This window comes from Battus philenor, unplaced genomic scaffold, assembly GCF_028537555.1.
Source record: "Battus philenor isolate CCGP_79_NKW_IND1 unplaced genomic scaffold, ilBatPhil1.0.hap1 SCAF_3, whole genome shotgun sequence".
Classification (NCBI taxonomy): domain Eukaryota; kingdom Metazoa; phylum Arthropoda; class Insecta; order Lepidoptera; family Papilionidae; genus Battus; species Battus philenor.
The window spans coordinates 4392356-4464444 of record NW_027181693.1 but is presented as its reverse complement, the minus strand read 5'-3'; the positions used below and the strand labels follow the sequence as shown (position 1 = coordinate 4464444).

The following is a 72089-nucleotide window of genomic DNA, read 5'->3' as shown; positions in this document are numbered from 1 at the left end:
AAATATATATAGATATATATCTTCTAATGATAATGGTACGACGATACCTCATTTCAATTTCTTCCTACGTAATCCGCCATATTTTGAAGCGAACTCGTGGAAAAACTTTAATGGGCGAAAGCCGTCTGAAACGTTCAATAATAGATATTCAGAGTTATTTTTAAGATGAACTTGTCTCGATGTTTTCTTAATATCATACTGCGTCATTGACGGGGCGAGGCAAAGAGGTAACGTCTGGTTTAAATTTCAAGTATGTTTTAACAAAAAAAAAATGCCTAAGTATAAAAAAGTGGACACATATATCCAACGTGTTTAATACGTCAAAACGAAATCAGATCATCGCTCAGACAGGTAGTGGCCAAGCCAAAAAAAAATATTTGACACAGTCTATTAGAAAGGGCGTGTTTAACGCCGAAGGCATTCTCTACCAGTTAAGCGTTTGAGCGGTGAAGAGATTTATGAAATTATTCTAAGTAAAAATTAGGAAGACGAAGTAAAAAGCGTACTACAATAGTATATAAATATAATACTGTCTAAAAATACAATATTAATATATATTTATTTCATAAAATACATTTTTCATGGGTATGTCATTTGATGAGAAGTGATATACTTTTAAAATCAAACCATTTTTATACTCATCGTAACATATCAATGAAAAAAAAATAATTATCATACTTTGATTTTATTAATTATTTATAACATTTTTTAGGTTTTTAATCCCTTATAATTTACAATATGTAAAAGATTCAAAATCCAGGATAGAAACACATTTTCATTTTTATAGTAATGCTTTTAACTTTATTCATATACTGTCGGATAAACTTCATTCTATAAATGTTTATTCAACTATGTATACATTGGTTTAATATCTTAAAAATAAACAACGATTATATCTATAAAATCATTTCGTTTCAATATTGATTGATTACATTCTCGTTGTGATGCATTATTATATTATAATAAGCATTGTTTGGTTTTGATTGATTTCAAATGTTTAACAGTTGGCGAAAGACAGACTTGTGAATTAAAAATTTACTTATTAGTTTGCTTAGGATAGTAAAATAGCCGATTTTATAATTTTGCCCACAATATTTTAATATTTGTTAATATTAATTTTAATTGTGTCTTAACGTGAATATATAAATTAGCGGAAAAGAGTAATCTTTTCTCGAGTTTTTTTGCGTTCAGCAACACATTTGGATATTTATTTTTTCTTGATATATTGGCAAACGTGCTTATCTGCTTAATTATGTATAATTAAAATAATTATTAATTTAATAATATAAGATTGCAACGTAGTTTCTCACTGCTGGCTTCAGCGGCAAGCTTACAGTCGCCCAATGATCCATGCTTGCGATTTCTGTATGAAATGTAATCAGCAATGAGAATATCCGTAGACGAACGAACGTCAGCTATGTAGCAGGGATTGGCTAGTTGTAGACAGCGGGCAAGCTACATATCGTAAAGAACAGATGGCAAGGCCCTAGCATAAGTTTCTGAAGAGGAGATCTCTTACTAGTAAGTTCACCGTAAGACGTCCACCCACAAGGTGGATGGGACGCTTCCTACCGGTTATATTATAAATCTATGGGTGTGTATGGATGTGGCCTGTATTCCGCAGAAGATTTTCATTGGCGGAAATGATGATGATCAGTAATATATAATAACAGTAATATTTTAAATATTAAACAGCCAACAATAATCTTCAAAATCCGTATTTACCTTTGTACCTTTGATAAAACTCTCCTTAAAAAGTAACTAACATAATCAGAACATTGTAACACCAGAAGGCAGTGGGGAGTAGTTAAGAAAGCTATTACACGAAACTAGATATTGAATATCCACTCGTGCGCTTAAGTTAATCTCTCGCCGACAAAGAGTCAGCTGTGGTTAGGGAGTTTGGCGCCGGCGCACACCTTGACCCTCTTGAATCCACTTGTGGCTACTTCAGACTTAAGTAACGGTGTTGTATAGGATAACAGACGTGCACTGCTTCCTGGTGATATAGAAACTTCTATTAAACTTGAATTCATTAAGAATTAGCCGGCTGTAGACTTCGAACTATGAAAATTTATAAACTTGTTGCATTCTAATTAAAAAAAAAAACACTTATTTCGGAGTCATCACTTTAATCATTGATTAAATGTCTTACTAATAAACAATCATTGCTCACAAAAACATATTTTCTTACATAATATTTTAGTTGTAATTCTATAATGGTACACGATAATTTTTAATAGTTTACATTCCAACGCGCCATGATTTTGTTTTGTTTGACGATAATTTAATGTTTAACAGCTAATGGTGTAATTATTTTTTATTTATTAATTTCTATAAGAGAATTTGGTTGTTTTATTTCTATTATCCTCCCATAAATGTTTTCATTTTTTCTTCTGAAACTTCTAAGCGTTTACGAATAATTAGAAGCGACTTAAAAGGCGACACTATACGAGTCCGTATATTTATAATATATCTATTACGCATTTATAAATGCTATCGATGGTTATGATGTATTCCTACTAATATTTCCGTATATAATCTGTTGCGATGTTATAACTAGATAGTTATCTACTATATTTTTACTTCAACATTTTTTACACTTTAGAGTTTCATCATCTTCTTAAGTGAAGAATACTAGAACGACATTGAGCTCCTATTTCATAGAAACTATAATCGAGTCGAACTCTACAACAAACTGACAGTTTTCGATTTAAAACTGTTGCGATGTTCCTAACACGTCTCGAGAAAATGCCACAACAAAATTTTTATTTGAGATCACTGTGTGTCATCCCTTATACAGTAGAACATCCTATATCACTAAAATTTACTACACAATTTTTTTAATTTTTATATGAACAGCTTTTTAAATGTTTTCTAAGTCTGTAACCACTAGGCTCGTAAGGAAGGTTTTATAAATCAAGGGAAGCACCTACGTCATGTTTAGATACAAAAATAAAAAAGGTTTTACGATATATATAGACAAATAAAATGATATTGTTTGTCTGTGATTTTACTGAACAAACATTACCTTGCGCTCAGTTTTTTTTTTGTTATTCTCTCTTTCCTTATGTGGTGTCGATTTTATTGCGTATACGGTTTAATAGAATTGATTACCATGGTCTTAAAAAGCGACACTTTCGTAATGTAAATGTATGCTACTTAAAATATTATAAAACGTTTTCGATATATGAAGTTTTTTGTTGTGATAATTTTTTTTTTAATTTGTGGGCGAAGTCGGTCGTACGACCTAGTCCAAAAGTAATCCTTCGCCGTGGTCCACATCACGCACGTACGCTACGAGGCGTGTGAGTGCCGCTCGTGCAGTGTGAAGGCTTCACGGGTCATCGGGCACACAGCCTATGCTCACCGCGCGTGAGGGTCCATCCGACCCTTTAATACGCCCTTTTTCAATATTTTCTTGTCACGCTCGTTAATGGTGATGTAGGAAAAATAACGACGACACATTATCTACAATTTTATTACATATAATATTAAAAATATATCGTTAATGATAACGGAATATTCGAATAGTATTTTCATGTTTTTTAATTAGATACAGAGTGATTGGTTACATGTGCAAAATCTTTAATGGAGGATAAATGTGTATGTAATTTTCTCACAATTTATGTATGGTATAACTAACCCAATAATCAACGTTTTCAGAAATAATAAATGAAGGAAAAAAGTGTTTTTTTTTTTTTAATAAATTTGCATATTAAACTTGATTATTATTTACTATATCCCTGTAGATTTGTACGCGCGAAGCTATTGATATTCCTAAAGAAGTTACGAGTTAATTGAAAATATGTGTAAAAACCTTTAAAGCTTTTGGCTCACAATAGAGCTATAGATTCACCTCTTGAAACTTTTCAGAACTGTAATCAACATTTTCGAAGCTCATTAATTTAAATTTAACTTTATATAGATTATTGAAAAACAATTTCAAAGAAGTTATAAGTTGTTCATGTTTTAATCATTTGAAAGGTAATTACATAACTTTGTCCTCGCGGTAAGTTTGTATGAAATAGGTAATCAATCTAGCAAACATTACTAGGTGTTCAACTGAAAGCCCTACGAAGAGTTTATGTAATAATTATTATGAACAATACCATAACTTAACACGTACCTTCTGCATATTAAAGGCTATACAAACACTCTACTTCAGTTTCACTCTAATAGAGTTATAGAGTTATAGACTTATAGAGCAATTCATAGTGTTTCCGTGAACACCCATAGAATACGGTTACCGAGAATTCTAACTTTTTAATGAAAAGAACTAATTAAAATAATACTACTAAACTAAACGTTAGTTGAATTACCTCTTTGCAGTAAATAAACTAATATATTCCAAATTTACAAAAAAAAAAAAAACAATAAAAAATCTTACTTTTAAACACTAAACTTTTTTGTCGAAACATTTCAATGACAAAATGTTCATTGTTAAAACTGTATATCTTTTTTATCTGTCAGATGTGATTACCGTTATACACCCGTAATACATACTAATTTGTTTATTAAACCAAAACAAAATTGAAAAAAAACTCAAAAACGGTTTACAAATTGTTATTACCTTATTTACGTCGGCGTATTTTGGAAAAACTGCTATCTCGTAAATTTTTGTGAGTTTCATTTAATTTAATTTATTAATTAATTACAATTAAACATTCCTTTTGAAACTCGCCGGAGTATTTACAGAAATGTTTCAGATTTCTTAAAACCCGCTTATCTGTGTAAATTACATTTTTACTTTTGTCTTTAATTGTTACCTTTCATTTACGTAATATAACTTCGCCTTAGCTCTCTTCTACGTCCTTCATTTTTACTTTTGATGTTATTTATGAAGAAACGACATGCATTAAACAGAAGAACAAATATAATAAAGTTGACAACAATTGACAGGACACTAAATACGACACCGCTTTTAATTTTCTTTGTTATATTATTTAAAATTACATCTTAATATATTGTAACGTTTAATCGGCGTTTCAAATATCTACGAAAAAAAGAAAAAAGAAAAAAGAACCATATGCTCCGACTGATTTTTATGGTCTCTTCTCAGAGCAGAATATATCTCTATAAATATCAAATAGATCTATCCAATTAAAACCTTCGTAACTTTAATTTAGGTTGAAGGATATAAAGTTAAATTTTGTCTACTTTCTATGAAGTACAGAAGTGAGTAATTGATTGAAAGTGGCAATTAAATTGAAAAAAAAAAGATTTTTTTTTAATGTACTATCACATACGGCCACTAATAATGTAACAGATGTACTAAGGTTTAGACAAAATTAATAAATATTTGAATGAATTTTTCTAGCGTTGAAGATACTAACTAATTATTTAAATTATTTAAAAAAAATTTTAACACATTTATAACATACATATTATATATTTGAGTCCAACAAGAAACAGTTTTGTCAATGTTCATGCCACATTAAAATAGCTAAAAGGTCTCTCATCTAACAGACTGTTTGAAAATATACCTCAGCAAAACCTACCACCAGAGATTTATAAGAGAGCCGATAATTAAGAAGGAAAGAAGTTTGTTGCCTTTTTTCGAAATATTTATCACACAAAGACAATTGAGAACAATTTTATAATGATAGTACAAGTAGTAGTAGTAGATAGTAGATACAAGAAATTAGCCAGGCTATTTCAATGTATAATATATAATTTCATATCCTTTAAAAAATATGTGTAGCCCGGCTGGGTTTCCTTCGCCTTTTCTTTACAAAATTTCTGGAATTTATTTTCTGAAGATCGTACGAAGATCTAAAAGTCGTAAGTTGGTTGACTTATTTCATTATATATGCGTGTATAAGAGATTTTGAATAAACAATTTCGGAATACGAATTTGATACACGGTGGTCTCAAAAGTTAAGAACCATAGAACAAAAAAAAAATTGAAGTTAGTAGAAGCATTATATGTAAATTGTGTTAATTCGAAAGTAATAATATAACGGAAGTCATACGCTATTAGATTTTAATCTAAAACGAAACTTTTGAACAGCGCTTTATAAAACGTTTTTGCAAAAACTACATACCCACCTTAAAATAGGTGCTGATAAAATTTCACATAAAAATTAGTATTAAACTTAAAACGTAGTACGAGATAGCAACTTAAGTAGCTAGTGTAGTACTGTACTATGTAAATAGTTAGTGTAACGATTGACCTATATTGTACCATTAAGTGAACACTAGCTTTAAATAAGAAAGTAAATACAGCCTGACGAAGTTTATAATAGCATTTCAAAAACCACTTTAAATGTAATCTTTCACACAAAAAATCATTTACGACCACGGCACAGAAACAATTCTTTTCTATAATCTTTCTAATGCTTGTTAATTAGCATAAAGAACATATCTAGAAATGTTTCCTAACAATTGAGGATCGTTAGAAATTGTCGAATGAATACATGCCTTTAAAAATTAATATTAAGTAAACACCCTACGAATAGTATTTTATGCTTAATCTAAATATATTAATATTCCAAATAATCAATAAATTTAGCAACAAATGTTCAATATTGATTTTTATCATTAATATTTCCTTACGTAGGCCATGCATGCATTTATTATTAAACACTATAATTTAACAAAAAACCTTAAAATGTAAGAGATTTTAGAAAAATATCAATTTTAAAAATAATATACACGTATTAAAATTATTGTTATTTGTATAAATACACATGTACATTCTGCTATAAATAATTATCGATGATAAATAATATATTCAAAAATAATTGGTGTACTAAACACATGGAAAAAAAATTCAGAAAAATTTCAAAGCACTGATATCAATAAATATACTCATAAATAACAGTGACACAATTTGAAATTCTTCAGTGTGTAACATTATCACAGGATGTGCAATATATCATTAAATTACAGTTCATTATGCTTCGAGAAAAGCCTTCTCGGGTAATTGATTGACTACCTGCTCAGGGCGTAGGCGGCGTAGGCCGGTTGCCATGGTGACGCCCACGCACCCCCTCACGGGTGCGTCCCCCTCCACTCTCCCCGGCAGCTCAGCATTGACCCGGGGGACCTTGACCTTACAGCTGATGCCGCGCGTGCCGCCGCCGGCAGCTTCGCTACGTTTGTTGCAGCGCCCGCTGTACGCTTCCCCGGCGTATTTTCGACCGCACTAAATCCGGATTTGGTTTTTTAGTGCTAACTGGAATTGGGGCTAAGTTTAGCGAAACACGAATGTGCTGAATATCGAAAACATTCACTAAACTCTGTTATTTACTTTATGTTATTTTTTTTATTATGGATTGCTAACAATTTACAACTATCGTCATCATCCTATCAGCCCATAGACCATTACAAAGCATGGCCTCCCCCTCCTAAAATTGCTACGATGACCGGTCTTCCTCTGCCTACTTCCAGCGACTTCTCGCGACCTTAACCATGTCATCGGTCCACCTAGTGGGCGCCCACGCCGCATCTACTGGCTCGTGTTCGCCACTTGATTACCTGTCGGCCCCAACAGCCATAGGTAGTACGAGTGATTTGCTTTCTGTTCAGCAATTCTTTAAATTATAAAATATATTTATAATTACCAGATTTACAATATTACAAGAAAATACAAAGCAATTAAAAGATTTAGGACAACTATAACTAAAAAAAGATATATTGAAAAAAAAAACCAGTTAAACTATGAATCTATTTACCTTCTTACGTTAATCAAGTTTAATAAGTGAATGGATGAATATTATTCTATACTTAACCATTTATTAAATATTTATTTACAAGTTATTTATTTATTGCTAATATCTTCTGAAATATTTTGCTTGAACGAAAATAATTAGGATAAATAGAAAGAAAAAAAAACTTTTAAACAAGCTAATTATTATTAATACAACCTGTTCGTTTTAAAGGCTTTATTTTAGTATCAAAACATACAAATCATTGGTTACTTGTACATGTTATTTTGATCGGAGATAAGGTAAAAAATAATAAAAATCCGAACGAATTGTATATAAATTTATTGAATACGACAAGTACGCATTTATTTGTAACTTATGGTTAAACACGTAGAAATAATTATTTTTATAATAGTTTCGACGAAATACGGTGAAATTTATTACCTTAAAAATTACGCAGGAGAGTAAATAAAAGTGTATTTGTATCAATTTACAAATCCACTTTTAAATATTTCAGGTCACACGTTGAGGCCAGTACTGCCTCGTTATAAGAAAAAATCTGTTATTGTGTATTTATCTATACATCAAGCTTTTTTATAAATACATGCAAGGAGTATAAAATACAATGCTGAGAAAAAAATATACTATGTAGAAAGCTTTATGTTAAATTGTCAAAGTCATTAAACAAGAACACGATCATTGAAGAAGACGACCAGGACCACTTCCACCTGAAACGTAAACCGAATAATGTTTTAGGATATTAATGTTTAACCACTATTTTCTTATATGATATCGAAGTTTTTGTGAAAAATTCTAAATTTTTAAATAAATAAAAATATTTTTATATCTTTAAATTTTTTTATCATAAAATCCCAGTAATCGATACATTATTTTTTGATCCATTTATTCACTTATTAGTCGGTTGAAGTTAATTGACTTTCAAAAATTACGGCTTTGTCAAATTTAGGGCAAGCGTATACGAACTAAATTTTTAAATCAGACATTTTTTTAAATCTTCAATAATAGCTGTAAAATATGTCAAATTATACATTACAAAAATACAAACAATGTTTAAAAATATTTCATTATTTAGTTTATTTAAATAACTAAATACAGTTAATATTCAAAGCCGAGGAAATGTGTATGTAAAATAACTTATTTGTGTAAATTCAATTTTTTCAAAATTTAAAAAAATTCCTGATTGATTTCCTTATTTTAAATTAAACTAAAAAATATCTTCAGATTTTTTTTAAATACACTAAGTAAATGAATAAAAAAAAACTTTGCTTCCGTCAACTCAATTAGCCTCTGCAACTGATATGGTTTCTTTCTCTTACTTCTCTTGAGTTTTTTAAAAACATTTTTACGTTAGGTAGCGTCAGAAACACAGCAAGAATTGTAATAAATATAATGCCATAAACGCAATGTATTTTTCATTCAAAGTTCATTTACATTTTGTTGTATTTATGATCATGTATTACATTTTTTATGATTAGTACAAATAAATAAAAATATGTTTACGTGTGCACATATATAAATTTAAAACAAACACATGTCATTTTTAGTACATTGTATATATTACACACACATTATTTATTACAGTACATTATATATCATATTCTAAACTATCTTGTACAATGTACAAGAACGCCAACTAACATCTATTCGTTTTGTCTCTATACTATAGTTGTCCGTAATAAGTTTTCTTGAGTGATAACACCACCCAATGTGCATTTTCGTGTCATTGTAACTCTGTCTTTGTTTCTAATGTTACATTTATATAGTATTATAGTCATTAATTATTTATTGACTTCGTTGTGTATTCGAACATATAGGCATAGACACTTATGACTAAATAATCGTTAAAACGATAAGCCATAATTGTCTAATAATTGAAACGGCCATCAACTCTGTATCAATCAAATCATATTTCTCAGATAACTAGTTACGCGCTCGACTTTGTTTCAATTATTTTTTTTAAAAACGTTTATTCTTTACTTTTACATATCACTTTAACTATCTAATGGATCTTACGAAAAAGAACCGAATGCAATAATTAATGAATTTGGAGAAGAATAAAATACACTGACGCCATCATCATTATGTCAGCCGTTAGACGCCCACTGCAAGGTGTAAGTCTCCCCCAAGGATCGCAACGTTGACCAGACTTACATTGCACGTATCTAACCTTTTTAAGGGATCTTAATTATATCGTTAGTCCACCTAAAGGAGGTACAAATAGCTTAGTTGTACTAGCACACAACAATATTTAATGGAATCAGGCGTTACCTTGCGGAAGTCCATCCTTAGTAAGAAAAGGACCAATATTTAGCCACTTCCGCACATGCAGTAGTAGTGGTGCAACAAAGTGCACCAAACACAGAGTCCGTGTTTTGCACCAATCAGTGTGACATAACTCCTGAAGATGCCCCGTGGAGGGGTGAAACACGTATTGAGTGATTTGGCGGTGGCATTTGTGTGATTCGCATTGTTTGACGCATACGCATTTATCAGCGGGCTGGCGGGCGGTGCACTTTGTTGCACGACTACTACTGCATGTGCGGAAGTGGCTAAATATTGGTCCTTTTCTTACTTGGCACACAACAAACTTTGATGACTTACTTCTAGCCTCATTGGTAAGCTCACACTTGCTCAATGAGTCTGAGACAGAGCTTAGGATTTCTCCTCCGGAAAGAATAAAGAGTGCAGATTCATAAACAAACGAAATACCTAGATATATCTAAGCGAACTGCTAAGTTGAAGTGACAATGGGTCGGCTACATAACGCGCAGAACAAATAGCTGCTGATGATTTTAGGTTTAGGAGTGGAACCATGGAAGGATAAGCACAGCGAAGGACGTCCACCTACAGTATACTGACTTTGTTAATGTAGCAAGAAGATACTAGATGTAGGCCGCTTTCAGCCGGTCCTATAGAAAATTTCTAGAGGAGGCCTTTATCCTGCAATAGACATCTTACACCTAAAATGATAATGATGATAAACTTTGGTTCTTAACTTCACCAACTTTGTAATTATCGAAGGCGGCTTTACGAGAGTTGCGGCAGTTCTTGTTAAGTTAATAAATAAAAAACGGTGAACAACAAAATGTGTGAGTACCTGAACATAAAAACAGTGGCAGAAGATATTGAGCGCAGTAAACAGCATCATATCAAAGATCTTACTCGTGAGACCAATACGATAGCTTCTGGTTCACTTAATGATGCAAACGAGATTATAAGATTGAAGATAAACGTCGTGACTTCATCAGACAGTGAGGCGTAGTTAAAACCCACGTCCATGAAATACACCTGATTATAATTTGATTATTGATTGTCACACGATAAAATGACCAACCGAGTTATTATCAAAGTACAGTACCGGCGATAAATATTGCACATCGAACTTAGGAAAGAGACAATCGGCTAATTTCGACTTCGTAGAGCATTATCTCTATCCCACACTACCTATGTGACGTTATGTCAGTCGTTGTATTTCGTGGGACAGAGATAACGCTCTACAAAGACAAAATTAGCCGATTGTTTCTTTCCAAAGGTCGATGTGCGATATTTATCGCCGGGTACTGTAGATGTTTTAACAATTTTTATTTTTTAAAATATGTTGACGTTTGTATCTACTCCATTGTAGCCGCGCGCTTAATATAAGACGCTTCTGAGTATTATGTCTTAGTATCTTCGCTTTTATATACCTGACTTGTACATCCAAGTGACATTTGCAGATTTCGCTGGCGCAACAGGACGGAGCGCTGTAGGCGCTATCTTTGTAAAACCAAGATAATTAATAAGGTAACTGACACTTTCTTTCCTGTCGGTACCACGTGAAATCTTTCCTAATCAGTATTTCGTTATACTTTGGAAACAAGTTAAAAAGAAGTCATATAAACTCATAAACTTTCTCACAGATTTTGAAATGTTTAAACATAATTTCTGTTTTCATAATTAGAGCTTTATGGGGTTGCAAAACGTAGCTAAAACTTTCCTTTTGAACTAATAAACAACCGACGGAACATTGTTTAAAAATAACACAAGAATAAAATTCAAACAAATTTCTACTCTTTTAAAATCATATAAATACAATAGCTAGGGTTTCGTGAAATATATATTATATAGAAGCTCCAATATAAATCCGCCGGCACATACACACCAAAATATGCACACACGCATGCTGTTCAACTGACAACTAAGGAACTTTTACCTTAATTCCTCTTTTTTACTATTTTTATTTATTTTATATAAATATCATAAATAAATTATAAAGTACCTATATTTTTGTAATACCAATTGTAATATTACCTCGTAGTTACATTTTATATTTTCACCGGTTCATTTTATTTTAAATTGGCATAATTAAGCTAATTGTGAATTTAAGTTAATTATGTTATTTTATAACATAATTAACATTAATAAGGGGAGAATCGGGACAAGCAGTTCAAGTCCAACTTCAATGAAGATATCACCCGCCGAATCCAACTCGGTTGGGCAGCGTTCGAAAAGCTCTGAAATATCTTCTCATCCAAAATATTGTAGTCTTTGAAAATGAAGATCTTTGATCAATGTATGGGGGAATGAGATGGCTGTTTTAGGTCAAAGGTTCCCCCTTCTAGATAGACTGTCAACATAAATAAAGTCATGGGAAGTGGCTGGATGCGAGCAGCACAGGAGTGATCATCGTTGCGATCTTTGAGGGCGATCTATGTCTCACAGTAAGCGTTTGTCAACTGAAAAGAATAAATATAATAAAATGTAATAATAATAATTTAAGTGAATGTGTGAACTACCACAAACGATTGGTTTAGATAGTGCGAGATGGTCCTTATTACATACATATACCATTCGCAATTACAAACCAAAGCATCAATACTTTCCTTACATAGTGCAAGTAAATTCTATGTTTTATGTCATTAAGACATTAATTTTGCACTAATATTTTGACAGTGAGATGTAAACTGTATGAATTATTTTTTGTTACATACTACAATTTAACGACAGTACGAGTATATATTAAACTCAAACTGTATTCTTGTCCTCATTTATTTATTTAAACACTTATACGATGCATGTATAACAACTGTTAACCGTCTGGTCGTTGCAGAGGTAAGTTAATGAAGATATATGATATAATTTAATATCATAAACACTTATATAATTATTCTTATAAATACATTTAAGTTCAAATCGGTTTAATTTATTCCATTGCCTGTTTCTTTTTAAATTTATTAGTATCTGCTATTTTATTGGTTACATGCTTCGTCGTATCAGCCTATGGATGCCCACTGCAAGGCCTCCTCCAAAGATCTTTAAGGCGGTATATACCATAATCGATACGATCGGATGACGGGTTGGCAATCGCAGTGTTGTATAATGGTACGCGGGAGTCGATGCTGCCCATCCTTTAGAAACTTGTATTTGTGCAGTGACAATCCTGTATAATTAATGCACAAAGTATGAATTATATAAGACTGTATTCCTGGAATCGAACCCTCGACCTACAATTGCGAGTCTCAGTCATCGTTGGTTTACCACTGTTCTATCTGTATAATAAATAAAAATTAACCAAGTGGTGTGTGATATGTTATTTGATAGTACTGCTACGTAAGCTTCGACATGATAATAATTAGACGTTGCATATAATGTGCATGATGGCCTATTAAAAACAAAACTAAAATTCACAGTGAAATATAATATTAAACAGCTAGTTTATTACGTGGTTTATTCTGAACTAAAACTATATGAGACATACGAGCTTTGTAATTAATATTTCATTCCACTAACTAATACTCGATGATAGGATATGATAAATTTTGATAGAAATTATGGATCGTATATGTAAAATTTTAATTGTGAATACTTGAAATACTGTTTAATTAAAAGTTATCGTTCCGACCTTAATTATTAACAAATTGCTTTTTGGCTTAATCGCAGCGCTGACAGCTGGACAACTTATTATTTAAGAAGGTTATCTGTAACATTTCTTTTTTTTTAAGACTTCTTTCCTTAATCTTAAATTAAACAGTAACATTTTGTAATTAATAATTTAATGTCTACAAAATAAATATAAATGGCTAATGTGTTTGTAATTGTAAAACTCAAGAATTTCTCGACTAATTTGCCTGATTTTTTTTATTGCATGAGGAAGGTTGTAAAAAAATGCGTGCTTTAGTAAGTAAAAACAACGCTTTTACTTATCCATATAAAGTACAGAGTAAATTACCCCGTCCCGATTATACAACATTAAATGTCTATTAAAAACATAAAAGTACGTGTTAAATAGTAAACAAATAAAAAGTGTATTCTTTGAAATACATCGCATTAAAAAAACATAACATCATTACTAAGCAATAAAGCTTACAAAATTGAAAAATTTGTAAAAGTCTATCCCTGCTCAAAAATAATAGTGCATAAACAATATTGTAAATGGGTTTCGACGCTGATCAGATGGTTTAACTAAACTTATGACCGTCACACACAGAGCAGGGGCAGAAGCGACAACTACGGGTTTTTTTGTAATTTGAAAACTTTATTATTATATGTACGATACATTACTATACTTTCAAAATTTAATTAAAAGTGCATAAAATTATATGAAAAAAATAATTTTCTTTAACATTTATATATCTGCGTACTAGTTCTCTTTGCTCCTTCGGTTAATTGGTAGAGAAAGCATATAAGACATTAAGTCCGCCATTACACAAGCTGTAAAAACAATTAAAATTTAAAAATTCCGAGCAATCATTTAATAACTGCACGAATAAATATATAACAATAAATATTTAATACGAGCATATTGACGTATATTATTCATTTAGAAACAATTTATTATTTGACAAGTAACAATATACATTTAATACTGTTATTGAATATATATTGTTACGTAAAATATAATAAATATTATGCTGTTTATGTCTTCCACGTTGTTTTTACCTCTCAGATATTATTATTCTTACACATGAGCGCGTGTGTTTGTGCGTCAACGAAGCGTACGCGTATAATTATTATTGTCACATCAGGTATTCATTTGCGGGGTAAACCTTACGTTTCACGGTCACACTTTCCATTGGAAGGGGGGCCTGAGGGGGGTGTCAAGAGTTATGCATTGGGGAGGTCGGGGTGGCACGTTGTCCCCCCTGCAGCGCTCTCCGTTAGGACCGTGCGTGTGGTCGTGTGTGAGTAGTATGGAGAAGTGTTTTTTTATCATTATTATTTACGTCATTCATTATGTTGTTATGGATGAAATATCAATTAATGTGGTGAAGGTATTTTCTAAACTTCTTGTGTGTCATGACAGCCAAGTTTGAAAGTAACTAATAACAAATTTAGCACCTCATAATCATAACTCTCAACTTAAAAATTAGTTGGTTCCAAACGCATCATGATTCGAGCAGAGCTATCATGTATTCTTCTATAACGAATCCTTGTGAATTATTGCCACAAAGCCTTAAAAGATAGATGGAACGTCGAGAACTTTTATCCTCTCTAGGTAGAATAACTCCTACTATACCTTAAAATATCTGAAGCTATAGTATCTATAACTGCCACGGATAGCACAATATTGAATAATGTCGACGTGAAAGAGAATACAACGTAAACAAACAGTGTATTCAGAAATATTCCATCAATGACTTCGTCGACGTACATAGTCCTGCAATACACATTTCAGTATCTCAAACCGGAAAACGATAGCACTTACGACCGACGGTTTTGCGGCTGCATGGTAGCTAAGTAGACGTTTAAGATGATACTTAATACTAATTTATATGTTAGTATCGTTTAGACATTACACACGCACAGACGGAAATGCTAGAATTCTGGTTTGTTCCAGTAGACCAATATTAAATGGAAAACCAGCGCTAGGTTCTTATGCGATACTCTTTGCATAGCTCTTTCCATTACTCTCTGGATGACCTAAAGCTTTCTTATGTAACCGTATGTAATCACTAGCGACATACATTGGTCAAAGATATCGTTTTCAGACATTATGGTATTTTGTAACACGTTAATTGACAGTAAATGAGCTATACATTCACACATAACCAAGTAATCTCTATTAGGTTATTAGTTGATTTTATTTATTAAATTATGTCAATTGGCATAAGTATAATTAGCAAATTTAAGCATTATGGCAATATAATAGTTGTTTACAAATGTTATATGATATGAATAAAAATTAATAACCAAACGTGTTGCTAAGCGGAAACATTGAGCACGGCTTTACCAAATCCGCTAATCAACTTTTTTCTATTTTTTCGAGAAATATTCTTAGCGCGAGAAAAATGGTAAAAGCAATACTTTACGTTTCCCATACAAAACACACTGTAAATTAAAACACCTTTACATTGAAAGCATTATCTACACTATTAAAAAAATCTTACATTGCTAAATAATAAGAAGTTATATTTGTTGGTCATAATTTTTTTTACTTCTCTATTTTTTTCTATTTATTTTACTTCTACTTCTTTAAAAAATAAATGAAAATTTTCATAAGGACCGTTTGGAACCGGCTTGCCACCAGAGTATTTTGACCTTTTTTTTTGTATATATATATGTATATATACGCCTTCTGTCATATATAAATATACATATATGTATACATATATATTAATATATGTATGTATGTATATCTATACACTCTATACACGCGCCGAATACACAGATACATAGAAGGCGATAGAGAGATATACGAGTATGTATTAGGATTTCATTAATAATCAACATTTTAATAATTTGAAAGTCGTTATCTTGGCTTTTAACGCAAATTAAGTTTCAAGTACGAACAAACCTCATAGCCGATCTCTAATTCATTAATAACATACGAACTTAATTTAATTATGATCAATTTTGAACTCCCGTAACGTATAACTTTAAGCAAAATTTTGTCAGACGATTGCCGGTTCGTTATTAAATAATAATTATGATTAATATCAATTTACATCACTAACAGTCTGTGTTATTTAATTGTAACATTTATGTTGTTAAAATAAAGCCTTTTCCACGCTAAGTTACTTCATAGAGTTATATTGAGGTACAAAACAATAATTACCTGCGTCCGACTCCAGTAGGCAGACAGTGGTGATGATATGAAAACCAGTGGACAATTGAGCTTGTTTATTTCTATTTTATCTTTATCGTTTTTATGACATGTCGGATTTATGGTTCTAGGACATTTAGGTAGGTACTTATGTAAACAAAGTTAAAGCTACATGCCTTTGTAAATTTCACAATTAAAAACATGATTCATTTACGTCGATAGATCTAATGATAGATTTGTAACATAGTCGTGTAACATTTAAGACAGTCCTGTCACATTTTAAAAGTACGTAAAGGTTTCTAGCCGTTCTTTAACTTTCCGAATTGAACACGGAGCACTTCCTAATTTACTATTTTCTTATTAATCAATGGGCGTGGTTTAGTTGACGAGAAAACGATCTAGTGATCCGTTCTAAGGCGAATACAGTACAGTACAGTACAGTTAACATATAAACGAGACCGCAAAAGGTCGACAAATAATATGTAATTTTCTGAATAAATTCAAAATAAAATACAATTTACTTTTTGAGACATTATTTTATTAAATAATTATGATCATAATTTCGTATTTAGCTAAAACTAAAAAAACCTAAGTATTTTTAACAATCGTTCATCTCGATCTCCGTGAATTTATAAGTGAACACAATAAAAGAAGACATTGTATTAAATAAAATTACATAACTTCCTTTATCTATAGAAAATTTACACACCGTCACGCACTCTCTAGGCAAACCCCTTTTTTAGTTAGTAGAAAAAGATTTAAGCTAAGTTCGTTTAACCTTCTCGCACCTTGGTTACAGAAATTTATAAATGGAAGCAGTTAAAGAATGCTAATAACAGGTAACTAGCTTTATTTACAGTAAATTTACACTTCGTCAAGTATTCTCTCGGGAGATACCTTACTTCGTAATTGAAAAGAAATTTAGGGTAAGTTATTTTAGCAGTGGCTTACTACGTTCCCTGAAACTTCATAATGGAGGCAGTAAAAGAAAGCTAATAATCGAATCAGACTCTTTAATTATATTAAATTTACATATCGTGAAGGGACAACAAGATCAAATCCAACAGCTGCACTTCGACCGAAGCCCGTGAATACGCGTTACGTGGACATCCTAAGCCTATTTCTTTTGTATAATTCACGCTCACGCATTATAGGAACGCGGAAATACGAAGCCCACGCACCTTGTGATATATTAAACCATACTTTTTAAAAATATTTTTTTCATCTCTATCTATTTTATATATATGTAAGAGATAAAAAATTCTTTAGTTAATAATTATCTTTGTAATGGAATCGTCTATAAATCGAAAGGTCTCGAGGTACAACGGAGGTAAAACAGAGCTAATCTAGGTTAGGCTTAAGTACTAAAAGTTTCTACTCAAGCGCCAACATTGATTCTTGGTTAACTTTACATTAAGTTTTTAAGTTTAATTTCATCTGGAACTAGGTAATAAAAGAACAAAAGGCTGAGTTTATTCTGTAAGCCTCTTTTAATAAAGTTCGTTACGCAATTTGTTATTGTGCTCAATAGTTAGTTTGGTATTAGATTTTGTTAGCTTTTCATATCTTCGTCGTAGTAGATCATTTAGATTGAGACATGATGATGAAAAAATCAAAGTTTTTATGTATTTACATGTTTAAATTCAATTTTATAACAGAAGCTTGACTGTTAATATTGTTAAATATCATACAACTTTATACGGTGGAAGAGATCCTCGGAGAATGTGATTCGACATCTCGAAACTTCAAATCTGTCGAATCTTCACCAGTTCATACTTCTGACAATTTTTATAATTGTTATTCTTATACAGTTCAAATGAAATGCCACGATATACATTCGCATGAACGTTGGAAACAATGAAAATTAGATACTTCGGACGAAGACATTCGCTGTTCGTGTTCGTTCGCTCTGTAGTACTAAACATGCCCGTAGAGGTTGTCTAGCGGCGCTTATGTTGCTGAAGGCGCGTGCATTATTGGCTTCGCACGGATTACACGGTAAAGTGTTGTTCGGAAGGCAATTTACGCGATTGCGTAACTAAAAACGTTACTTAAGCTTTTATTGATGTTTTTATTGATTTTTACACTTAGTTCTTAAATTTATTATGCATAAACGTAATGCGTGTTTGTGTATAGATGCATAAATTTTTTAACTAATTAATGTAAGTAATATTATGGTTGTAAACATCTAGTATCGCTTAATGTAAGTATGATTAAACTAATAAAAAAAAGATAATAACCATATATAACCAGATATTTTAAGCAACAAGAATCTTTATGATTGTTTTGAATTAAAAAAGTTATAAATATAAAAACGGGTTATATGTTACGGTAGTGAAACGTGGTCTTCTGGCCTTAATTGCAAGCCTAAAATGCAAGCAATGCTTTTATTGCTCGTTGAGTGACGTTGATGGTTGAGTTGTGCTTGAGATTTTTATAAGAGATCGTATAAGGTATGATGAGATCCGTTAACGGAAAAAAATAACCTTTATACCCAAGCGGATTGAAGTGGCAGTCCATAGACATAACGAGCAGAACTAATGACCGCTGGGGTCTAATTTTTCTGGAGTGGATACCACGGAGCGGCAAGCGCAGCGAAATATGCTTGAAGTAGAGCGCTTCCAACAGGTCCTATTATAAATCTAGAGGGGACGCCTATATCCGTAAGTTGATGACCTATAGCTGAAACGAAAAAGAAAGAAGAAGATGAATAGTTATAGATTGGATATAAAATATATTAATAATACTGTCTACCGCATGTGGTTGCATATATATATATATATATATATATATATATATATATATATATATAACTACCACACTAAGTTTTTAAATACTATTGGGTGAACAACATCCACGGAAAATGCATGATATGTTTTTAGCTTTGATGAATACAGAATTTTTCCTATTTTTTGAGCCTATAGACGCCCACTGCTGGGCATAGGTCTCCACTAAAGTTCGCCACGATGACCGTTACGCTATCCGCGGAGACTTCCCGCGACGTTAACGAATAGAATAGCTTATATCCGTATATAGAATTTACCTCAATTTAATTACAAATAAATTCAATTATAAAATATCACATAATGAATACTAAATACAAAGTTAGTTCAATTAAGGAAACGGAATTTTACATATTTGAATTTTAAAATAGACCTTACACACTTCAGACAGCGACCGTAGTCATAATTTAATTGAAATTACTCCCTACACCGGTAATTATACTTTTGATTTATGTCAACTTGTCTATCAGATGTAGGGCTGACTGACGGGTACGCCCACGTGGTCTTAGCCTTCTTCAATTGGCAATAAGACAGTGTTTCTAAGTCATAAGTATGTTTGTATCACTTGCATTAAAAATTAAACGTTTTTTAAAACTCGACAGCCGGTAACTTAGTATATACATATATTATCTAAAATCAGTAAATAAATACTCCATTGTGAAATAATAACTATGAGTGTTTAAAATTAATTATTAATATTTTTATGTTATTTACAGTCACATATCAAGTTATTACTTATTATTAACAATTAAAAGATGTTTCTCCTATTTCTGAAACATTGATTCATTATATCATCGTCATTATATCAGCTAATGAACGTCCACTACAAAATTTCCGCGAAAACCGATCTTGCGATGCCCGTATTCAGCGATTTGATTATATAAATTAACAAGCAGTCGAAATGATTTCTTTGAGCAATCCGGTGTCATCGATCTGATTTACGGTCAACTATCCAATAGTTGTCTGGAAGAAGTCAAGTCGCAAAATTATTTAACGAGGAAAAATAAAGTGAGCGGTCATCAAGTACTGAATGTGTAGAAAGTGGATATATGTATAGAATAATAATACTACATAGTTAAGAATAATAAATGTGTACATAAGTGCTGTGAATAGTTCAGATATATCTTTAACTGTTATTGTAGAGTTATAAGTAATGAGCCTTTAGTAGAAATCTGGTTGAGATTTAGCCTTTCTCAGCGGCAGAGTCAACTCGTTCCTCAAACATGAAACCTTGATGGACCATGACATGAAACTGGCTTGAGCTTCTTATTCTAGATCCTATTACGATCATAAACACCGCGAATGTGGTATTCAGGAATTTTTTCAGATAAGAAGACAAGAAGGAAAAAAATAGCATTCTATCTAATTGTCTTTAAATAGAAAATAGAAAATTATGACATTCATAATATACAAGAATTAAATTAAAAACTTTAAATAAATACGATTCTTCTTATTTTTAGCCGATGGACGCTGCCAGCATAAATACAATTACATATTAATTATCTTGCAATGCTTCACGACTCGGCGAATTATCCTAAAGAATGTAAAAAATACGATATGAATGTTATATGTTGGATATTAAGATAGATAATTAAGTATCGTACCGGTCATTTGAGAGAAAGGTGTTATAAGTTAACGACACTTGCGTGCTATGCCAAACTTTAAAAATGCATATGGGGTCATCTTGAGAAGACTTGGGAAATAAAAAAACGCGCATTAATAGTATTGCGATATTTGATACTTTCCAACAATACAATTTCGCCAATTATTATGCTTTAATTTATAGCTCTTTTTTCAATTAATGTTCAATTAATGGTTTCGCGTCTTTACGTTGCTTTTACATTAACGAAAATCACGCGAAATCATTAAGTGCACATTGTTTCCTTCTCCCATAAAAATTAATAAATGTGTATTAATCACAATGCCAATAATGAACAAAAAAGAATCTAATAAACAAGAAAATTACTATCTCTCGCATTATAATATTCAAATTCAGTTAAGCAAAGAAAATTTTGATAAAAATATTTATAGGGACCGGCTTTTAGTTGCGGTTAATTCAGTAAATATAAGAGCGTCACTAAAGCACACTTATATTTTTATATACGGGTTTCCATGTTAGTATAATTTCATTACATAATATGCTCATTTTATGACTTCAAGAAAAATCTTTAATATTTATTTGGTCAGCCGTTTTATTCGAATTTTAATTCTAATATATTAGAAGAACCGGAAATTTCGTTTTTGTGTATATATATTTTAGATAAACCGATTTATTTTTGAAAATTTGTATACTAGATGGCAAAAGGTTGTTAATAGCGAAGGAAATATATTCTTGATTAGAAATAAAAACTGTTTAAAAATGTAGTCGTGTGAATTTAACATAAGTAAGCGACGTTAATTTCTGGTCCCCGTAATACTTTATTAAATAAACCAATTTATTTCGAAATTTATTTAGGTCTCAAAAGTGTAATTGTGAGATACATATCGTTAATATTGTACGTAATTTATGCACGAAACACTTACAACAGGTTATCTTATAAGCTATTTATAAATTTGCTGACACGTAACTCCACTTTTAATTGACCGACGAAAGTATTTTCAGGTTTCAAGACTGGTATAAGTGTGTCAACTGGTAAAAATGAAAGTTGCTCACACCTCTGTTTTGATAATGTGCCTTTTATAACAGTGTAGAATTGTTATGATGCCGAAAATAAACATACAGTAGGTAAATAAAATATACCGTATATAGGTGGATTGCTTAAAGTTGTAAAAACTTTAAAAGTCTTGAATATATAGTTCTATCAATCACTTTATAGAAAACCGTATCGAAGAATCAATGGTATTAAAAATAAAAAAAAACATAATGATTACGTAATAAGAAAAAGCGTTTTCATAATTCTGTTTACTGCACATTAAAATGAATTATTCTTTACTATCTGTCCCTGCTGACTTTGTATTAGCAGATTTTGTTCGCCTGTCGCATTCCAATAAAAATTAATGTAACATATTTCAAAATGATCACTTATGTGGATTTACTAGTAATAGATGTAAAATCTTTTGGCTGACAAATGAGCTATACATTCACCGCTTTGAAGTTTTTACATCTATAACCAATAACCGCTTATAAATTGTGAATAAAGTTTTGAACATAGAAAATAATTTTCTTTTACGAACAGCTTGAATTTAACACGCGATTAACAGTTCACACGAGTACACCAAACAAGGACGAGGCAGTTAGGAAATCTCATGTGCTATAAAACGCTAAACGCTCTTTTTAAGATTTTTTCTGTCTGATTGTGTCTTCTAGCGTGGATAGAAGGGAGTCTCAGTTAGCTGTGATCTGGTCATCTATGGTAAAGCTAATAGTATCCTTTATTACTGAATCGAAAGAAAGGTCTAGTCCGAAATAGCTGCACTGAGCAGGCTCGTTAAGCCTCCTTCCAAAGCAAATAGATGGATTGAAGAATAGAAGTGTTTGTATCTGACCCTAACTTCCCGGTGAAAGTAGAGCTCCGAGAGGAGTGTCGGTACAGCAGTGTACCCTCTCGCTACCTTTCGAGTTTAGCATAATCCTTCTCCACAAGCTAATTTTGGTTGGCAGCGAAGCTCGAAGACTAAATCCACCATATGGGTTGAGAAGAGATTGTTTTTATTGACTTGTGAGAGCTTTGGTCCCAATTGCTTCTAGATGACGCACTCGGGGAGCTTGTTTTTCGTCGTCGGCGACTTTGGCTGACGAAAGAGGGAGACCTAGGATTGTGAAAAAATGATTGGTTTTAAATAAATTGTTTATGATAATTACATGCTATTTCTAATAAGTTATCGAAAATAAGGTACATAACGTTGGATCATACCAATATAGCTAAGTTTACTATTAAATTACACATTTTAATCGCTTCGTGTGTTATTTTAAATTTAGGGTTAACATACAAGTTTTTAAATCACATGGACATTATAATTTGCTTCGGAATCTCTTTATAACGATTACGCCAAATTTTAACTGTTTTATCGTGACAAGACTTTGTTTCTATTAAACCAAGTTTATCAGGAATGCATAAAAATAATCTCGTCATAATGTCAGATTATAGACGCCCACTCTAAAACCCCACCACAAAGATTGTCACAATGATCGGTCTTGCACAACTCGTATTCAGCGACTCTCTGGTACTTTAACCATGTCTTCGGCCCACCTGGTGGGCAGTTTACCCACGCCGTGATTATCAGTCAGGACCCGAGAATCTTTCTACCCCAACGGCGATGTCAACTACGACAGATGTGACCCGCCCATTGTCACTTCAGATGAGTTATTCTTCGGGCTACGACGGGGCCCTTTTTATTTTAAAAATACTCTTTCCCCATCTTGTTTCGGGACAAAGATATATACTCTCCTACTTCTACACTCCTTCTCCCATCCTTCACAATTTTTTTCTTTATTCTCTGGTTGGTGACCTTGGCTCTTCCGCGGATCTCCACATTTCTGATTGATTCTTGCAGCGAAACTCCGGGCACAGCTCTCAGTCTTCTAATACGGCCCACCGTAAGCCACCGTGTCCCGGTATAAAATAAACCATTTTTATGTTAATCAATTTCTTCCACTCCACGTCGGATTGAAGAAGAGAGAGAGGAATATCATACTCTAAAGAATAGCTAGAAAAGCTGATGTGATGTGTGCGTCAGCGTTTTCGTGTTTCTGCTCTATATATTAGTAACTGCAAGTCCAACGCAACACGTCATTGCCGATACATAAAGAAAAAAAGAGTGTTAATAATTAATAATTGTTCAGTTTACCGCTTGTCTGAATTACAAATACTTCAGACTTGAGAAGAACAGTCGAACGAAACTTGGCAGGACTCAATATTTATTGATTTTTTAATAATATAGAATTACTTATTTAGTAGTAGGTAGTCTAGTCTGTGTTTGTAGGTCGCGGGATCGATTCTCGGGATACAATCTTATATAATTCACAGTTTGTACATTGATTATATAGAATTGCAACAGCTCATAGAGAAATTCTCATAGGATGGGCAGGGTCATCTACGTACTATAATACCACATATTACAGTTGCAAACCCGCCTGCCAAGCGTGACAATAATGGTATATCGAGACGATGCATAGGCCTTGCAGTGGTCGTATAGGGGCTGAAACGCCTACTTATTTAATAAACATAAAAATAGCTCGGAAGAAGAAAACCATTCTCGAGCTGAGCTATCTTCCAGGAGTTATTTACAATGTAGTAACTCTTAATGCACAACTTACTAAATCTAGCAATATAAGCTATCTGAATATTGATTCAGACTCTATTGCAAAAGCGTAAATGGCCAATAGAATGATAAACTAACTTAAAGTCGAGTCATACGTACCCAAAATTTGTTTTTACTTTATGTATATGCATGATGTTTTTATGTGAATATACGTTTTAGGTATTGGAATAACAGTCAGTATTATATACTTTAACTACATCGCCGTCAGATCAGAAAACAGTAATATGTGTTTGGCGTCAAATGCCGCCTCGCTAGTACTTACCTAGACAACCTAGATCTAGGACTGATAATATTAATTAGCTAGATTTCAGAAAAGTTGAAGAAAAGTCTCCCAAAATTCTAAGGTTTTGCAGAGAAGCGGTGCAGCAGACCATTGCTACAAACAAACGCAAGGATTAAAATAAAGGATAGTTTAAACAAAAATTGTAAATAAAGAATACGAAACATATTCAGTGAAATAGGAACCAATTTTATTTTGAATGTAGACGAGGAAAGAAAGGCGATGCATGAAAGACTAGAACGTGAAAATTGAAAGATTTTATGAAGGATGTGAGGAAAAGAGAGAAAGAATTTTTAAGGAAGGAAAGAAGAAAGCAATGAAAATAAAATACGAAAAAAAGTATTTACACCCCTAACATCCTTGTTCCAAACAAAGCAGGAATGAGAATAAAAATAAAGGAAACTAAAAATCAATCTCACTTGTTTAACAAGGATTATGGCAATAAAACAAACACACTGTGTATCATCTCTTTATATTTTTGCATTTCTAAAAAGTTAAGGTGAGGACACAATAGGGATAAAATTACAATACACTAGTACTGGAATATACATTTGTAAATAGTTCGAATCATAACAGTATATACCATATATTTTATACCACCCAATTCACATATAGTTATTTTATAACATTTATGAATATATTTGCTACTTCACTACTTATTAAAGAATCGTTTTTATCAACAGCATTAATTAAAATATATATTTTCCCATAAAATATTAACTTTATCTAATATTTTGGTAGACTTAACAATAACCATATATAATAAAATAAAACATATATACCATAATAAACAATTCTTTAATATTAAAACTTAGACAATAGATATAGCTTCACGAACTACATTCATAAAAGCACTTATAATCAATATTAGGAATAACGACCGGATTGTTTTGTGCTATGCACAATATACTATTAAAAAAATTTCTTTATTATTATCATATAAAACAAATAAACAATTCTGAGCAAGGAGTTTAACAATTTTTAACAATTCACTTTGTACAAATGTACAAAGAGATCTTTAAGTATACATTTCAATACTCAATCTAATTTTATTATATTTATTCTATTAGCTGCCTTTTTGTTTTATGTGTTTGTATATACTATCTCCTGTTCTAAAGTTATATTTGAAAATAAATAATTATAAAATCTTAAAATTATTACAGATAATATTCTTGATAAGTAAATAATTAAAATGTTAGCAAAAAAAAAAATTAGAAAAAAACAATTTGACTAAATAAAAAATACAGTACAACTATACGAATTAAAATAATTTTGTTATGAAATATTTTTGTTTAGAAAATGATAAAAAATGGCTCCATATTTAAACTAATATTCCTTACGTTAATTAAATTGAGACGCAAATATGTACATAAATAATACATTAAAATAAACATTGTGACTAAAATTTACATTAGATTTTTGTACGTTTGGGATAAGTACAGAGTAAGATACATAGTTTTTTTTATAAAATGTTTATAAATCAGATCATTTGGAATGCGTAGAAGTAATCTGCAAAATATTCATAAAATCAGCCTTGTAATTTAAGAGTGCTGGACGCATTGAATAGATATATAAGCAAAATAACCTTCGTAATATTTGGTATATTAATAAAAACATTAAATTATAAACAACGAAACCGTACTTAGGCGTCAGCGTTCAAAAAAAATATTGCACAGATATATATACAAAATAAATTTTACATTTATATAATAAGTCATATTGTTATACATTTATAAAAAAACAACAGATATGAGAACAATTGAAACGATCGAACAATTTGGACGAAGGATATAGGATATTCGATGTACATTTACCTAAAGATCATGCGTTAGCTTAGTATAGAAAGCATTTTTGTTTTGAAAAAAATTGTGATTACAAATAGACGAAACAGTCAGATAACTATTTCTGCATGTGTTTAGATAGACTCTGAATGTGGCACCTTTTATTTTTGGATTAGTACCATTGAAATCATCTCCATAGTTTCTTAGCTAAACTTTGGTCTGAATATCATATCTCTGTTGATTATAAATGTATAATTTATTATCATTTTAAGTATACGTTAGTGAAATAATACTGCCAAATAATAATCAAATCGTCATTAATATTATTCTAGAAACTTTCATTTCCATTAAAGCTAACAGTTATAGTTAAACACTATCCAAATATTTTAATTTCTCTTTATAAGTAAATATTTTATTTACATACATCGGAGTCCAATGAGTGAGCCACGTCGTATTGTTATAACAGTCAATGTTGATGATAATGCTATTACCATTACATTTCCGACCTTATCGCCTAATTATAAGGTTGAAATTAATAATATTTTTGGCTGCCAACATTATCTTGTTACTTGATAATGTTAACAGTACAAAACTTAAAAAATATTTATACAATAAAAATATAAAACGACAATTGATATGTCAATGTATATAAAAAGTTTATTAAAATATTGTGATGTGAGAGATAGTTATTTATTAGTGTATTAAATGGAAAAAGAATACAAGAAAATCAAATACAGTTTAAATTATTTGAGAAATCATATTTCATTACAAGTTACGCAATAATAAGGAAGTAAAAATTAAAAAAGGAATATTTTCCATGAAGTCTATCAAATTAAAAAAAAATAAAATAAAATTAATTCGAGATGAGTCAAAATAAGAAGTAACTTAAATTTTGCGCATTTGCAATTTTGCATTTTGAATTTTGCTGCCATTTTTGTTGATCGAATGATCCGATTACTTAAAATTAAAAAAAAAAACATTAAAATGGAGCGATGGTACGACGTCTATTGACTTAAAAATATACTTTGAATACGGAATGGAATATGGTTATACTTTCAAATTAGTTGTAAACAGTTGTTTTTTTTTAAAGTAACCTTTTAAGTATAGATTTGTGAAATTAATAAGAGATATACCTTTGTGCAATAGACAGGTAATTAATTCAAAATTATTATTGCTTTTGACTAGTAAAGAATGGCATTTGTACGATATTAAAAGTGGCCATATTTTGTAAATTTTGTTGGAATTTTTAGTTTTTTTTCTTCCCCTTCGGATCCAATTTAAGGGTTTGTTTGTTTTAATAATAAATATATAATTTCATATTAAATTATAAAAGTTAATCGTCTTCAAAATCGTCGTCAAAGTTATTACTGTCCGTGATATATATTATTAATTGCCTATACACAATACTATTTGGCACATAAAAATATTTTGATTTTATTTAGTTTTTATAGTTAACATCTTTTTTATAATAAACATACATGGGTCAAAAAAATATTAAAATTTTGGTGCCTTTCTTATCTCATAGTAACATTCGTTTTACATTTTTTTTATATTACATTCCAAAACATTCATTAATAAAATAGTGCGAATAACAATTTTTGATATATTTTCAATATGTTTAACAACTTTTTTATATAAAAATGTATCAGATTTGTTTGGAAGATATTGATTGCATGGAAAATAATAAAATATATATCAGATCATGAATGAAAAATTTGAATGAAAAATTAATAATAACTTTAACTTAAGAAAGTAAAATTATTTGAACATTGTTTCTTAAATCATACATAGTTGTACAGTTTTGGTTTCTAATTTCTTACAACGAGCTTGCATCTTGATCCGGTATGAGATTAAAACTTTCTGGTGCGTTTTGCCAATAATAGAAAGGTGGTCCGCTGGTGAAACAGTACTTCCTTTGTAGAGGCGAATCATTCTCTACCCAATACATGAGGTAGAAATTGCACATTTCGTCGTTGTTTGTTGCGCTATGTGAGAAAAATAATTTATTTTATTTCTCTGTGTAGGTTTAATACCCTGTCTTAAAGTTAAAGAAACGCATGAATGCTGGAACCTTATGATTTTAGAGTGTCCCTTTACCCACAAGCTGGACAGGAGATTTCGTTAATAGAAGACACTGGAAACTGAAATCTATGGCGGAGACCTAAGTCCAACAGTGGACATCCTATAGCTGAAATGACGATGAAAAAAAAAAGAACAGTGGCTTAAACAGACCGATGAAAATTTTTTCAGCGGAACAAGCTTGCATATGAACAAGTTATGTGATGTTCGGATGCATATTTACATAAAAGATAATTTGTAGCTACAAATTTTGAAAGGACCGTCAATATTAATATATAAATTAAGAAAAGGAACTATTTTTGTAATAGCCACCTGGGTAACTTGGTGTAATTTTTCGGCTCACTCGAACTTGCGAAATTTTTCTCACCACTACACTTATTTTAAAATAACACACAAATTATAAAAAATAATTACGAAAGTCATAAGATTATTTGTAAAAAATAATAATATTTAAAGCCAGTGTTCTTTAAAATTGAAAAGTTTCTTATATAACATTATTATTGCATATTCACAATACTTCCTCTGTGGGGTTATCTAAATACAATTATAGTGTGTGTGCTATGATGGGTGTGTATGGTTCTCTATCATTGTATTCCATTGTGGAATTTTTATATATTAAGCAAACTTTTTAAATATAGGTAAACATGCATTCGCATATCTAGACTGGTACTAACAAGCCATCTGCTGTTGACCAGCTGTTGGGTAATACAACTTACCCGATCTTGACAGGGTGGTTATGTGTGTTGTTCATGGTACAACGCGCGGCCAGAACATCGCCCCGGCTAATGGGCTTGGAGTCCAGGATCGGGTAGAACATCTGGGGCAACTGCGGGTCTTTTTTGCCAAGCAGGCTCCACGCGTCGCCGCGTTCTGAGCGCCGGATTGCATATCCCGATACCACTTTACCTGCAACGATTGACACACACACATACATAAAATTACTTTGTAATACATGGCCTGCTAGGTTCATCATATACATATGTTTATATGTACAAATAAACTACTCGTTATTTATCCTTCTACTGTATCCATAGATCCCTACCACTATATCCATACTTATGATTGTCTGGAAGAAATTGCCTCGTATAATAGGATCACATCATACTTTTTTTTTACTGTTATGCAACTATGTATATATTTTATAGTAAGTACAATAAATACAATTAAATTAATAGAATAAATAAATAAATACATTATAATTTTATATAACATTACTTGCCACAATCAACACAAATATACGAGTACATTGCTATTTTATAATAAATTGTCAGCAATGCTTGACTCTCATTAATACATATGTCATCATTTAAACACATTGCCAATACTGCCTGACTCTCACTCATACTTTTTAATTATTTAAAAATTTTTGCTCACAACGATCGACAAACACTCATACATACATCATTATTTTATATCACATTTCCAGTACAACCTGACTCTAACCCATACTTTTTCATTATTCCCATACTTTACCATTATAAACGAATCTCTAACCGACTAAATACAAGCTTTTAAAAAAAACAACTACATACACATATATATTAGAAAAACATTAAAAAGCTTACCGAGAGAATGTGTATGGGTTCGGAAGGCGAATGGATGGATGACCTTATCTTCGTCTATGGTGCAGGCAGTTTCCATGTGCTCCACGTGGTTTGGAGGTATGAAGCCGCCGGTGCCCAGCAAGATCACGCCAGCTTGTCGCGGCATGCTGTTAAAGCGTTTTGTCGTTTGATAATTTATATATAAATCGGATTCTAGTTTCATAATAAAGTTTCATATTAAAAGCGTAATTAGAGAGCCTATTTTCGTTGACGATCTGTATATTTGGAGGTTTTCCATGTAAATATTGTTTAGTTAGTTATAAATGCAAATATTATAAAAAACTACACTTTATTTTGATCACTAAATAGGTGCCTTCATCTTGCTGAGAAATTTAAAGAACCACTATCATTTATAAAAAGTATTTTATAAATGAATTAATTCATAAAATTAACTAAATAGTAATAACATATATAACTAGTTAATGTAACATATATATTTTTACGGAAGTTATATGTCTTATGAATATGAATATTCATTTTTTAAATATGTCCATCAGAATTGTGTTAAGAGAAGATAAAATGGAAATGATATGAATAACCAGTAATCGTAATAACTTTCAGATTCTAGAATTTTATTTAAAAATTCAAAAATCTTGTGTGAATGTATGATGATGAATATATATGCTAGTCATCATTATTTGTAAATTACTTCGCCTATTACACTGGTGATAAGTATCTTGCTACTGTAGTCACGTAAATTGTTTGTTACCAAAAATTTATAATAAAAAATATAATGTTCTCTATACTTAACTATCCATATGTTTTAAATTAATTTATTTTAAAAAATTTGTACTTACGGTGATCTCGTGTACTGTAGATATACACCAGACTTGTCAGTTTTGCCCTCTGAAAGCATTCATTTGAATTGATTGATTTTTTTTTTGGAATTCTCTATACATGGCCTATGATTTAATACACAAAAGTCTATTATACATTGTAGTTATTTACCGCTGCCATGTAAGTTAAGTATTAAATTACATAAGTAAGCTGAAATGAAAATTACCTTTAAGTTTAAAGCGACAAATATGATAATAGATTTTTGATAAAAAATTGAACAAGAATAATTAATTGCAGATTATCAAAAAATATGTAACAAGCCAATCTGAATGTTAAATCCAAGGAAACAGTTTATGTTACTTCAGATAATTAAAAATTGAAAATGGTAAATACTTAGAACTGTTTTATCATAATTTCTCTAAAAACCTACTAGATGGCGCAGTACTCATTTACCGACGTTTTGTTCTTTTTAAAACCACTCTATATGCGTGTAATACGTGCTCCAAATAATAAACAATTATGTATCACAAAAATTGTGTTATTGTCTTCCTGGGTTTTGAAGATCAGCTTACCATCGTCTGCACATAATAATGTCCATGTTTATTGGATCACGAACTTTAATAGTGATTATTATTAAATAAAAAGTTTGGTAGCCTCTTCTGTCAGAACTTACGCATCTTTAAGATGAGGAATGTCATCATAGAAGAAATCAACTTGATACTTGTTTTTATCACAAATCATTTGAAAAATGAAAATAAACATAAGCGCCATCTATCGGTAAACTAAACTCTTTTAATTAAATAAACTTATTACTGCGTATCATGATAATAAAGGGTTATTTACTATAAGTGTTTAAAAGAATAAATACACATAGCTTTAGTTAGCAAAAAGATTTAAAGCTGTTATGTCTATTTTCAATCAGCCTGCATGAAATAATCACTCTGAATTATGATCCATTCATTTAATTTTTAATGTGATAGGCCAATTATTTCTGGAAGTCTGCTGGGACTGATAGTAAACATTAATTAATTTTAAAACGTAATGATTCGAATTTTAAAAAAGGTTTTTCTAACTATTTTAGAAACCATTGTATTATTACAACGTTGGAAACAGTAATATTTATATTTGTACCTTCAACGTGCAATAACGTTATTCCATCTAATACTTCAATGTTGCCAATTGTTTCAATCGCGATTAATTGTCGAAAATTCTATACTTGCATTTACATCTCCATTCAATTACTTTATTTTTGATTATTTTTTACCGTTTTTATTTCCATTTTTTTCCAAATCCCACTTTTAATTACCATTGCGGGCATTAACAACCGGCCATAAAAATTTAAAGATAAAATAAGTAATTTCCTAGTACAGTTTAAGTTGTACTGCAATACATAGTCGAGTGTCTCCATTGTTGGTAATCTGACGTATATGTTACTCATAATCATTTTTATAATAAAGTATAATTTTCTTGTGATAATTGTAATTGTCAACAGTAAACCTTTTCTCTTTCTTCTTTCTTTTATGTGTACCATAGATTAATTGACAGCAAATGAGCTATATCCACCCCTCTTAAACTTTTAAGCCTGTAACAAATCACCATGTATAGTCAAAGACATGTATAGAATCTCACCTGGGAATTTACTCATGTAGTGCACTTGAAGTACAAGATACTTTATAGATGATTCCCCGCCAACATGGAACCCGACGTCGGTTGGTAAATGCAGGCTGGGTGCGTCGCGTGCCCAGGCGTAAACCACCTGGAATAAAATTCACTGTCATAAACCTCTTTTTCACCTGATTCCTTTGTATTAATAGATTATAATCAGCTGTAGTTTTCTATTGTTATCAGAGGCGGCTCATCTTAAAAAACGCTTGTGTAGTGCATTCCCTCAAGAAATATTAAATTAATTTTTTTGACTACGCTAACAGTACCTTTGACTTCAACGTTATTTGGAATTTTCATTAGAATTTGTTTTTACTGAAAGCTTATTTTTAAATACTGTTTGCACCATTACTATGGCGTCACTAAAACGTGAACGTTGTTTTTCGACGTTAAATAAAACCAAAATGTTTACTGAAAATACTACAGACCGTCAAGATAGTCTCAATGCATTATGTACAAGTTGGGCCATCATTTCAAAAATATTATTATAAAATATCATTGGATATATTTGAAAATTTGTTTATTTATTTTTCACAAATTATACTATCTAAATGACAACAATTTCGATTGTAACACACTTTTAAGCGAAGTGCATAAATTTTCAAATACTCGTCGGTACAGACCGAGAAATCACTGACATCTCTTAGCTTCTTTTTCTTTCAGTCAACGCAACGTATTTGTATTATGGATGTATATATTTAAGGATTCATTTCTTAAATAGCTCCATAAATGTAAATAGATCTAATAGATCTGGGCTCCAGAGTGGTCATGGAATATCTCCTCGTCTGTAAATTCCGGAATTTATTTGACCGTGGGCAGGATTCGTTAGATGTGTAACAAGTGGCTCCTTGCTGAAATCTGCTTGGGGTTTGGCTTTGGATATGGATGTTAACGATTTCTTGGCCCACACACACATATGAAAAACGTATGTCTTCGTTCGCTAAAGACAGAGTATATAAATGTAAAGCTTATTACTTTTCGTTTATTTTTTTGTGTAACCCATGATTAAATGTCACCAGCCACCACTGGTTGTTATGTTGGTGCCAAGTTTTTTATTCAGCTTATACCACAGCCTATTTTTTCGATTAGCAGAACATCTAATCAAAAGTAAGCCTTAATTAGTAATCTTATCATCTTGTGTTAATGAGAGGACAGTAAATGTTATCTTTAATCTGTTTATTTCGGCTTTCACTTATTACATAATTGTTATGCTATTTTTCGTATTTATCAAGTTCTTTATCATTATATTAATAATCAAGGTTGACAGACGACTTTGTTAAGATCATCGGTAGACCCTGGCTGCTTCTAACCGGTTCTATTGGAAATTTATAGGAGCAGATTATATCTTGAAGCTGGTCGTACGTCAGATGAAATGTTGAATGATTTAAACCAATTAGAAACCATTGCTCCACGTAACAATGTGTAACATCAAATGTCAGCTTGCCTAAATACACAGCTGAATAGGTTCACTACACAATTTTTAATTAGTTTGTTCATTTATTATTAGCTTCGTTTTTTTCTGATTTTGATTGATTGATTTATTATAATTGTATATATTTAATCTAGTTTTGTTAAATAATTAGTAATTTAGTTCACTATGTTTTATTTTAAGTTTCTTTATTCTAAGTTAATTTTTTTTGTATATCGCGTGAAATATGCTAATATTTATTAACATATTGTTGTAACAATCTTTTATAAGCGCATCTTTTATTGAGTTTTTAGTGGCAATTTCAATAAAATCTCTACATCTTGTTGGATCGAAATCGCTTGCCTTTCACTTTGCCTTGCACCACCAAACGTTCCACTAAGTCCTCATTTGGAGTGAAGTGTCTAAATTTTTTTTTTAATTTTTAGTGTTGAGTTCTTCGAGAATTTGAACCTCTGTCTCCTGCGCCGCATTTCAGGGTGTCAATTATCCGACTATCCAGAATCCTCAGCGTCCAGGTTTCAGATCTGTATAGAAAGATTGGAAAAGACCAGGCTTCTCATGGGTCTAGCCTTTGTGTTTCTGGATAATCTACGGTTTTTTCAGACCTATGTGAGTTGTAATAATAAATTTTAAATTTGATTGACTTGTGGGACTCTTCCTAGGGCCTGTATGTTGAGTTTCGCCCGCATTTATGCCGATGTAAATGAACAATTTTATTTCTGTGGAATATCTCTTATAGATGCGTTGACGATCACATACCCCTACAGACTAAATATTTATTTTTATTTACCTAATTTCTGTATTAAAAATGTCTTTTGCTTTATCGTAATTCTCAATAATATGACTTTGCAAATTTTAGTTGTAAATTTTATGACATTTCCAACAATATTTTTTAAATTGTTAATAATAAAATATATTCATCATATGAATTTAAAAGACAATGGCTTGTAGCCATAAGTGAAAATGTACCTGTGATCCAGCGAGGCATGGGTTCGCCGAAGCATATCGGGAATCCCCTTTGTTGTTTTGCATTTCACCACAGCTCCTAAAACGGACAAAACAATTGATATATACGCGAGATTGATGTAATACTTTATGTTTGATAGTACACGCGTGATCGTCCTTTCTATTAGCGTTATTAATACATAAATAAATAAACAGCAAAGAAATAAATTTGATGAATATCTTTATTGAATCTGATATATTCTGATTGAATAGAGTGATTTCACCATGAATCGAATCAAAGGAATCATCACGACAATTCGATTTTATTATTTATTATATTTATAAATAGCATACGTAGATTTTTAAATATATATATTATGGTATAATTATATATAGTTTTATGTGATTATATTTCCTTTCAATTTGATTGTACCTTTTTATTTTAATTATTGTTTTATGATATTACATGTTTCATCTACGTTAATTGATCTATCTCTACACCGCCTAGTGGTTAACTGGTAGAGAATGCCATTAAGTTCGTCGTTATACATAAAATGTGTAAAAAGTTTTTTAAATTAATAAATAAATTTGTTTTTTTTTATTTATTCATTTGCTACAATTATTTTATAGTAACACAGAATACAATTGAATGTATTTAACTACATTAGTTAAAAATATAACTGTCGCAGCTAACGACACCTATCAGCAGACCAAAATATAAATAAAGGTACGAAATCTGTGTAATGAAACAACAAATAAAATCATCTATTTTACTTAATATAATAGTAAACAGTTATTTGTTGTCTGTGTTTTAAAATATTTTAATTTAATTTTTAAAAGCGAACATTTAACGAGATTAACAAATAATGTTTCAAAGAGTCGCAGGTGGCTTGCGAGCCGTAGATTGGCCACCACTGAACTAGCCAGTAGTAGTAAAGTATACTATAGACAGCCACTTAAAAAAAGGCAATATGCTTTACTTATTCCCATTAATGTTATAAAACCAGTAATCCTTTCTTTCAAATAAAGGTCAAGATATTATTTTTATGTTCAAAAATATACGCCTTTCTATTTATAGCCAAACTCAATCGATTACGTAGGTACTGTTAAAATGTATACGATAAGTAGAAAAGCTCATGCGTCACCGATTTTCAGCGAGCTTTCGTATCGATCCGCTGTTTCACTTTAAGTATGACGCAAATGGCAGATGCGAAATTGTAATATTGCGAAATACTCGTAGGTTTAGATGTTTTTTATTCTTTTAATTATCTATAAACGAATGAATAAAAAACATTTTACCTAAGTCTTGATTCCCGCAATTAGGATTTTAAAATAAACTACCAAATGAAGCGATACACAATACACTTGAAAAGTTGTTGAATTTTATTAAAAATAACAACTGTTATATTTCTGGCTGGCTTTTCTCAACAGATTTTCCGAGCCTTAACTTATTATTTATAATGTTATAATAATCGACGATTCAAAAGCGCCTGAGCGCAAATGGCCGCTTAAATAAAAATTTTTTTTAGTTTTTAACACAGCAAATCTTATTCTATAAAATAATTTTTGAAATTGGTACATCGATAGGACGCATGTAAACCGCAAATTGATGTCCGATCATGATACGTCTTGTTACATTGACTTTACCTTAAAATATTGTAGGTACTCACTATATCAACGTATATTTTCGGTGAAATATATACGTCAAATAAGAAATAAAAAAAAGAAAAGAAATTTACGATGTAATTATTTATGATAACTTACCAAACCGGTTCATTTAAACCTGGCGATGAACATCCGTAGACCAGCATATGATGAACCGTGTGCATGGATGCTTTGGGCTCGAATCCAACTTTAAAAAAATTATCATAATTTATCAAGGTCAACGATAAATGTAAACCTTATTTTCGCAATATCCCTAAATAGATTGCTTTAATAATCCGACAATAGCAACCAACAAAGCCGTGGTTCAATTTATTCAAGCACCCTAAAATGCTAGACGATATTGTGTTCCTGCCCTTACATAGTCTTCTCTCTAGAGCTCATGTGCCTAATCACTTCACGGAGCGTACGTTTATGAGCCCTTAGAGCTTGTGGGCATTCTGATTAGCTGGAACATCTAAAAAGTCGATCGGAGCCGAGGCTCTCGGAACCCTCGAGATAAAGTTTTTTTTTGACGTCACTTCTATTACTGCCCATGTGTCATTTGCAAATTTCGCGGGATTGAAGGGGCAGGGCTGTAACTATTTAAGGTATGGGAGCGTCGAGGATTAGGAGGCTGTCGGGCTGTACGATCACTTAGACGTACACTCCATGAACTGATTCGGTTCAAGTGTTCCCTTGACTCCTCCCTGACTCAAGAGATCGAGAGGACCAAACCTTGATTTGGCCTGTTGCTATTCCATAATTAATATTACTACCACTTCGGAAAGCGTTAGCGCTAGAAGTGGCGAATGAAACTCCAGGATTGCTTCCATCTAGAATGATCGAGGAACTGCAAAGAAGTTTAGTTTTTCCTTTAGCACTTTATCATTTTAAACGGGATATTTATTTAAATTCCTATGAGCAAACAATGCTTTTAAGTGACATTTAAATTAAATCGCCATACATTGACATACAATGCCATTTGCTTATATCTCTTGTATTATATACAGATGAATTAAATTAAATTATAAATATACAGATGAAATTACTATACTAATACAGAACCCCTTATAAATATAATATTTAAAGAACTTTTTTCTTCATTCGTACAAGCAGTGCCTTATAATTAACTAATAGAACTCAATCGTTCAATTCATTTGATGATACACATAAATTCTTTAATTTATTTGTAAATAAACTATCTATAGCATGAGATTATACACGGCGATATGCAGCATGAGAAAATCAATCATTTGTTTACTAAAGTATTATCATAAACAATGTAAACAAGCAGACAATAAAATGTAAACAAACCTAAGAAAAAGTTGACCTTCGGTGAGATACGTATAGGCGTGCAGAGATAGAGTTCATCCTGAAATAATAAAAAGACTTAGATATTACCAACGTATATGAATCTGGGGAAAGGGAGAATGAGAAGTAGAGAGAAAGAGAGAGTGAGAGAGAGAGAGGTGTTGATATCATAAACAGCGGGATATCCTCAAGAAAAAAAAAGTTATCACAGATTCTTCAAAATCTATCTTTACGCTTTCCGAAAATGGACCGAAGAATCTAGGCGAGACTAATGCAAGATTCGCCGATTTTTTGAGAATTCAAACGTTATTATATATAATATGAAATATGTTAAATAAAAAATAAAGGAAATTCAATAATAAAAAAAAACATATTAATATGAATAATGGTAAATTCTATATACACTGCTAACAATATTCGATCCGGTAATTTGACGCGCACCATAGAATCTTAACCTGTTAGAAATAAAAAAAAAAGTAAAGGAGAAAGAATAGAGTTAGCTCAGACGTACCGAAGTAAAACAAATCAAAGCTTTTGTATTTTACAAAAGTCTTTGACAAACATTTATTTGTACACATACATAATTACTTTAATATTCTAAACAGAACATAATCAACTAGTATGACGTGAGTTGTATGTTTAAAAGGACTTCCCCTTGTGGTTATTTACCAATGTACAGAATAATAGTAAGTTATCATCATATTCAACAATATGGATAACTTCGGTTGTAAGGTCAATCATCAAGGTTAATAAAAAAATTTGATCATAATTGAATATGTATGGATAATTTTAGTATATTAGAAATGATAAAATGTAAAATATATACTGAAATATGCTAACACACTGTATATATAATACAGTAATAAAAATATTTTTTGTTTCCATAAAAATAGAATGCAGATTTAACAAAGGAGCCATTGCCTAATAAGTAGCATAGAAGTAATACTGAACATGGTCCCTGTATTCAACTCTACTATAAGTAATGTATGTAGTATAAGGTTTCAAGGTACCAACTTTATTCAAGCCTTTCATATAATTTTTGGCACATGAGAATAATTTGGTTGCTGTTTTCAAATTGAATTTAAAGCTTTCCAATACTTAAGTTGTGTATACATACAACTATTTTAGTTTAACATAGTTTCCCCAGAAAGTAAGTCATTAACATATATTGATTATTTAGAATCTATCTGTAAGATCTAAATGTCGCCCCTATACAACGATTCTCTCTGTCATTTACATTTAAACTAGCATCAAAGTTCTGTGCAGTGTCTATTAAACAATAACATTTACTTTAATCATGCCATATTGCTAAGACATATACATAGTTTTTTATAATCCACATAATACTTTATTAATGGAAAATAGAGAAGCATATGCACACATTTAAAACAGGATAATAATTAAAAATATTAAATTTTGTAATTGAAAATAAACTTTAAACAACAGCAAGTACTTAGTGTTAAAAACAAATCATAAAAATTCTAATTTATTGGCTGGTTATAATTTATTGAACACACATACAAGTATAGTTCTTTTGTTTATAAGCATAAACTTGTATGAGTTTCCAAAAAGTATGAAGAACAAAGTTAGCTAATGCACAAACCAAAGCAAGAAATCTTGTAACAAGCTTTATTATTTAAGTTTTTATTATTAGAAACAAATCTTTCCTAAGCTTTTATAACGGATAGGCATAATATTATTAATTTTTAGTTCATCATCATCAACATTTCAGCCAATGGACACACATAACTGAACATCAACCTTCCGCATAGATTTTTAATAGAACCTGTTGTAAGCAGATTGCATTCAATATCTTCCAGAGACCTTAATAAGGTCATCTGTTCATACTGTGGGTGGACATCCTATGCTGCATGTTCTAATTCCTAATCTACTTCAGAACCGTATGACCCCTGCGGCCATATGGGGTCCCCTTTGCCAATCAGCAGGGATATTTCAGTTTTTTTGTTCAACTATGGATCTCCTCATTCCTGATTCTATCTTATAATATAAATTTAATAATAGCTATTTCCATAGCTGGTTAAGTGTTTGTGAGCTTATTAATAAGGCTCACAGTAAGGAACCACTACCACCAATTCTATAAGCCATACCTGGTAAAAACGCATCAGTTGTATTTAATTTTTTGTTAGTTTAAAATCATAATTAATTAAGAAGTACCAACAATTTTAAAGAAAATTAAAGATGCATGTACATATTTTTTTTAAAGGTGCACAAGTAAAAATTTAATGTTTTTGTAATAAAATCCAACAATTTGTCATTACCTAATAAGTTTGTGGATTTTTTATAACAATAAAATCGTTTCTTTTTAGGAGCAATAAAATAATACAAGTTTTATGTAAACTAATGTACAATGTAAACATATTCTCAGTTATTATAACAAATAAGGTGTTGATCCTTTTCTACTATTAAAACTTTTCGGCGAATTTAAACTAGAGCGAGTGCACAACTTGATTTAAAACATAAAATAATTAATATTTGATATTGAGATTTTACCTTATCCGGGTAGACATTTGGCATTAGAAAATTATAAGAATAAACTTCATAAGTAGATCCACCAGAAATATAGATGACAAGGAACGTGGCGACTAGAGGCAAAATCATAATCTTCATAATGAAAAAGATCAATATACTTTGTAAATAAGTCTAATAATTCGGAAAAACCAGTATAACACGCAGATACTTGATGAGGAAAATGTAGTATTTAATAATTTAACAGAAAAGCTTTTTGTACACGAAGGTGTGTTGTAATTTCCATGCACAACACTGCACACGATGGTAAACAATTATTAACTAAAGCGACAAGTGTTTGTATTATATTCAGCGCGTAGAACATCTGATCGATACTTTGATTGAGTACCGACGTCATACTCAGGGTTTCTAGCGTGAAAATTATTAATTTCGCTTCAGATGAGTTAATAACTTGTATGCATTAATATTTTTCTCTTTATAATATTTTACGAATACAAAGTTTAGTCTAAAATTTTAGTTAATAGTAATATTTTTTTATACATTGAATTGCCAGGCCTATGTGAAGACAAGTAAAATCTTCTACAACAATCAAAACTTTGGTTTTATCGAGACAAAAGTTATATTTTTAATTTTTTTATTGTACTGATTGATATTTAACTTAAAATGAACTTTAACGATAATATTATCATGAGATATTTAAATTTTAAGTTAAAGAATGATTCTAAGAGTAATCTAAACAATAATAGTGTATAATGATTAGGATAGATGGCACTTTTTCATCGTGTTTATGTACAACCATGCTAGATGTCGCTAACTTTTGTATGAAGGTAGTTTGTTTTGAGCTTTGTTGTATTCTGTACTCGTAATCGTATTTTGGACTTGCTTTTTTTACTGTTTGGTCTAAATGAGTAGTAATGAAAGTAAAAAAACAAGTTTTGTAATTATAAATTTTCACAGTTTTACCTTCTTGATTAATGCAATTAAAAATAATTATTGGATTTTAAGAAAATTAATTCTTGATGTTAAAAATATGAATGAATGATGTTAATTATTAATATATCTGGACACGTTTAATGCTGGTAACCTTTAAGTTTTACTTTTATTATATATTTAAAGCATATTCATAGAAAACTCAGGGGTTTAAATCACTAGCTAAATTATATTATTACCATGGTCGAAGTCGCGGGCACGGCTAGCTTCAAATAAAATTTATGAACTTTTGTTAGATGTACGCAACAGTACATTATGTGTTGAATAAATTTTTTTTTTAAATGGTCTTGCTAACTTTCTCTATTTAACTCATAAAAGCCTTAATAAATGTATATAACACATATATTTTATAATTCTGTAATAAAATCTTCCTATGAATTATCAACGATGAAATACATCAGTTTTTTTAAGTTGCTGTACTTCGTATGCTAAAGACTCTATTTTTAATCGTAATTTAACCGGTTTAACTTGTACAACATATACGGCTAACTTATAATTGCAGAATATTTTTTAGATTGTAATGTTTTTTTCTCAAATGTATTAAAAATGTTTCTTGTCGCTAACATGCATTACTTTAAATTTTGCCACAGTAAAACCATTTTCAAAGTATGAATAAAAATGATCAGTAAATTTAAACTAATAGTTTTTCTTTTACAAAGTAAATGGAAGTACCCTGTTGCAGTAATATTGTCTGTCAAGTCTCAAAAATACTTACACCGTTCCCCTCTTTGAAAAATTCGATTTCGTTTATCACAATAAATTGACGCAAAGGAATGACTTACTGTGCACAGTGGCGAATATGGGTGTGTGCAGGACAAAAATCTTTTTAGGTTTTGTCTCCAATATGCGCGAAAAATTTTTCCTATGTAATTCATTTTACTAAAATAAATATGGCACATAAATTATACAGCATTTATGTGAACGTAATAATTTTATCATTTTCTTTTTCTTATATGTATATTAAGAAGACTACTCGAAAGTTAGTAGCCATATTTTAAACCTGTCAAACATTCGCCTACCTTAATATTTCCGAAGGTTTATTAACTGTTCGGACTCACGCTGTTGTTCAAATGACGTTTGCAGATTTGGTGCGTCAGAGTGTAAAGGGTGCCAAGCCTAAAATTCCTTTTAAGGTCGCGAAGCTCGACCAGCGACGGTCACAGCGACGATTACAGCGATGCTTCATACTACTTTTTTACCGCATTGGGACTCCATCGAGCTCTTGTACCGCTTCAGCGGACGCTCCATGGGATTTAGGCTGTCGCTTGTCGATGATACCCGTTTAGCATTTCGTCACAAAGGTGCCCGAGAGAGCCGAACCTTGACTGGGTTCATTGCTGTTGCTCTATTAATAATACTACTAACACTTCAGAAAGCGTTGGGAGAGAAGTGGCGGAAGAAACTCCAGCAATGTTTTTAGCATAATAAGGGGTTTGGGTCTCCTTTGATATATGTTCTGGCCTCGTTTCCAACAGAGGTCGGTTGGTTATCCAAGGGCGACGAAAATGGTGTGAAGTTGCTTGTCTTTTTGTCGACGCGTCGTCCGAAAATTCTAGTCTAACTTTCAGGAAGGTTTGAATATTTTAATACGTTTGCATTAAAAGTAAATTTATCATCCGTTACAACTTTTAGATAATGGGCTTGAGCCATCAATGGCACTGGACTTTCCATGAGTGTGATTGTAGATGGTGCTTCATTAACCAGAAATATTTCCAGCTGAAGACTTATATTTTCTTATGGATTTTCATTTTAGTTTTCAGAGTTATTGGTTAAAGGTTTAAACGGTTTAAAGAATGTAATGCACAGCTAACTTGTCATCAAAAATCTTTAAAGCTTTTGTGAAGATGCTAATGCTGTTAGCCTTAAAGCTTTTACAGCTTCATCGATACTGAGTTCACGGAGCGCAAGGGTCTGTGAACTAGATTTTAAAGCTTTTACATCGATTGTCAACCATTCTGTATAAAATCATTTTTTGAAATATGAAATAATTCTATTCGAAAGCGACATGTACAGTAAAACAATAGTTACAGATAGTAAATAATAATTAACTTTAATATGTAGTATTCCGAATTTCCAAATCGATTTCTGGCGTTCCTTTATAAATTTTCTGTGTTCGTAGTCAATTGAATAATATTGGAGAGAAGTAGCGATATGTATTGGGTTGGTGGAGAACGTTATATTGCACCCCGGGGTTGTGTCACAAATTGACGTTTTATTGACGTGCAATAAATATTCCATTCACTTGAAATCAATGGTCTGAGCTGTCCCATTCAGGGCTTTGTGTTGTTAAGTTCTAGTAATATATCGATAAAATGTCGATGTGTTAAATAATCTACTCTATTAAATAATAATAATATTAATAATAAGAGACTTTAGGAGAAAAAGTGTTATGGTAAGTTTTCATACGTATAAAAGCAGTAAGTAGTCATTGCGGATTTCTGGTAATCGATGTCTCGCGGTAGCTACCCATATCGATGTGTATCATCGATATGGGTAGCTACTGCTACGTTAGATTAAAGTTGTTCTAAATAAATAAAAAAGTAATATGTTTTGATATTAACAACATGTTTAGTTGGGAAATGTCTTTGAGTAATCTTGTCGGAGGAATAAAAACATAATTACAATAACAAAAAGATAAAATATTTTATCTAGATATACTTTCTATACATATAGAAAAATAAAAATTAACAAATAATAAGAGAGGCGTGTTAATAAAAATGTTATGCAAAAAATTTCAATAAAAATATTTAAATGTAATCCCACTACTAATAAAGTAATGCAGTGTACGACATAGATATAACTACTTAGTAACAAAATATTACTTTAGAATTAAGAATCTGTTATTTTGATATGATTGCTCATTGTTTTCTCTTTTTCGTGCCAATATAACGTATTTTGTGATATTAAAATAGAGTGGGGTGATAAAAAGAACCGAAACGCTTGTGATTACATTACATAAAGTATGTTTGACGCGAAATAAGATTTTCAGAAACCTCCATACGCTTGGCATAAGTCAAATGTTTGTGTACCGTGCATTTCATAATGTACAATAAAACCTTTTTTGTTTTAGAATAAAAGTTTTGGCCGTTCACTTAATGTTCATACGAAAAAGGCGATCAAAGCAATAAAGGGTACAATTCGAAGAAATCCTGTTTGAGAGCAAAAGATTTTATCTAGGGAGATGAAAATAGCACATTGAACCCTGTCGCGTATTTTAAAAGATGACTTACAGCTTTAAGCCTATAGGAGACGCACAGGTTATTTTAATTGAGAATTTAAAAGGGAATAGGGTGGTAAAATCGAATCAACTACTTAGTGGCACGCAAAAGGTCACAGAAAATATTTGTTTACGGATAAACATTTTTTTACAATTGAGATATATTTTAACAAACTAAATGACTGTGTTTATGCTCTAAAAAGCTTTCTAATTAGTCAACAAAGTACAACGAAGGCATTATCAGACTTCTGTGATAGATCAGTGTGGTGTTAGCTATGAAGAAGTGACTGAGCCATGTTTTTGAGTAAAAGGATTCGTAATATCCGCTCAAGTATGTCAGGATATCATTCTTCAAGTTAAGCCACTTATCGACACCATCTTCAATAAACAAGAATCGTCCTATCAGCAAAACTCGGTCCGGTATAATTGTGATAGCTTACGAACGAATATTCTCGAAAGAAATTAAAGAAACAATTATGTTAAGTTTACTGCAAAATATAAAATATAGTAGAAAATTATATAATTTATCATATCTTTAAACAAGAATAAGGTAGTGGGTGCAATTTCAAGAGGCTAAACTGTAGTGATTTTATTACAGAATAAATTGAAAGAAGCAATGTGTTTTAGGTGAAGTAAAATATAGGATCGTATTAGTTTTACGATAGCTCGCATGTCGAGAACACCCTTAAGGATTGAAAACAGACTTATGGAACAAGAATAACAGATAAGACAAAGTTAATAGCTTACTTCTAACAAAAATCTGTGGCAATTTCGTTATAATAATATCACACAACTATAGTGAATAAGCATTCTGAGATAGTCATCGGTATTACTAGTAAAAATTGTGAAGTAGCAGTCTCTGTATCACCTGTTGAATGATCTTTCTGGAAAGGGCTATTGAAATAGCACCAACAGGATCGTTTAAAATTTAATTACGTCAATAAAAAGGTACTGTAAAAAGGCTTCCCTAAATCAGCTACAAGGGTCGTCAGCCCTGAACAATGTTCTAGGCCCATCTCTCTACAACGCGATAGTAAATGATAAAAAGAATCAATTTTGTACATTCAATATTGCATATTTTATGTAATTTCTATATTTTTAACTTTTCTTTACTGTCATACCAATATGGTTTCTCCCAGTGGATTATATGCTATGTGTGATAAGATTATTTCCCTTTCTTTATTCCACATAGAATTTGTAATTCTCTTGTGTGTAAGTATGTATAGTTTTGCAATATATTCCCGTGAAATGTCTCTGATTTATCTTCTAATAAATACAAGAAACATAAAATAAAAACTTATAAAAAGGCCTTCATTTGAAACTTAGTGATTATATACCTTAGGAATGCATATGTAGGATAGCTGTAGTATATAAGTAAACAACACTTTTTTAAATATCATTTTTTTGAAGATATGCCAGACAACAATAGATCACGCGACAAAGAAATTAATGAAGAAAAATACATGCGTTCGCCATCGTAGCCGAGTTCTAACTAGGACGATTGATGCTTGTGAACATCGAAGTCATCGATGCTCGCCGCTAGAACTGCTCATCAGCTGCGCACACGGCTCTTCGCTCTGCACCCGATCTCTTTGTGTCCCATCTAGCAGAGTTGCTTAACGGCAACTCTGCTAGATGGCACACAGTAATACAGTTGCCACACATAGCTCTATCGCTGTTGAAAGGGTACTGTGAAGTACAAAATAGTGTTATAGTTTATTTTTGTCTCTGTTCAGACCGGGGCGCGACTCGCAGCTTTAATGAGAAGAATTTTGTTTACAAAATGAACTCTCTTGAGATTGTTATCACGATCTACACAAGTGATCACTGTCAATGAGATCATTGACATTGATCACTTGTGTAGATCGTGATGAATAGGAGGCTTTTTAAAAGAAAGTTTGATTGGTTAACTCGTCATAAGTGTTTATAAAAGACAATAAATTTAAAAACTCAAATATTTGTCATTATTTATAATTAAATTGTGCAGGCAATAAACTTTTTCTCTAAGAGACAAAATTATTTTTCGTTTCAGTTATTTCCCCGCGATCTTTGACGCCAGTCGTTTAGCAAACAAATCACGTACGAGTGTATGTATCGGGTCGTGTGTCAAGGTGACTGTAACATGCTCACGTACTGCTTTGACTTGGATTTACGTGTTAGCTTATTGGGTTTGTAGGTGAAACGCCATCGGGATTATTGGAATAGTTAGTGATGGTACATTTTTGTTGACGTTTGCGATGTTGTTTAACATTTAATACTGATTTTATATTTATTTGAAGATGTGTCGCCATAGATTAACCAAACAATATGCTCTGCTCCATGTAGATCATCTATACATTAGTGATTGGTTATAGATGTAAAAGCTTCAAAGAGGTAAACGTACAGGTCATTTTAGGTCAATTAATATATAGTAACCTAAAAGTCAATAATATCAGATATGATAACATAGTTATAAAAATGTTTTCAAAGTTTGGGTTACTATTTATTAAATATTACTACTTTACGGTTACTATTTATTAAAGTAGATATTACTTGTAGGCCTGTCGCTTTTCACTAAAAAAAAATAATTAATGTAACAGAGTAGAACTTTCAGAGTTATTACTTTATACAGGATGATTGGAAATAAACTGAATTTTTGGTGACAAATGAGTTAGACATTCACGCCTTTAAGGCCTATTAGATCTATAATCAAATCAAATTCAAAACTTCTTTTTTCAACATAGGATTGGATTACATCTCTTATTGACGTCAAGTTAAGTCTATCATCAGTTTAAATAATAAATGTCTTAGACCAGAGAAGAGCAGGTGAAAGAAACAGGGCAGGGTTATATTTTTTAAAAAAGAATATGAAAAACATGTTTAATAAACATTAAAAGTTACAAGAGGCGATCACAATACAAATCGACAATATCGATCACCGTGGCGTTCTTTGTCTATCGGCAGAAAAAAAGAACATATCGATCCCAAGGCGTGCTATCTTCTATGAAGTCATCTACAGAATAGTAGCCCTTACGCTTCTCACCCACGGCTACTTTTTGTGAACGATATAGTAGTGACGCTGTCGCGCGTCCGCATTGATACGTTTGCGAAATATTCTCCAGCTGTGGGCTTTATTCCACGATTCAGTCGGGATATAAGTGCGATACTTTCGAGATTCTGTCGCGAAGCAAACGCGACTCAGTTACCTTCGTTTTCTTCCCGATGCGATAAAGTAGTGCGACGAGCATGCGGCTAACATGCGTTAGCGTTTATCAAACGTACGACAGCCTCGCTACGAAAAGACACCGTGGAGGAGTCTTAGTACATAAACGTTTTTTGACATTTTTTTAATCTGGTACTATGAGCTTTCTGAATATTATCAGGCATCTTATTGTAAAAATTTATAAATCGCCAATAGAACGATTTATTATCTAGATGAATTCGAGCGTTACTTTAGTTATTATTAACGTCGTGTCAATAGAGTGGCAACAGAAATAAAAATACTATTGTAATAATCGTTTCACTTACGGACCTTTTAGTCAATTGCAAGCACCCGCTTCCTTGTATAATCCTCGTGGGAGGTAATTGTTGTAATTGGTTGGCGTGGTAAATAGACTTAACCCACGGCAATTCAAAAATGTTTTTTTTATTGTATAGATGGATAAAATATTGGATTTTTAACTAATTCATTTAAATTATAACTGTTTTTTTTCTATCTCTTAATATCCTTAAAATAGTTTAACAAATTAAAAATATGAGTAATAATTTTTTAATTTAAATTATTTAAAAACAAATCAAGGAAAAGTAATTGCTAATACCATCTCAGACGGCGTTGTCGTTTGAAAAGAAACTTTTTTATTAGTTGACTTTCATACGTACTGACAGAAATTTATTTAACAGAAATTATTACAAGTTGAAGCCAATTACGCGCCCAAGTTTATGCCGCAGGCTAATTAAGATGCAGAGAGCTTTCGCTCGCGTTATGAGAGGCTGTAAACATATTACAGCTGCCTTGTGACGTTGATGTGGATTTACTGGTACACTGCCGGTAGATTGCTTTGTGCACGGTTCCGGAAGTAGCTTGGGGAAAGTACAGTTAAAACCTTAGACAGAACCGTACGCTTTCCTCAATATGTTTGGAATTTCGCCGTATTTTTGTGGAGTTATCGTAAATTTAAACAATTCTTTCTATGACTATCTTAGTAGTGTATTTATTTTTCTTAGAGAAAATTGCTGTTTTTTTTAATTTATTTATTGTTGTATCAAATCATTACTTACTGTATTATCGTAATCGAAATATAAGTTAGCATTAAATTTGGGCATCACAGAGCTGTAAAATTTATGTAAAGACCTTCCTAATGCTATACATCTGACTGTAAAGATGTAATGATAATTATAACAAACAATGAAATTAAAAATTGTTACAATATTCAAATAAATTATATACGAGATCGAATTAGGAATGAGGAGATTCGTAGACGAATAAAACAACTAACATAGCTCAGCGCATGGCAAGTTCAAGTTGTAGAAGACAGGCCACGCGTAGACCTGCTGGAAGATGGGGGATTAAGATGGGTTTTAAGGTTCTTTGGGTAAAGAACGTGAAGAGCGTAGAAGTAGAACATCAACCTACGATGTCGATAGTCGACCTTTTTAAAGATGCCGGAATATGACGAAGAAGGACTCTTTGAAATGGTTCTTTTGGAAGTTATTGGGATATCCATTAATGTGCAGCAGTGACGTTTTCTGACTAAAAAGATGATACACTTCTATGTGGTTTGAGTATCCTTTGCTTTGTGTTTACATTTAAATACTTAATTTTAAAACATGATATGAGAAATCAAAGAGTTGTAAATCATTTGCTGGTATGTACATTTCAAAAAAATAAAATAGCATAAAACGTTACAAAAATGTAACGATGATTAGCGCTGTGACCGTTATCTTAAATCTTTCGATAAAAATATAAATAAACATGTTTACATTAGCCCTTAGTTATTGATTATTTCTTTGCACTATGTTAAAATAAAAATAATTAATGATAATTATGAGACGTCGAAACGTAACATTCTTTGGTACGTTTGGATGTCGATGCTCTTATGTTGGTTGTAGCACCATAAGGGGGTTCTAGCCTGGGGCCGCATGATTAGGGAAGTGATCAGCGTAAATAAAGATTAAAGAAAGGGATATTTATCCATAAATATATATCCGATGATATAACGTCATGAGATCACATTCCGGCTTTAAGTTAGTAAAATCACTCTACAAAATCATTATTATTAATTGTACGATGATCCGAATTTAAATATTTCTAAAAAAAATATAAATAAATATGTTTCTCAACGAACAATAGGTATTGGCTGGCCAATAAGTATGTGATATATCAAAGTTAAGGCGCCCCGAGTTAAGTCGAACAGAAATAATCAAAATGCCGACTGTTACGGAATATCTGTGAATTGCAATCGCATCGTATTCGGCCCCTCTTAACGGCTCAGTGGGCGGGCGTTTCCTTTTTTTATCAATAAAGGTAAACGTCTACGAATCGTTGCAGGGAGCGGTGGCGCGTGAGAGACGTGTCTTGAGGTATCATAACATCGGGGTCTGGAAAACATGCTTTTATTTATTTTTACATTTATTAACGACTCTTTCAAAACATTTTTTTTCGCCATAAATATACAGAGATTGGTTATGTTTATAGCTCGTTTGTTTTTTTTAAAAATTCAAATGACTACATATTAAAATTAATTATTATTTACTATTTGTCCCTGCAGAATTTGTACTGCCAGAAGAGTGATTACAAGTGATTGGAAATAGGTTTAAAAGCTTTAAAGCTTATTGTTTTAAAAATATTTACACATTTAACGTTTTAAGGCTTTTACAGCTATAATCAAACCCTCTGTGTATAAATTTAGGCGCAACTACATTGTAATCGGTTGATTGTTAAAAATTAACTGTTAAGTTTAAACGGATATTGGTTAGTCGTCATAGTAAGTTATAATATTAACAAATATTTTTAAGAAATTTACTGGCATGTTATTTCTCCGATACGTACAATTAGTTCGATAAATAAACTAAGTATTGTTTATTGCTGCTATAGATAACCTAGCATGATAGAAGTTAATACGTGTCAGGCCGACTGCATTAAAATCGAAAACAAAAATTGTTTCCGCCCGGGATCGAACCGGGGACCTTCTGCGTGTTAGGCAGATGTGATAACCACTACACCACGGAAACTTATTACAACGTGTTTTATTTTAAAAGATAATAATAATATTAATGCTACACACAAATACAACTCACTGGTTGCAAGAATCGATCTTCGTGATACGGCTTACTTTAGATTTGAGCCAAACTATGCTTGTAACAAGAAAAATTAATAATAAAAAGTTAATTATTTATTATTAAATTACAACTGCAAATTTTACGATTTACAAGAAATGTTGATTGTGATGTATATACTACTGGTATTCGTATAAATAAAACAACAAAACTTTTAACATGAAGTTAAGCTGGTTCACTATTCCTTGATTCCCCTTAGGGCATTCGAGCTATGTTACGTGGACAAGGTTTAAGTTTCCTCAATCTGCGATCTGGTTCTTAATATCCGTAATTTCTGTAAATGACACATATGGTAACAATGGAATGCTATACCAAAAGACATCTATCTATAAACATATACACCAATACCTCACTTTGCCTAGTGGTTACGTTCCAAAAAAACACGACGCAAATTGAAACGCCGTAAAGTGAATTAAGATTTACTATAGCAAACCATGTAAAGATCGAAGATAGGTTCCAGGGTTACGAAAATACTACTTTTTAAAAAGAAAATTGAACAAAGCAAACATTTAAAAAACAAAAATAATATAGCTGTGCCAATAAATAAATTAGAAAAATTATACCTTTTTTGTAACTAGAAACAACACGTTAAAATATATATAAATTTATTATTCTCTTTTTAAAAAAGCACAACACACTACATTACAATACACTACATAATTAAAACTGAATTCCAAAATTAGCAAAACAAAGTGAAAATAAAATTGTATTAAAATTGTGTTGATTTTCAGCTAGAAAGGGAATCCCTGAGTGTTGATGGCATGTCGCAATTAGAAACAATAGTGTGGCCATCGTTTGGAAAAAAAAGAAAATTTCAACGAAAATCTAACGACGCACAGTGAAAATTAGTTAAGCAGCGATGCAACTTCGGAAAAAATGCAAAACGAAACGTTGCAAAGCGAGGTATTGGTGTATCCGGAAACAGTATGTCATTAGTCTTTTCACGAATTAAATGTCTAAATTGGTAATAAAAACTCTTTGCTAGTCTATTTGTATCTGGCAGGTTTTGATGACATTAAAAAGGTTACTTTAAAAAAAAAAACAAGTTTGTTAAATTTTATTTCGAGCATTATTGGTTTTTTATCTTCTTTTCAAAATTAGAGAATATAAGTATTCAGAACATTTCAAAAATTTATTTGTGATAGAAAGAAATCTGCGATAAAAGTTTGTAACGTTTATGGACATATTGCAGTGTTAGTAAGAGTAGAAGGAAGTAGGTTTAAAGGTTTTTAATACCGGAATTTTGAAATATCAAAGATGTACCAAACTGTAGCCGCTCAGTAAGAGATAAAATAGACGAAAAAGTGAATCAATGTTGGCATATCATTTGAAAAATGACCACAAAAAGCTCGATATTTGTATAGTAAGTATATAGCAGGGATGGTCGAATTGCGACTCTCGAGCCACATGCTGCTCTTTGAACGATTATTTTTGGCTCCGAGTGATTGTAGAATTATTTCAAAGTTATATAACTTAACCCTAAATTTATATTACCTGTCAGCTTTTGGGAAATCTAAACAAAGTACCAGTGTGAATAATAATTATTTTTATTTCACCATAAAATTAGCGAAATACAAACACTGATCATAATTAAATAACCGGTATGTTAAGTATTATTAGGAGTATTTTCATATACGCATTATTTGTACTTTAGTCATATAATTTCAATAAATATAAATTTTATAAAAAAATATTTGGTAGCGTATTTTAAATGCGTTAAATTGGGGCTCGCGAAAAATTTCAGATTTCGAACAATGGCCCGAACAATCAAGGAGCTTGGCCTCCCCTGGTATATAGTATTTCTTATATAGTAGTCATCATTTATTGACACTGTAGTGAAACAAATACGACAAGAACGTGCGACTAAGGTAGTGATCGAAGATCGGTCATGTTTCACATACCAGCAAAAACCGAGTTAACACGCAATATGTTTATTATCAGCTTTAATCGGCTAGCAAAACCATCGATTCGGCTATATTTTCTATCAGCTTTGAATTTTCTAAAAATTATCGCTCTGTCATAGATTTATAACAAAGTTATATAAAAATAAATCATTTTAGCTATTGCGTTTTGTTAGAGTGTTACTTTGGTGAAACCTAGTTGTATTAGCGTAAGTACTGTTTAATATACAATAGCAAAAAATAAATTAAATTCAAGCTAAATTCCTCGGAATGCGTCCATTTTCGTATCACAACGTCTATTTACCACGCAAGGGTGTATTTGTCACCGATAAACTATTTTTCGTCACAGCTCAAAAAAATGTTCATTTATGAATTTGTTGTACCGAATATTATTCCGAGTGAATGTTCATATTATTATGCTCTGTGGTTTATAAAGGTTTAAAATTGTATGAGGGAAAATTTATGTGGTATTCGCGTGTTTGATTACCATTTTCGCCGTGAAGACATCTGTCATAGCGGCTTAACTGGGAAATAGTAGGGGTCAGTGGGTTAACTACTTCATTCGTGGCTAGTTTTACAAGCTTGTTGTGGACAATTGGCTGAAAATATGTAAATTAACTATGGCGTAAAACGTTCAGAATTTTATAAGCAACAACATTGAATTCTAATTTCTGGCATAGCACCTTTGTTAGTTTTTCTAATTTTTTTCTTTTTCATTTCAATTAAGTTGAAGCCTTGCGTGTTATTATTAAGCCTATATTTGTAATTTCATAGAAAAAAATGTTCTTTTTTATATATTTTATTTTCGCATTTGATCTGGAAGAATTATTTAATTACATCCGTTAACACATAATTGACTTTAATTTTTTTCATTTTCATGTTGATTTAACACTCTAGATTGTCTACTAAAGCACATAATTAAAAATTAATTTGTTTCCTTGAACATTACGTCTTAGTGAATGACGAACCTAATTACATAGACAAGAGTGTTTAAAGAACAAATGTTTATTACCCATACGATACTAGAAAGGTAAATAACTTCCCTGAAATCAATTACCACAGCGTTGTTGGTAGGTAAAACATATTGGTGAGAATCTAATGTAACAAACAACAGATGGTTTCAATATACACATAAAAATGTTGGAGATACTGTTTTTACTTGTAGCAAAGGAGGCTATGGACTGTAATTTAGTTAATAAAAAATACTTTTTTGGCATCCGTTTCATCCATTACATGAACTTTAATCACTGTATTTTTATTGAAAAGTTATTTTCGATTTGAATATTTCTTTTTAGATGGGTAATAAAGTTTTATTTTTTTTTGTCCGATTTTAAGTTAGCAACTAACTTTTAATCTATTTTTCGCTCGTGTTATGATAAAAGTGTTCGTCTTTGGAAGTTATTTACGAATCAAGCTCTTGTCATCAGACATTTTCGCACAACTAAAAGTATATAAAGCCATAAAAAAGCACTAACGTGGCAGATCGTCTTCTTAACATATGTCTTTGTTTTGGTGCATGACGATTTGGAAATGTCAAAATCAAGCCACCCTAACAGCAGGAAACTTGAATTGATAGCGACAAATTAGTTGTGCACCTAATAATTCAAATATTAATTTTTAATTATGTCAACAAACTGTATTTATTTGTAATTGTCAATGTGAAAAAAAATATGTAAAAAATAATAATATTGCTCACTTGAGAACCTCAACTTCAACGTGTTAGTCGTAAGGTTTTAACGTTAGCGGCATTCTTGTGAAGTTAACCCAAGTTTCTACCCTTGACTACCAAGAGTTTAAAAGTACAAGTCTTTATTATTCTCATTGTTGATTATATGCTAATGCCAGCTTTATTAATATTACTGAAGAGCAATTTAATGAGCAAGAGCGCCTTTTTATATTTGGTTCGTAATTGGTGTGCGCAAATATGACCATATTTCTGAATTTCGTAATAAGCTCAATTGGTTACCGATAAGACTTCGCCGTAATGCCTGCATCCTTTCCCTTCTCTAAGGTATTTTGTTTAACCCGCTTACTCCCTCTTACCGTAAATCTATATTTCTTTTTTTACGTGACTCATATGATTACTTGCTCAGATCATCGGATAACTTGAAATTGGCTATGCCTGTTGATTATTTTATATTTATGAAGGCATCTTTTACTGTTGTCGCTGTTAGGTTATGGTGAATTGGCAGAAGCAAGTAGACATGCAAAATCGCAGTCAGTCTTTAAAAAGATGGTAAAACAGCACTTCCTTGGCTTCTCAAGAAATCGCGTAGCGTTTGTTATTTATTTTTTGTTAAATTTTCTTCTTTTTATTGTTTTTTTGGTGTACAATATGTATAAAATAAATAAATAGATAAATAATATTTAAATCAATCAAGTGGCAATACAAACATCTTTCAAATTAGGAACGCAGTGTGGATGGTTAAGTCGACCGGAAGAAGGGTCCAGTAGTTGTAGGGCGGTCATTTTATAGAAGGCTATCTATAAATCTGTACGGTCAACAGGCTATTTCACAGAACGTTTATACATAAAAGATTATTTATTAATTAATTAAGAGTTTTACTCAAAAAAATAACTTCAATTATTAACGTGAACTCAAACAATATATTTAGTTATACCTACAATTTTATAAATTGTTTGTCTTCTTTTGCCCTTTTGCGAATTTTTTTTAACTAAATTTTAATTAAGAGAGCACCTAAAATGAGTTTTAAAAAATTATCTATTTAGTTTAGTATCATCATTATCATATCAGCTGATAGATGTCCACTACAAGATATAGGCCTCCGCCAAAGATCGCCAAGATGAGTGGGCGTGCGCTGTCCGCATCCTGCGATCGCGACCATGCTTATGTCATCGATGCATCTACCAGCCGGACAGGAGCAGCAGAACCTGCCAGGCCATGGTCGTCACTCGAGATCTTTTCGGCCTCAAGGGACACCGGTTGCACGAGCGACGGTCCCTGCTCATTGCCACTTCAGAGGAACTACTCTTCTAGCTACTTCATAGCCTAGGTTCTTCTGCGAATCACCTAATTTTTTACTAGATCTTGTAGCGAAGCTCCGAGCATAACTCTTTTCATTACTTTCTTATCTAACAAAAGTAAAATATATTTACCACTGCATTAAGATATAAATTTATTCCAATATACTGTTTTCTGGTTACATTTTTGTTGAGAACGGCTGCAAAATAAAAAAAAATGCCCGTAAGTAAAAATATATGGCTTACGTTGTCTCCACTGAAACACAACAAAGTGCTGACTCGTCGTCAGCTTGAAGATGTTTACTTTTTAACGCCACATTAAACTTTAGATATACTTGACGTTAAACGCAGTAAAAAACGGCCCGAAAGTATATTCTTCGGAGAATCTATTTAGAAAAGTTTGATACATTGATATTGTTTTTAATACGAAATAGTGTCTAAACTTTGCAATAATAATGCGCTACCCAAGTATTAAGAAGTTTAGTTTTTAAGAAGCAAGATCACAGAATTAGTTCGAAGAACTGCTCCTCCGAAGTAGTAGTAGCGGTGGGTACATTGCTCGTGCAACTGATGGTGGTTTGGGTTGAAAGGTTCTGGAGTGGCAATCATCAGCCCGAAAACACAGCGTACTCACGATTCATTAGTTGGACCGACAACAAAGACAGAGACGCTGGAATTTGGGGAAGGCCTATGTATTGCAGTGGGCGTCTATCAACAGACACAATGATGACGATGATCACTCAAATTTTTAGCATGCAAAACCAGCACAGCATTTAAAACTGAGTATTGGTTACCATGCTCTTAGAACATAGTGCAAAGACTGCTAAATGGTGTCAGGAATAAACGGATTTTTAAAGAAAAAACTGTTCTCTAATGTAATTAAACGGTTTTATTTAGTTCGACCCGTACAGAATTTTGTTTAATTGGGTCAAAATTAGAAATTGAAATTTAAGCACTTTCCCGTTGTCAGATTGATCTGTAATTTGGTACACATTTAATTTAGATAACAATACAATATAATAAAATCAATAACATTATAAATCTAAGATGGCTGCCGATACAAAATGGCGGATAACATATTTTTATTTAAGCCCCTCAATATGGGTATCAAATGAAAGGGCTGCACTAGTAAAACACGATGATTATGTCAAAATTTAAAATCCAAGATGGACGCCGTTCCAATATGGCGGACTAGGTACATATATTTCCACAATATGGGTATTAAAAAACCGTTTAACTTAAAAGTTTTTTAAATGTATTTATATTCAATTTTATAATATAATAAATATTTTTTATCTATTTAATAATAGAGTTAACACAAAGTATAACTAAATATATGTTAAACTTAACATGTGTAAGTATCCAAATGTTATCTTGTTTTAAATGGTAAATATTTTTTTCTAACAAACCGTATTTCGACTGTATTTCTCATTTCAAGTTTCCAATGACTTTATCATGATAAATCATTAAATATTGCACTGAATAGTAATGCACTAATGGATCTATTTTTTGCAATAACATTTATATAAATTGTCTAGTTCGTAAATATATTGTTAAAAATTGTATGGTTATCTGCAAAAGTACAAAACATGTTTAGTATTTCTTTCTACGTTTATTTTTTAATGAAAGGTTTGTAGTAAGAAAAAATAAATTTAAAAAAACTGTTTCCGCCCGGGATCGAACCGGGGGCCTTCTGCGTGTTAGGCAGATGTGATAACCGCTACACCACGGAAACTTGACTGTTGGGTTTAATAAATAAATATTATAGAGATTTTATCAGTACGCCAGTTTGTGAAAGTTTATGTACAAACTTAAACCTACATACAAAACCTGATTTGCTAACTCTTAAAACAAATACATTGCTATAAATACTAATATTGTTCATATTCAAGCGGTCTCATATTAAAAGCTATTTTATGTTATGCTGACTTTTTGTTTTAATCTTTATATATATGTTCTATAATTAATGCATTATCTGCATGCGATAAAATTAAAATATACATTTATATTGCAATCAAATGCATTGCAAATCATAAATTATATATACGTAACTACTTGAGAAATTCTTAAAGAGAAGATTGGGTTTGTTTGAATCTATTGCTAAAAATTAAAAAAAGAAAAAATACTTTAGTAACCTATAAGGAATTGCACTCTAGGAATATAATTTCACAACATAACTCATTATTTTTATACGACAGTTTACTGATAAACATAGTTATTTATTTAAAATTAGAAAACTATGTTAAAATAACTGTGTGCTTATTAACACTATGTATTATTAAATTTTTGTTTTTTAAGTTTAGAACAGAAGCCTGAAATCTTGTTTAAAACAGTCGCTGTTAAATGATGAGTCGTGGTAATGTAATATTAATAATTGAAGATGTATGGTTAAAATGTTGTACTATGAAAGAGTCTTTGTCATTTTTAAAAGGTTAGTAAAGCTTCTCTACTTGTGATTGTAGTATTTTGAATTATCTGTGTAGTTTAAATACTAAAGCCTTACACTTTTTTATGATATGTATTATAAAAGAACAGTTCATATACCAGGTGGACCGAAGAATCAAGGTCAAGGGAAATCAAGACCCATTATTGTAGCAATCTTTGTGGGAGGTCTAAATATTCCTTGCAGTGGACGTCTATTAGTTGACATGAATGAATAAATGAACTAATATTGTACGGCAAAGAATAAAAAAACTATAGAATTAAATAAAAAGACTGTTTTGATTAAAAGCATAAGGATTATGGAATAAAATAGTTAGCGTTAAAATGAGTATACATACATATATATACAAACTGACATAGAGGTCTAATATAGTATGGCATGTCATGTTATGGCCCTCGAGCTAAGTTATGTAAACAAGATTTAGGCTAAGTGCCTTCCTTGCTCTGCCTTTTTTAACATACGGAACCTGTAAATGCTTACATAGACGTATTTCCGTTACGTATAATTTTGTTTATTAAAAAATACCATTTCGTATGTACACTTGTATAAAGGTATTGAGCAGTGGTAGTCCAGCTGTATAGGAGTCAGATTTTTAATCGCGGGTCGCGGGTTCGATTTGTGAAATGCAGTCACACTTTGTGCATTAATTATATAGGATTGACAAAGCTCACTAATAAGTTTCCAGTGGATGTACAGAAGCGTCTTGTGTACTGTAATATCAGATTGCGATCGCCAACTCGCCTGCCAAGCGTAGCGATTATGGTTCATACCCCATAGATATCTTTGGGGAATGCCTATACCTCGCAGACTTAAATGACGACAACGATGAGAGTATTATAAAAAGTGTGTAAATTAATATAAATGTGTTTGTTCGTTACTTTACCAAACTTCGGGTTTATATTAGCGATTTGGTTTCTTTTAATCTGTTTTTATTTTTCCAGGTAGCCACCAATACGGACGGAACGTTCTCTAGTAAAAAAAAAACTGTCTGCTCGACTTGAATCTATCATTATATAGATTAGTAACCAGAGAGGAATAGACTAGAAAGGAAAATTATTATAATAGTTATAAATAAATTAAAATACTCTTATTTCTCAATAGAAATAAGAGTATAACCTTAATTTAATAAGTAAAAACCTTGATATTTATTTATGGAAGAGAATTAGTCTCAATAGACTAAGAAATATCAAGGTGTTTGAACCCTAGACACCGGCTTATGACGTTATCTACATGTACTTCAGTAAACACTAAAAATATCTAGTGTAACTGACTGGAGAAAAAAATTGAAAATAAACAGTAATTACTACCAACCCGTATATATTCTAGTTCTTAAACTACAAGTATTGTTTTGTTAAACATAAATGAGAGTTTCGTCAGGAACAATAAAATGATTTTTTTCATCCTGCGTTCAAAAAATGTTTCCGCCCGGGATCGAACCGGGGGCCTTCTGCGTGTTAGGCAGATGTGATAACCGCTACACCACGGAAACTTAGTACTCGTTTCTATATATCTCATGTCAATTCTGGTTATATGACGTTATAAATTATGAAACTTTATGAGGAAACTTTCTTATTGCAATTGTCAAAGAAATATATTTTATGTCCAAATACAATAATGTAACGTTTTTGTTCTGTTTAAAATATTTATAATCAAAGTCATAATCAATCGCAGATTTCCAATAAAACCAACGGAATTTGGAATTCTACACCCGGCTTCAAATATTACATATTTATGCTCGTATCGAATCATAGTATACTTTTCTACGAAAGTTTGATAATATTATTAAAGTCGTCATTAAAACAGGAATGTCGAATAAAAAAGTACGGTTATTAGTTCGACAAGGATGCTGATTTAAATATAAAACGTCACTTATATTAGGTTCTGATAGTCAAGGATATCAGTGTTATACTATGTCCTCCTACCCACGACCGGGTCTAGGTGTCGGATTCGGTGAAGATCGGCTGTAAATATGTTAAGACCTAGTGGCACGAGCGTTCTTTTCCCGTATACTTTATTATACCATGAAGGTCCCTTTAACTCAACTCGGTCCTCGGAGCACAAGGTCAGCATTTTTAAAACTACGATAGTGTGAAAACGTTACTATAGGCTCGGTAGGTAGTAGGCTCGCTGCCTAATCTAGCCTGTAAGTCCGCCCTAAGTTTTTTTTTGCTCCAACATTTTACTCGTAGTTTATTAAGTTATGGATATCGAAATGCCTAATAAGTTTTGTTTCAGGAACAACTAGCTACTTTGTGCTAAACTATTTGACAAAAATGTTTAAATATCGGAGAAATATTTGCTTGAATATTACAGACAGTTGTAAAAGTTACTTTAATTTTGACAATGTGATCAAAAATGATTTAGTTTGTATACTAATTAAATAAAAGATATGTTTCCGCCCGGGATCGAACCGGGGACCTTCTGCGTGTTAGGCAGATGTGATAACCGCTACACCACGGAAACGTTGTCGTGAAGATTGATATACATCAATAAAGTCTTAAAATCGAAAGTTACTTGCCGATAAGACAGTGCAAAAATTTGACCTGAATTCTGCGTCCGGTCAATACATTCTGACGTAAGTGTTTAAAATCGGAGAATACATTTTACTTTCTAAATTACTCGTATGTATATAATTTACTAGCAAACTAACTGATTTAACAGACGCTGTTCTTTGAGATCTCCATTTGCCTTCTCCTTGTCTCTAAGCATCACTCTGGGATATAAAATTCGTTAGGTTTGCAAAAATAAGAGAAAAACTATCCTAATATATTAAGTTTGCTTGATGGTTATAATAAATGGTTGTATATAGTACACACACACAGAAATTATACACCCATGAATGTTATACGCCCCTTTTATACTTATGACTATTCCAAATAAAATGTCTCGTGTCTAGATTCAGATAAAAAGCCAAATGCTAAAAATAAACGTTAGACTAACCTAAATTCAATTATAAATTAGTCGCTGTAATGATACTCTTGTGTCTCTCTTGTATTTATAATACAAGAAAGAGATTGAAGATTTAATTAATGAGTTGACACTAAGGAGGTTATATATCTCAGTTTACATAAAAGGTTAAAATATATGCAGCCAAGATTACCACTCTCAATCGTCACTCGAGAAAGTATGTTTATAGATATAAATAAACATCTTTGTTTTAATAATTACATAATGACTTATAATGTGTTACGTTCAATGTTTGAAAACAATTAAATAAAAATAAATATGTATGATACGTAAATATCAACAATAAATGATAACTGTTGTTCGTGATATGAGAACCGGCGTTGTTTTTGTTTTAGTCATTCAATTAATATTTTAATATAGTAGATCAATATTTACAATATACTACGCAACTGTAATCATGTACTGTAGAAAATATATTTATTTAACACGCAACTTGGTATATAAGATTAAACATAGTATGTGACCATTTATCAGATACGTCTTACGACACGATACTTTTCATAAGCTTAAAAATGCTGTACAGTAATATTGGCTGTGTTGCATTGGGTACAATATTCGAGGCGGCTATCATATTTAGTATGGAACCTTCAAATCGCAGGAAATAATTATACTCGTATAGTGTTTCAACAGGACTTTTGTAGGCAAGTGAAAAAGACAGAAAATTGTTGAGAGCGTGAACAAGTTTAAATAATTCTAAATTTTTTACCCATAGTTTATGAATGTTGTTTACATATACAATAAAGTTCTTATAAGATTATTAAAAAAATCGCCATTGTTTAATTTCCTGTAACTTTCTAGGTTTTATTTATAATTTAAATAGTAACTTAAATTCAAATTAAAATTTGAAATGTCTTTATTCAAGTAGGCATTAATATGCATTTTTGGATCGTAGAAAAATTTTCCTTTGATTTAAAATATGAAAAGTTTGGAACATTTTATTCCAGTGATTTTTTAATGTAATTATTTTGTTATTTTATTGGAATATTCAAAGGTTTAAAGAAATGGAAAGTCCAAAAATCTATATATTTTACTTTAAAGAACCTTCATTCACAATCATACAACAAATTGTTTTGTAAAACTTGAAAAATGTTAATTAACTGTTATACTATAACAAAAAAATTAATTTAAAAAATTACTTACAACCGTTACAAAGAAGTCGGTAGGAAATCTTTACAAAAACCATTATCCTTTTGCCTTATGTGAGTAGGGGTTGCTGAAGTGTTATTTTAGACATCTGTTTTCGGGTGATTTCAGATACTGTACCAAGATATATTAACACCAGCCGTGCAGACGCAGCCTTCTTCGACATATCAGAAAAATATTATTTAAATTTGGACCGTTTCAGAGCAATGTGGTGATATCATGAATTATAAAATATGACATCGTGCAAGCATTTGTAATTTTGAGACGTATTATGTACATTTTAAAAACAAGGTATTTCTTAGGTTGACAAATTGCAGAAAAACAAATCATTTTCACGACAGGCAGAGAACGTCATAAACACATTCTTAATATTAAACAACTGTAGGCCACTACGTTTGTACCCCCCTTTTTTGTATTTCGTGGGTAACAACAGATTTATTTTTGATGACCATTGAGAAGCATTATACAGAGTGTTAATGGAGCTTAAATAATGTTTCATGTAGGTGTTCAGGCTGAATCCACCTGAAAAACTTATACGGGAGAGGCTTACAACAAATTCAGTCAGATTTCTTGAAGTCGCTTTCACAATATTATTCACGTTATACACATATAATTAATTACCGTAGCTAAAAGAGTACCATTATCTCATTAAAATAATATATAGGATATAATGCGGTAAAAATAATTAACATATACTAATTCAGCTATGCTATGTTTGTCAATTTAACAAAATAAGGTTTATAAAATAAAAATGTTAATAAAAATATTGACATGAAGAAAAATCAAAAAACTATAAACTGTGATACAAATTAATAACTTAGCTTTTATAAAATAAGAAAAGACTCTGGTACATTTTTATAGATAGACCTAGACTGTGATAATTAAGAAGAGGAAAGGTGATGCAAAGAAGGAAAATTAAGAAAGAATGAGAATGTTACATTATATGATTTATGTAAGATGAGTGAATGAATGATTATATCAAGATTGGAAGAAAAGACTAAATATAAAATTCATTTCCTACAATAAGCTAGTATAGTAATGTATACATATACGTATATATAAGTATACGAGACCGCTCCTAAAACGTCTATCAATTGACTCAGAAATCCAAAAGTCTTTTGGTAGTTTTTAGTGATAGGCGGAAGATATTTTTATATCCTGGAAATTTCGGCAACCATCAGGAAAATCTAAATTTTTGACACTGCGGCTCTTAGGTTCGAAAAGGTGTTCTCAAACCACTGGCAAAAGTTTTTTATACAGGATATTTGTCTTCTACCAACACTTTGCTTTCCGAGAATCTTAACGATATTGTACGATAATTGGAAAATTTATGCTCTTTTGTATCTATCGCTAGAAGAAGGATTTAGTAATAACACTTAAGCATAACAATATGTATTAGCAGAGATGATCTATGGTACCGAAACGCAGTCTCTCATTTTCAAACTCACAGTTTATTAACGGGTTTATACGATAATTGGGAAATATATGACCTTTTAAATCTATCGTTACAAAAAGAGTTTAGTAATAACACTTAAGCATAACAATATGTATTAGCAGAGATGAACTACGGTTCCGAAACGTAGTTTCTCATTTTCAAACTCACAGTTTATTAACGAGTCATGAAGAACACTATGATCAATAAATTAGGAATAAAAAGATTCGTATACGAACGAAATTTATCAACAGCCTAGTTGACTGACAAGTTGTAGTGGCAATGGGTATATGACATAGCTCCCAAAACAGATATAGTTCAGAAGAGAAGACTACGGCTACCCGCCGGCGTTGCTGATATGAGCACAGCGCATGACATCCAACAACGATGTGGACAGAAATCTCTAGATCTTTGAACAAGTCTTTATGGGGAAGGCTTATGTACAGTGGATGGCCTTTGTCAGAAGTGATGATGACGACTTAAGTTTGAGTTATTTACAAGCTTGTGAATAAAGTCTTAACAGTAAGTCTGTTTACAATGATACTGTTAAGTAAGTGTGTTGTTGTTTTATTAAGGGTCGTGACTGTAGTGACACAGTGAGGTGTCGCGGAAAAAACAAAAGACTTTTGTCTACAGAATTTATCGTCAGTCGTGAAGTTAATGGAAGGAACAGGGAAAAACTTTTTGCAGGTTCATCTCGTAAACTACGTTCGTTACTCCACTAAGTAATATTCTAAGTTGCGTACTGCGAACACATAAATAATAAAACGCGGCTTCGCTAACTTTAACTAAGACGTACTGGTGTTTATAAGGTACTATAAATTTCGTAACAAATTCATTTATACATCAATGCCTTTATGATTTATAACCATTTCATATACATTATAGTTTTTTTTCCAATTTGACGTTTCATTTAATGCCTGTAACTAGTTAGTTTAAAACTATTAGTATCTGAAGCAATAAAGTAAAGTAATATTAGCTTGATGTTACTAAACCACCGTGATCATTAAAGGTATGTTATAGTTGGATAATCAATCTAAGGTAATGTAGTGGTAGTGCAGTGATCCCTATGCTAGCTGCAGACCGTGTGCTGCGACGGTTAGAGATGGACACGGTCCTGGTCTAGATGTTCATGGGGCACAGGGGATTCGCTGAGTACCTGCATAGGTGTAAACTCAAGAAGAACCCCTCGTGCGCCTGTGCCCCTGCGGTGGACCAGACCGCAGCGCACCTGATTACCGGCTGTTTTGTATTTTGTGCGGAGCAAGTGGACTGCCAATTTCGGTTCCAGGAGAGAACACAGGATGGAAACATCGCTTCATTAATGTAACAAGAGGAAAATCGACATATATTCCTAGAATATTACAGAAAACTAACAGGTAACGTAATTAAAGATAATAAAACATAATCTTTGGAAAAGTAAAAGAAAATAGCTGTGATGCAGAAATAAAATTGTGATTTGAAGATAAATTGCAAGAATAAAAGAAAATAAATAAGCAGAAGTATTAAAAATATAGCAAACAAAGTAACAAAATAAATAAAATGTATAGAAGCAGTCCAGGAGGAAAACAAGCGTTACATCAGAGATAAAAGAATGAAAGATTATGTGAAAGAAAAAAGAGGAACGAGTAAGAGATATAACATGAACAAAAGAAGAGTGAAGAAATAATAAGAAAAGAAAGTGTTCTTTATTCAAAATGTGTACCCGTGAACCCAAGGTTGGCTGTACAAGAGGTCCCCAATGGCGGGGGCCATTAGTAATTGCAGTGTTTCCAATGTTATAACACAAGCCTCCTTTCAGAGCGTGTACTGTTTATCAAGTATGAATAGGAAATTTTCTGACATATCGGTTTCTTTAGGATGTTTAGTTAATTTTAGTCAATATTGTATAATGCACACAAAATAACACGCGGGAATCGTATCCGGTGACTTAAATCTATGCTACTTCAACTAGACTACATCTGCTTTTTTTATTAGTGACTATCGTAAATAATATCATCTCATATTTGCGCTAAAAACACTTATGTGTATGTGTATATTAAAACGTAATACTCCGCCAGTGAAATATTTTTAATTACGAACACCCGACGTTAATTAACTTCAATGTTTACGCGCTGTGGCGGATGAGAATGGACGCAGCGGTTCTCATTCGCTAAAATGTTTTTTTTTTAAATATTCAAAAACTCCATGTTAATCCCTCTTTCCGTTTTCCAGCGATTTAATAAAATTAGACGTGGGCCCGGCGAGCTAAAAGCTCGTGTAATAGCGTTACTTTCGTTTTTGAAGCGGCGGGTAAATCAATTATGAGCCGTCTAGTTTTGATGACAGGCTGCATGGCCTATCTTGTTTCAAAGGCTTTATTGCATTAGCCGGTCTTATTTGCACGCGTTTATTATTTTTGAAAGCATTTTAATGAGACTTTATAATTGAATTGGTTCATACTTTTTAAGGATTTGATCTCTACCGGCTTCCGGCGAAGAGTGTATGTGCATCATAAAATAAAGTATATAACTATATTTTAATATTCATCTACATAGCAAGACTACCCTCCTTGTTATGTAATATTATATTTCAGAATTTTATTTAAATGGTTAAACAAAGAAAAATACACACTTAAATTTCATTCTCTTTTTTATATTCTAATAAATTATATTGCCTCAAAAGTTATTCAATTCTAAAGAACGGCAAACAATGAATTTAATGAAACTTACATTTATATCCAATCTGTAATGAAAACAAACATAAATGGTCAGAACGAGGAACTGACAAAATAATAATAAAACACACATTTTTTTTTACTTTATATTATTCTATAAAATTTAGTATAAAACAAGTTTTGATAAAATACATTTTTAACCAAGATGGCATCCTCATAGATATTTACAGGTAAATATTTATTTGTCATAATAACTGTATATCCGAAAAAAGGTTAAATTAGATTTTTTCTTTGGTGATATGTCGTAATTTATACATATAAATAAATGTAAATATTTTTTAAATTACCTTCTACAGTAAACTCCGATTTAAATCATCTGAATTATCACGCAAATATTTTAAAAACCTTTATTAAATAAAAATTTGCTAAAGACTGATATTACTTAATAATGGAATTTTAAGTGATAATATTGCCGGAAATAAATTACTGTAACTACAAAATCATTTTAAATTTGTTGCGGGTTCTTCTCAGATATTGGCGCTTTAGGAATACTTTTAATGTATTTTAAATTAAACAATGATTGAAGTAAACTGGGCTCTTCTGAAATTTTTCCTGACTTACGCAAGTTATCACCATGAATGACGCAAAGAGAATTATTCGCCGCACCCACCGAATAAAATATCCTAAAATGCAAATTTATAGGAGAGACTAAAAACTAAATATTGATTACGTCTCAAAAATTTTAGCTGCATAAAGAAGTGAAAATATTAATTACTACATAACTGTATCTATTTTTAAATGTCGAATTGGAGTAGTGTTTAATTACATCGTATAATCTTTTTATTTTTGTTGGTACTTTACCTTGTTTATATAGAGAAGAAAAATATTACTTTGCCTATCTCCGTCATTTTGAAAATTGACAAGGTGTATTGAAGCTCGCAGATTTCAAATATTTAAAAACCTGTTAAAATGACAATGGCGATTATTATTCGGAGCGGGTGTCGATATATGTTATTAAATGAATAAATTTCTTATATATATTGAAAACGTATGGTCATGAATGCGTTTGAACTAGACTTATGGAACGATATTACATAAATTCAACCGAGGTTAAGCGACGCCTCAAATTTCTCGTTATATAACCCTAATCGGAGTTTCATCTCTGAATTTTAATTAATGCCCGCGTAATAATACTTGCTTAGTGATTCCGGACCAAATTGTATTTATCTCAAGTCCCCTCCATTATTACACAAAGTAGGCTCTCAATAGGCTGTAGACTAGACACCCTAGGCCGCGTAATTAGCATCCTACCCCGTCTGAGAGATATTTGAATAACGCGGGGGTGAATTAAGCGCGTTTCAAAATGAGCTCATTTTTGACTTAATTATATTTTGATAATTAGTTACTGAAGTATTATTGAATATTCTTAAATTATTATTATATTTCGATTTTAGAAGCTCAACACCTTAGCCGTGTTAATTTGCATTTTTTTTTTAAATAGAGGGAACTATATATATTATATTATTAACTTTGGATGTATCATCTTTTGTAGTTTGTTGTTTTCTTTACAAATGTATGTATAGAGGCTGATTTGTTATAGGTGTAAGAGGTCAAAAACTCATTATTTATATAGTCATCAAAATATTTAAAGCGATTGTTTTTCTATAAGATGTACCATACATTACTTTTCAGCAAACGAGCTATATATTCATAACTTTATATTATCAATAAACTTTCAACGTTTGTAGTTTTAATTGTAAAGATTAGATAGCTTATTAGTTAAAAATGCAAATTAGCTCCTTAACTATATGCATATATATGTACATATAACAAAAGGTGACTCGGCAAATTTCCGAGATTATCACGTCAATTCATAATTTACTTTTACTTTTGTAGGTCCCAGTAGAACGACGTCCACTTAAAATATCCAACTAAGTCGATAACCTCGTCAATTGTTAGAGTAATTAAAATTTAAAGTGCCTTTCAATCTTTAGATATATTGTTGAAAAAGTATATGGTATTAACATCAAATATAAGATAATAGTATGTACGAAATTAATTTGGATTGTGTGTTCCCGGCTTTAGTCGACAACTCTGTGTAGAGAGCGGGCGGCGTTAACGCTCCTCTGGACACGTTAATTGAAAGTGGATTGGAGGTGACAGTGTAGAACGGGTTTTTGATTCAAACCTTTTTTATCCATCGTAAGGGGGTTGCGTGTTCGCATTTTTAACGCATTGTATTACATCCTATACCGTTCGTTCTTGTTTTGGGTACACTGTTCGAAATTACGTATCTTTCTCTTAAAGTTTGATCAAAAAGGAATACAGTACAGGGAACTGTCTTATATTCATTTATCATCAACATCATTATATCAGCTGAAAGATGAGTACTGGTATAGACATTACGCAAGAATCGCCATCGACCTTGTGCAGCTCGCATCCAAGGATTCTCCGCTACCTGAATTATATCGCTGGTCCACTTCGTGATAGGCCTGCCCACGCCTTTTGAAAAATTTTCGTCTCCATTGGTTGCAAAGGCAATGTACGCCACCCCACAAACACATCAGACGAACGATTCGAGAAGCGTCGGTGACCTTGATTATTTTGTAGATCTTATTTCATTAATTATCTTAAACTCACGGTTTATTTTGTGCGAGGCTAAGCTGCCATTATTTTGTAACTTTTTATTCCTGGTATTTTAATGTACATAACTTTGTATTCATTAATACATACACACATTAAAAGAGTACTACATATATATGTTCTATTAATTTTTAAGAAAGAAGTTTATATTTAAACACAAAAACTTTTTATAATTTAGTCTGTAGTTTACTTAGTGAACACTTGTAAGAATTTTGGAAAAAAAATTCAACTTTATTACAAATATTTATCCACTTCATAGTAAATCAAATAACATCCAAGCAATCGTATTTTCTTTGCTAAAACAAACAAATTTCCTTGCGTAAAAAATACCGTTTACGGCTAAGCAACGCTTATTTCTTATCCCCCAGTCCAAGGGTCTCGAAATCTCCAACCGTTCTGTTCGCCGCCATTCGCGCGGCAAAATGAGATATCAGTGGTTATTGAATGACGGGCGCGTAGCCGTGAACGCAGTTTGAGATATTCTCTCTTTTATTTTTTTTCTATATGAAACACAAAAGGGTTCGCGTATTGAAGTTCGGGCATTGGAAATACGGATATTCTGGTGTTGTTGTCGGGGATTATGGATAATAAGTTTGTTTATTGAAGGAGATTTGTTTATGGAAATACTTGTTTTTCCTTTACAGGCCCGTTGAATTAATCATGCGCACGTTTTATATTTGCTGCTTCATAAAATTTATGAATTAAACAATAAATATTCTGATGTAAAATTTAAACATAAAGCATTTATTGTGATCAAATTTTCATATAACGTGGCGTGTGAAAAAATATTAAGATAATATAAACAGAATTATAAGAGCTGATTCAGGTCGTGATTTCAAATTTCTTTCAACGATTGCTATTAATTAATCTGAAATTAAGTGTACCTTAATGAGGTTGATCACGATTTAGTGGCTCAATGCACGCTTTTATTTGGAATTATTTACAGATAAGCTATGATGCAAAGACCTATGCTTATACTGAATGTTTATTTATTTAAAATTGCAAGTAAATACGTTTTTTTTTTTTATATACAGTATAAAAAACGAAAATAGACGAGCTAAATCCTTTATGTTCAAGGAAGTCTAGATAGTTTGCAGTGTATACAATTTGTAAGCTGTCAAAAACATCCACGCGATTGACAAGGGTCGATGAGGGCCTGTTAGTTATACCGATCATTCAGTTGACCTTTCCAAGTTTGATCTGTGTTAATTTACCTCTACGAAGTTATTAAAATGTGCAGCAGTATTAAATGTTTATTTCTGTTTTATTTTATTATGCATTCTAATAATTTTAATTTTTAAAAAAGGTATCGGTTTTAAACATTAGTCTTCGAATATATGTGAATACTACCACAACCACATTTTACTCTAATGGTCGAACGTGGTTTCTCACCTGGTGCCTCATTGGCGAGCTCGTGATTGAGAATTGTCATTATAAAATAGTTATAATTGAGAAGTGAAGAAAAACCTTGTTAAAGTTATTGGACGCCGCTTTCAATTGGGGCTATTGAAAAGTGTGTGGAAGGCCCATATCAAGCAGTGAACGTCTTACAGACGAAATAATGAAGTCATGATGATATCAAGCATATGATGCTGCATTCTGTATTCCCTTCTTAAAGAGTTTTATTCCGTTTAACGATATAATTTTCATATATCGTACGTTATAAGTTTTCAGCTGACTATCAAGTTGATGCGAACGCCGGAAATATTTGGACGTTGAACTTTGCGAGACGATATTAAATTTATATTTTACGATATTTATTTTATAAAACGAGAAACGAGTAGAAACATAAAAATTTCCAAAAAAATGAAAGAAGTTTCGTTTTAAATGTAAATGGATGGTTATTGAAAAAAGTTTAAAAAAATAACTTTAATTAATTTTCACCGACCTAAATTTAAAACTACTCGGTTAATAATAAAGTAAAAAAAATGTCTTTTTACTTATAACAGAATCATTATATTATTACTTCTATTACACAGAGAAAATACAACTTTTAATGTATCAATTAATACGGTTTAAATCATGCAACAATTATAATTTCTTATAGAATGTGTACACATAAGTAATACTCGTATGACTCATCGGATTTATAAAATTTTAATTAGTTTGTGAAGGAAAGGCTGCTTGATTTTTGCTTATTACACACATATTATGCATAAAACGATCGCGCGAATAGGCCCCCCGCTAGGAAATCGACGACATTATAAAGATCATGGAAAGTCGATGTATGCGGGCATCATAAGACCGGCTATCGAGGCGATAAAAGGAGGAGGTTTAATTCTTGCCGTGGTCATCTTTTGGCTGATAATATGATAATGTACAGTAATTACATATTTCAATTTTAGTTTTTGGATCAATTTTGGCTCATTGATCCTCATTATTCTATCATACTTATCTAAATACGTTTGTTATTAAGTTAGACAATGTTTAGTGAAAAGGATCTCCCAATAAATGAATTAATATTACCTTAACTTTAGAAAAATTAGATAGAATTAAAGTAGTGGTAGCGTAGTGGTTAAATTAGAAAACTGCGGTTTGGATTCCTAAAGTGCGTAAATAATTTGTATGAATTAAATAACATTGTCATTAACCACAAATCGCGATAGAAAACATTATAGAATAGACTTTTGTCACATTTTTTTTAATTTATGTGTTCGTCAA

General features: G+C 31.5%; 1 protein-coding gene and 4 non-coding genes across 5 annotated transcripts; all 5 read right to left on the bottom strand.

Annotated features, from left to right (window-relative positions):
• Positions 1-28437: 28437 nt before the first annotated feature.
• Phm (Peptidylglycine-alpha-hydroxylating monooxygenase) lies at positions 28438-41090 on the bottom strand. Its single transcript, XM_068770619.1, has 9 exons — positions 40764-41090; positions 38256-38313; positions 37062-37149; positions 35322-35397; positions 32891-33017; positions 31282-31330; positions 30446-30591; positions 29597-29786; positions 28438-28786 (listed from the first exon to the last, which is right to left on the bottom strand). The coding sequence occupies exons 1-9, from the start codon at positions 40878-40880 to the stop codon at positions 28618-28620; spliced, it is 1020 nt and encodes a 339-aa protein (XP_068626720.1). The 5' UTR covers positions 40881-41090; the 3' UTR covers positions 28438-28617.
• A 9993-nt stretch (positions 41091-51083) lies between these two features.
• TRNAV-AAC (transfer RNA valine (anticodon AAC)) lies at positions 51084-51156 on the bottom strand. Its single transcript has one exon. It is a non-coding gene; the product is annotated as a tRNA-Val (tRNA).
• A 6650-nt stretch (positions 51157-57806) lies between these two features.
• On the bottom strand, positions 57807-57879 carry TRNAV-AAC (transfer RNA valine (anticodon AAC)). Its single transcript has one exon. It is a non-coding gene; the product is annotated as a tRNA-Val (tRNA).
• A 2124-nt stretch (positions 57880-60003) lies between these two features.
• Positions 60004-60076, bottom strand: TRNAV-AAC (transfer RNA valine (anticodon AAC)). Its single transcript has one exon. It is a non-coding gene; the product is annotated as a tRNA-Val (tRNA).
• A 901-nt stretch (positions 60077-60977) lies between these two features.
• Positions 60978-61050, bottom strand: TRNAV-AAC (transfer RNA valine (anticodon AAC)). Its single transcript has one exon. It is a non-coding gene; the product is annotated as a tRNA-Val (tRNA).
• Positions 61051-72089: the final 11039 nt, after the last annotated feature.

Bases quoted from the DNA above. Each gene is read 5' to 3' on its own strand.
- Phm (XM_068770619.1), bottom strand. From the start codon at position 40,880: ATGAAGATTATGATTTTGCCTCTAGTCGCCACGTTCCTTGTCATCTAT. The intron at 37,150-38,255 runs GTTTGTTTACAT...ATTTTTTTAAAG, and splicing joins GAAGGTCAACTTTTTCTTAG to TTGGATTCGAGCCCAAAGCA. The intron at 30,592-31,281 runs GTAAGTACAAAT...ACGCTTTAACAG, and splicing joins CTACAGTACACGAGATCACC to CATGCCGCGACAAGCTGGCG.